General features: G+C 47.0%; 5 protein-coding genes across 12 annotated transcripts in view; 2 read left to right on the top strand and 3 right to left on the bottom strand.

Annotated features, from left to right (window-relative positions):
• The first annotated feature begins 13,493 nt into the window (after positions 1–13,493).
• On the top strand, positions 13,494–28,267 carry ADAMTS4 (ADAM metallopeptidase with thrombospondin type 1 motif 4). Its single transcript, XM_039363336.1, has 9 exons — positions 13,494–14,852; positions 18,038–18,361; positions 19,015–19,147; positions 19,353–19,520; positions 20,065–20,351; positions 21,223–21,409; positions 22,579–22,754; positions 22,920–23,095; positions 25,419–28,267. The coding sequence occupies exons 1-9, from the start codon at positions 14,226–14,228 to the stop codon at positions 25,831–25,833; spliced, it is 2,493 nt and encodes an 830-aa protein (XP_039219270.1). The 5' UTR covers positions 13,494–14,225; the 3' UTR covers positions 25,834–28,267.
• A 3,447-nt stretch (positions 28,268–31,714) lies between these two features.
• Positions 31,715–40,286, bottom strand: LOC120317159 (palmitoyltransferase ZDHHC3-like). The gene is made up of 9 exons (XM_039363503.1): positions 40,095–40,286; positions 38,993–39,081; positions 37,268–37,353; positions 36,819–36,931; positions 36,466–36,527; positions 34,885–35,005; positions 33,577–33,649; positions 33,342–33,471; positions 31,715–32,716 (listed from the first exon to the last, which is right to left on the bottom strand). Exons 1-9 carry the CDS (start codon positions 40,262–40,264, stop codon positions 32,625–32,627), a joined length of 936 nt encoding a protein of 311 aa, XP_039219437.1. The 5' UTR covers positions 40,265–40,286; the 3' UTR covers positions 31,715–32,624.
• A 1,165-nt stretch (positions 40,287–41,451) lies between these two features.
• B4GALT3 (beta-1,4-galactosyltransferase 3) lies at positions 41,452–51,064 on the top strand. Its single transcript, XM_039363477.1, has 7 exons — positions 41,452–41,803; positions 43,109–43,397; positions 43,892–44,127; positions 45,650–45,840; positions 46,433–46,555; positions 48,394–48,498; positions 49,487–51,064. The coding sequence occupies exons 2-7, from the start codon at positions 43,145–43,147 to the stop codon at positions 50,073–50,075; spliced, it is 1,497 nt and encodes a 498-aa protein (XP_039219411.1). The 5' UTR covers positions 41,452–41,803; positions 43,109–43,144; the 3' UTR covers positions 50,076–51,064.
• A 246-nt stretch (positions 51,065–51,310) lies between these two features.
• PPOX (protoporphyrinogen oxidase) lies at positions 51,311–60,809 on the bottom strand. 5 transcript variants are annotated; one of them, XM_039363243.1, is made up of 13 exons: positions 60,700–60,809; positions 59,703–59,796; positions 59,162–59,296; positions 58,957–59,072; positions 58,226–58,358; positions 56,548–56,692; positions 55,809–55,999; positions 55,339–55,399; positions 54,992–55,110; positions 54,182–54,295; positions 53,829–53,978; positions 53,176–53,218; positions 51,311–52,366 (listed from the first exon to the last, which is right to left on the bottom strand). In XM_039363243.1, exons 1-13 carry the CDS (start codon positions 60,792–60,794, stop codon positions 52,230–52,232), a joined length of 1,533 nt encoding a protein of 510 aa, XP_039219177.1. In that variant the 5' UTR covers positions 60,795–60,809; the 3' UTR covers positions 51,311–52,229. The 5 variants fall into 5 exon arrangements, with proteins under 5 accessions (XP_039219177.1, XP_039219178.1, XP_039219180.1 ...); XM_039363244.1 differs by having other exon boundaries at positions 55,809–55,996; XM_039363246.1 differs by having other exon boundaries at positions 60,634–60,725.
• A 1,220-nt stretch (positions 60,810–62,029) lies between these two features.
• Positions 62,030–67,904, bottom strand: part of USP21 (ubiquitin specific peptidase 21) — a 17,646-nt gene continuing 11,771 nt past the window's right edge. For all 4 annotated transcript variants that reach the window (XM_039363239.1, XM_039363241.1, XM_039363240.1 and 1 more), the window contains 8 exons: positions 67,856–67,904; positions 66,905–66,969; positions 66,621–66,724; positions 65,570–65,656; positions 65,155–65,233; positions 64,734–64,841; positions 63,744–63,858; positions 62,030–63,009 (listed from right to left, as the gene is read on the bottom strand). The exon at positions 67,856–67,904 is cut by the window's right edge and continues 89 nt beyond it. In XM_039363239.1, coding sequence (XP_039219173.1) covers positions 62,919–63,009; positions 63,744–63,858; positions 64,734–64,841; positions 65,155–65,233; positions 65,570–65,656; positions 66,621–66,724; positions 66,905–66,969; positions 67,856–67,904 — 698 coding nt within the window. In that variant the 3' untranslated portion in view covers positions 62,030–62,918. The remainder of the gene's footprint in view (positions 63,010–63,743; positions 63,859–64,733; positions 64,842–65,154; positions 65,234–65,569; positions 65,657–66,620; positions 66,725–66,904; positions 66,970–67,855) is intronic.

Raw genomic sequence — 67,904 nt, 5'->3', positions numbered from 1 at the left:
GAGAGAGAAGGAAAAAAGCAAAAAGAGAGAGAGAAGGAAGAAAGCAGAGAGAGAGAAGGAAAAAATCAGAAAGAGAGAGAAGGAAAACAGCAAAGAGGGGTTTGCAGGAGGCAAGGACAGGATTAATTAAGGTTTTATTTCCATTCAATTATCCTGGCTCCACGCTTCTTCCACAGCCTCCCCGCTTTCTGTCACATTGAAATATACGACTCTAGCCGGCCGCTTGAGGCAAAGGCAAAAGATCATTTTAACGCTCAGGCCTCAAGCTCCATTCAAACCACCATCCATCCTCTTCTGTTGCTCAGGCTGCACAGAGGAATGTCGGTCTGACAAAATGGTGGCCTCCTTCTTTGGGCTTCTTTTCGTTCGCCTGGGAGCCGCCCAAGGAAAAGAGGCAGCCAGACGCTGGCTAGTCACCGGGATGGATAAACAGACCTTGAACAAAACGTGCCGTTTCCTCTGGATGCGTCTCATTGTTCAGGATGGGGCCAGCCCATTTTTCCAGCCGGCCGGGGCTCAGAACGGCGGGTCCAAAGGGATCCAGGCAGCCTCCGAGTCTGATTGGGATCTCCCGGGACCTTTTCTCCTGGTTTGCCAATGGAAGTGACTGTAGTAGGCTGTGATTTGCCTATCATGGTGTAATTAAGGAATGGAAACCTCTATCATCTCTCTCTCTCTTCTCTGTCTGTCTATTTTCTATCATCTGTCTATCCATCTCTCATCTATCTATCTATCTATCTATCTATCTATCTATCTATCTATCTATCTATCTATCTATCTATCTCGTCTATTGTCTAATATCTATTTATCTGTCTATCTATCTCTGCCTATCTCTATCATCTAATATCTCTATCCATACATATCTATCTCTCTACTTACCTATCTATCTAATCTATTTACCTACCTACCTACCTATTTATCTATCTACCTATTTATCTACCAATCATTTATCGTCTTTTTATTATCTCAGTCTGTCTACCTCCCTCCCTCTCTCTCTCTCTCTCTCTCTCTCTCTCTCTCATACAGCAGGTTTTTTAAACCAACTCTTTCTTCTAGCAGGAAAACCTACACCATTTCAGATAAGTGGTTGTCTGAAATTCCTCCTTCTCTTTTTATCTATCTATGTCTATCTATCTATCTTACCTATATGTATCACACACACACACACCCTCTCTCTCTCTCTCTTTTATCTAGGCAGTCAGCCAGCCAGCCAGCCAGCCAACCATCTAAACCCAGAGAGCTCACCTGTTCGGGCGTTACAAATCCCAAATCCGCAGCAGTCCTGTTCACGACCGCAGAACCCAGCAGGTTCCCATCAAAGCCTTTGAGGGACAACCCCCCCACACACACACACACGCATACCCTCCAAACGAGAGGTGGGGCAGAAAAGCTCCTTGGCCCGATTTAAGCAAAATATTTCCGCCTGTCAGGCCGTTTCGGAGAGACGGCGGCCTGCTCCCTTCCCCATCCGTGTGGGGGTTTCAGAAGCTGTTTGGAGATGTGTCAGGAATCCCTCCTCTCTAAGCAGCTCCAGATGGCCATTAAGCCTCTGATCACGGTCATTAAACAGAACGAGAGAAGGCCTTCCCAGGCTGAGGTTACCGTCAGTGGCTTCTCCACTCCTCAATTATTCACCCGGAGCCAAACCAAGACCTGCAGGCCACAGACCAGCCCCCCCCAGCACCCCATTTACAGCTCCTCCATCCTCTCCACCCCAATCACGCGCCCCAAAAGTGCTGACAAAGCAGAGGATGCTGAGAGCAGACTTTCCAAGGCTTCGGGGTGTTTGGACCGTTGCCTTTGCAGTCTTGAGGGATGAGGGTGCAAATGTCTGGAGCCTTGCATTGTCCAGCTATGCCTGTTCATTTACAGTGAAGGGATTTCATTATGCTTGGGGTTGATATTAGTAATATTGATATTAGTAGTGATATTTTGTAACTATTATATATATATATATATATATATCTTTGTTTATGTGCAAGCAGCTTTGTAGATGCGTTAGATTGGGAAATTAGTTATATAGAAGCAAATGTTTTATGCCAGTGAGGGCGAACCTTTTAGAGACCGAGTGCCCAAACTGCAACCCAAAACCCACTTATGCATCGTCGGGTGCTGGGTGGGTGTGGCCCATTGAGTGGGCGTGGCTGCGGTGGTAACGGCAGACTGGGTGGGACTAAAAAGTTCAATCCATCAATTCCAACTTTGCAAGATTTTTTTTCCTGCGAGAAATTGAAATTGACGGATTGATTGAACCTTTGTTTTGTTTTTTTTTTTGCACATGGTGGCGGAGGCCTAAAGCGAAAAGGTTTTATAAAACCCAGCTGAAGGCCTAGGACTGGGGCAACGGCGCCTGTGCCCACAGAGAGGGCTCTGAGTGCCGCCTCTGGCACCCGTGCCATAGGTTCACCACCACTGTTTTATGTTTTAGGTATAGGTGATTGCTTATATGAAAAGAGCACGGTAAGGGGAGGGGGGAAAGGCGTTACGGATGGAGCCTGGGTTGCTGTGCATGAGTCATCATCTAGGAATTATTTTTTTTGTGCCATCTTATGCCTGGTACCAAGACCTGGTCTTTTTGTTCTGGAAAGGTGGAAGACATCTTTTCTGGTTGTTGCCTTCATCTCTCTACCAGCCACGAAGAGAGATGGGGGTCACCCAACTCTTATTTTGATCAAAGTAAAAGTTGTTTGCTTGCTGAAACTTCGGCTTTACTCTTTTAAATTCCTGAGTAATGCTGGGGCCATTGTGAGGCTAAGTGGAAAACCTTACAACTGAATTGCAGAATAACCGAGTTGGAAGAGATCCTATCCTATCCTATCCTATCCTATCCTATCCTATCCTATCCTATCCTATCCTATCCTATCCTATCCCAGCCTCTGTAAATGACCTGCTAAAGCCCTTTCGACTTTGAGAAGGCCTTCACTTCTTCGGAGGGGGTGGAAAAACTAGCCTGAACTGGACGCTTTCCCGGGCCTCGGCTTCTGCAAACAAGGAATTTTTGGATCTTGGTGAGATGGAAAAAAAAAAAAAAGAAAAGAAAGAAAGAGAGAGAAACAGAGGAGGACGGAAAGGAACCCCCCCCTGTCCTTTCCACGTGAGTGGAAATATACCTATTATGCTTTACTGAGGGGAACAGCAGGAGGGGAAGAATCGGCAAATTTTCGCCTGCCCCCGTTTAGCAAAGTCATTTTGGGGGGGGGAGGCTAATTAATCCACGCCACTGGTTGGGCAAATAAAAAATAAAATAAAAATAAAAAATGGAGCTTTGCCACGTCTTCAGAAGGAAAGGAGGAACGGAACGGTGGAAATTCCAGAATTTATGAGCAGGGTTTTCTTCCATTCTTGCCCCAATTTCCATGAAATCCAGCCGGCACGGAAGTTAGGATGATAGTGTGCCTACGTTGTGCCCCAAGCATCTCTATTCTGACTGCCAAACCCAAAGATAATTCCTTAGAGAACCAGAAGGAAGAGGAGGAGAAGATGGACGAGGAGGAGAAGAAGATGCAGAAAAATATGATGATGGAGGAGGAGGAGGAGGAGGAGAAGAAGAAGAAGAAGAAGAAGAAGAAGAAGAAGAAGAAGAAGAAGAAGAAGAAGAAGAAGAAGAAGAAGAAGGGGAGGAGGAGGAGAAAAGAAGAAGGAGAAGGAGGAGAAGATGGACAAGGAGAAGGAGAAGAAAGAAGAATGAAGGAGGAGGAGGAGAAGGAGAAGATGGAGAAAAATATGGAGGAGGAGGAGGAGGAGAAAAGGAGGAGAAGGAGAAGAAGAAGAAGAAAGGAAGGAAGAAGAAGGAGGAGAAGAAGAAGAAGGAAGAGGGAAGAAGAAGAAGAAAGAAGAAAAAAGAAGAAAGAGGAGGAGGAGGAGAAAAGAAGGAGAAAGAGGAGGAGAAGATGGACAAGGAGGAGGAGGAGAAGAAGAAGAAGGAAGAAGGAGGAGGAGATGGAGAAAAATATGGAGGAGAAGGAGGAGAAAAGAAGAAGGAGAAGGAGGAGAAGAAGAAGAAGAAGGAGAAGGAAGAGGAGGAGGAGGAGGAACTCTTGCAATAGGGAATTCCACAGAATAATTATGCACATTCATACTAATCATTCCCCCCCCCAGAACTAGGTTCTAGCCCCACCCTTACATTAACATGCAAAGTTTGAACATCCTCTGAAAAGCAATTTGGCCTTCTCCAAAAAAGGAGATTTTCAGGCTGTCCACCTTGGACAGCTAGCTGTGCCCTGATTCTGCTTCTCCTACACCAGGGCTTCTCAAACGTGGTCCTCTAACCCTGTGTGGACTTCAAGGCCCAGAATTCGCCAGTCAATCCTTCTCCTTCTCTTCTCGGTCTCTCCACCATCCGCGCCCGTTGACTTGGGAACCCACCCTGGAGATCCACCTTGGTGGATCTCCTCGCGCTTTGGTTCCTCATCCCCTTGTTGATGTCCTCATCCCCTTGTTGATGTCACTCTTGTGTTTTTCCGATCGCGTGATGCAAGCTTGCAGATTCTCCAACCCAGTGACTCCGTCCTTTGATCCCTTTCATCTCCAGGAGTGACTGATGTGTGCGGTTGCCTGCAATCGTGACTCTTCTCAACTTCCTTTTTGTTTCAGAGGAAGAGGTGCCGTCACCGTAACCTCATCCAAGCTGCAGAAGGCATCATGCAGGAGATGCTTCCTTCAGCCCCAGTTATGGTGAGCTGTTTCTACTCCGATTTCCTAACTCACCATATAAGGAGAAGTAGGCCAGTGGTTTGGAACAGGCACACTCAAAAAAGAAAGAAACCACCCAAAAAAATGTGTACAGATCAGCCTTACACGCACCAGAGCATCCCTGTCAGATATTCATCTAATCCTCTTTTCGTGTAAAAAAACAAAAGAGAAGGAATATATATAATATATATTTAGTTCTGGCCACAATGGAGAGGGAGTCAAGCTATTCTCCAAAGCGCCGGAAGGCAGGACAAGAAGCAACGGACAGAAACTAAGCAAGGAGAGAAGCAACCTAGAACTAAGGAGAAACTTCCTGACAGTTAGAACAATTAATCAATGGAACAACCTGCCACCAGAAGCTGTGAATGCTCCGACACTGGAAGTTTTAAAGAAGAGACTGGACAGCCATTTGTCTGAAATGGTATAGGGTTTCCTGCCTGAGCAGGGGGTTGGACTAGAAGATCTCCAAGGTCCCTTCCAATTTTATTATTATTATTGTTATATTATTGTTCTCACTGTCAGAAAGTTTGTCCTTAGTTCTAGGTTGCTTCTCTCCTTGATGAGTTTCCATCCGTTGCTTCTTCTCCTGCCTTCAGGGGCTTTGGAGAAGAGGTTGACCCCCCCCTCCTCTTTGTGGCAGCCCATCAAATGTTGGAAGGCTGCTATCAGGTCACCCCAAGTCCTTCTTTTTACTAGACTAGATATTATACCCAGTTCCTGCAATCATTTTGCCCAGAGAAGTAAGCAATGGGAGGGGACCATACAGAATACAAAATAACAGAGCTGGAAGGGACCTTGGAGGTCATCTAGTCCAACCCCCTGCTCAGGCAGGAGACACTATCTCATTTCGGACAAATGACTGTTCCATCTTTTCTTTAAAAACTTCCAGTGTTGGAGCACCCACAACTTCTGGAGGCAGGCAGTTCCACTGGTTAATTGTTCTCACTGTCAGGAAATTTCTCCTTAGTTCTAGGTTGCTTCTCTCCTTGCTTCTCTCCATGTATTTGACATTATTATTATTATAATTATATTATTGTTCTTGTTGTGTTGTTGTTTTGTTTCTTCTTCTTCTTCTTCTTCTTCTTCTTCTTCTTCTTCTTCTTCTTCTTCTTCTTCTTCTTCTTCTTCTTCTTCTTCCTCTTTTTCTTCTTCTTCCTGTTGTCTTCTTCTTCTTCTTCTTCTTCTTCTTCTTCTTCTTCTTCTTCTTCTTCTTCTTCTTCTTCTTCTTCTTCTTCTTCTTCTTCTTCTTCTTCTTCTTCTTCTTCCCGCTGTTGTTGTTGTTGTTGTTGTTCCTGACCATCAGCAAACTCAGCCTCTTCTCCCAGTGATGGGCTTCAAATACGGGAACAACCGATTCTCTGTGTGGATGCTGCTTCCGGAAGTCCATTTGGGCATGGGCCACAAAAAATTAGCTACCGGTTCTGCTGAAGTGGTGCACAACCGGCTGAATCCCACCACTGTCTTTTCCTCTCTGGCTGAGGATCCCACCTAAAGGGAGACTTATAGTGCGAAATTATGACATCCAAAGAGAACACCTGCCCAACCGTGAATGGACCACGTTGTAGGATGCCAGCTCCTGAAAAATTTGACCGTTATCTCCTAAGCAGCTGCGCTAAAGGGCTTCATCTCATCCTGTATGGAGTGGGAAGTGGGGCTACCACGGACAACCGGCCTCGTTCGGTGGAGTCAGAGATGGCCAAGTTGTCACTGCCAACAATGGAGTGAAAGAACCATTGTTGGCTTCATAGCCGGTCACCGGCTGGCACCGGTTGCGTTGTGGGATGGTGTCACCACCTCTTTTGTTTACTTCCCAAGGAGTCCAAAAAGGTTCTTTTTTCATGGGTGCGAATTTGCCTACTGAGTGATGTCTCCTCTGTGTACGGCCTTTGCTCAGGATACCACTCTGTGTGTGTGTGTGTGTGTGTGTGTGTGTGTGTATGTGTGTGATGTTGTCTTCTGCGGCAGGAAAGGAGAAGAATTGAGAAAAGAATGTTCTACGGGGTGGACTTTTGAAGACATGGAGGCTGCACCTTGCTTTAGACCTCCATTGCAATAGAACAGAACAGAATGCAGAATAGAATAGAATAGAATAGAATAGAATAGAATAGAATAGAATAGAATAGAATAGAATAGAATAGGAATATAGAATAGAATAGGAATATAGAATAGAATATAGAACAGAAAATAGAATAGAATAGAAAATAGAAAATAGAATAGAATAGGAATATAGAATAGAATATAGAACAGAAAATAGAATAGAATAGAATAGAATTGGAATAGGAATAGAATACAACACAAGAGAACAGAAATAGAAATAATAAGAGAATAGAATGGAATACAAAATAGAAATGAAGGGAAGAGGAGAAGAGAAGAGAAGAGAAGAGAAGAGAAGAGAAGAAGAGAAAAGAACAGAAGAGAAGAGAAGAGAAATTTCTTTGGCCAAATGTGGTTAGACACACAAGGAATTTCTCTTTTCCCTCTACCTTCCCTCGTCCGAAATCAGTGAATCTTGCCCACCCCCCACGCCCCAAATCTCTGCTTGTCCTTTCCTGCCCACCCTTGATAAGCCATTTCCGCATCATCAGCCCGGCCCAAGAGGAAGAGGTCTGAGCTGGGACAGGAAGAACTGGAAAAAATCTCCTGCTGTTATAAATGTGTGTTAATTTCCTACCCGGCAAGATGTTTCACCTATTTGGCGGGCACAAAATGACCGGCTGGCTTCCTAGCGTGATGTGACTGACCAGTTTCTCCGGGAATTGCTGTGCTGGGTCACAGTGGGAAAGTTGACCCTCCTTTCAACCGGTCCCTTCCACTCCTGCTTCCAATAAATGACCTGAATTCTCATTCTGCTAGGAATTAAAACAGCTGGGAGTCTTCCCCCCTCCAAGGGACGGTTGTGAAACTGACTGGGTACCAACGCCTGTGTTTGGCAGACGTACGAAAAGACGGAGAGAAGATGGAAGAGTAGGGGTTCTCAGACAGCGACCGATGAAACGAGGATAGGGAATGAATGAAACAGATTGGGCTAGGGGTTAAAGCAACAGGTTAAAAACCTGCAGATTGGGAGTTCTAGTCCTGCCTGAGGTGTGAAAGCTGGCTGGGTGATTTTGGGCCAATTGCCAGGAAACTGTGAATTCTAGTCTCACTTTAGGCATCAAAACTGACTGGGTGACTTGGGTGGATCACCAGGAGATGATGAGTTCTAGTCTCACTTTAGGCATGAAAGCCAGCTGGATGGCTTTAGACCAATCACCAGGAGACAGTGAGTTCTAGTCCTACCTTAGCTGGGTGACTTTGGGCCAATCACCAGGAGATAGTGAGTTCTAGTCTCACTTTAGGTACCAAAGCTGACTGGGTGACTTTGGGCAGGAGACTGGGAGTTCTAGTCTCATTTTAGGCCTGAAAGCCAGCAGGGTGACTTTGGGCCAATCACCAAGAGACGGTGAGTTCTAGTCCCACCTTAGACCCGAAAGCTGAACGGATGACTTTCGACATCCCGCCCTTGTACAATTTACTATCTCTTCTAATCATCAAACTCAGATTTTCAGAACCTCACGTTCTGTCTCACACCCAAAGTGCAATTCCACCATCGTATCTGGAAAATAAATTTCCCCGGGGTTTTTTTATTTCCCTAATTTTCGCTCCGTCGGTGACCCAAACTGATTTTGTTAAAAAAAACAACAACAACACCAGCTTAGGTCAAGTCGGTTTTCCTCCTTCCAGGAACGAAGCGAAGCGTCTAACATAAAGATTGTGAGTTTGCTGGTCCGTTTTAAGGCACGGTTTTTTCTCTGCAGGATTTCGTTCGTTCTGTAAGGCTGTGAATCACCGCTCTTTTTTGGGTTCAAAAATGGAACAAGCTCTGTGTGCGGAATGGGCGGAAGTGAAGTTTGGTTCTGGAACGGATGGCGAGGGCTTCCTTTCGCAGCTGCGTGAATAATCAGATTCCCCCCACACCACCCTCTCTGCTTCCTTTGCAAGGCCCGGGGGGAAAAGCCGACTAAGATGATCCTTCCAGATCCACTTTTCCAGGCCCAGATTCTGTTCCAAATATAGGCCAATAAATAGACAGGACAATAGCGAGCACCACAGTTGAGAGTGTTTAGTTCAGGGCCGAAACCATGCAGGTCATCCTTGAGTTACGGCCACGGAAATGTCCGTCGCTAAGCGAAACCTTTGCGAAGGGAGTTTTGCCCCGTTTTGCCATTTTTCCTGCCGCCGTTGTTCAGCGAATCCCTGCGTTTGTTAAGCGAGAAAGCTTCTCTCCTTGACCCGTTTCCATCCGTTGCTTCTTGTCTTGCTTTCTGGAGTTAGAATCACAGAATAACAGAGCTGGGAGGGATCTTCGAGGTCTTCTAGTCCAACCCCCTGCTCAAGCAGGAGACCCTCCACCATTCCAGACAAGTGGCTGTCCAGTCTCTTCTTCAAAACTTCCAGTGTTGAAGCATTCACAACTTCTGGAGGCAGGTTGTTCCACTGATTAATTGTTCTAACTGTCAGGAAATTCCTCCTTAATTCCAGGTTGCTTCTCTCCTTGATTAATCTCCATCCATTGCTTTTTGTCCTGCCTTCAGGGGCTTTGGAGAAGAGGTGGACCCCCCTCTTCTTTTGGGGCAACCCCTTAGATATTCCAGTTTGCTTCTGGATATCTAGAGCTATTCAAAAGGGCCTCAATCTTTGGCTCGGCTTCAAATGGCACTTATATTACCGGTCTAAGAGGTGGAAAGTTGGATTCGGGACCATGCAAAATCAGGGGCATCGATTTGCCTGATGCAAAAGTGGATCTAATTCAGCTGGAAAGAAAAAGGAGAAGCAGGAGGGTTGTGAATTTCCAAGAAAGGAGAATTGGGCAAAAGCTGCGATAATGAGATTGGCAGCCCAAGTGCCAAAGCATTTCCGTCCCCCACCGGAGAAAGAGTTTGCTTTGGGATCCAGATTGCAACAGGATCCCTCTCTTCGTTCCTGTAGGTCCAGCTGAGCAAGAAATAAATTCAAAAAGGTTGAGGGAGGGGAAGGAGAGGACCTCTGGGCTGTGGGAACAGATGGGGTGGGTGGCACACTGAGGAGCCAAAGGAAACACTTCTGAAACAATTAGCCATGAGGTTGATAGATCGGGGAGGGTGGGGGGTGGGGAAATGAAGTAGCAGAGAAGAGGGAGGAGGAGGAGGTGAAGATGGAGAAGGAGAAGGAGAAGATGGTCAAGGAGAACATGGAGAAGATGGAGAAGGAGAAGATGGGAAAGGAGAAAGAGAAGATGGTCAAGGAGAACATGGAGAAGATGGAGAAGGAGAAGATGGGAAAGGAGAAGGAGAAGATGGGGAAGGAGAACATGGAGAAGGAGAAGATGGGAAAGTAGGAGAAGGAGAAGATGGACAAGGACAAGATGGGAAAGGAGAAGATGGACAAGGAGAACATGGAGAAGATGGAGAAGGACAAGATGGGAAAGGAGAAGGAAGAGAAGGAGAAGATGAACAAGGAGAACATGCAAGAGAAGGAGGAGAAGGAAATGGAAAAGGAGAAAATGCAGGAGGGGGAGAAGAGAAGATGAAGAAGATGAGAAGATGGAGAAGGAGGCAGAAGAGAAAGTGAAGGTGAAGATGGAGATGGGGAAGGAGAAGGAGAAAAATGGACATGCAGGAGGAGGAGGAAGAGGAAAAAAAGGGGAAGGACAAGATGGAGATGGAGGAGGAGGACAAAGAGGATCGGAAGAAGGAGAAAAGGGTGGAACATGGGCAAAGAAGATGAGACCACCGCACTGGACATTGATGAGAAAATTATGCAGATCCTTGATGCGGTTTTTGTAACAGGGCCTGCTCAGAGGGGTATACAAAAGGCCCAGTTCAGAGGACCAACCCTAGTCGTGGTCTCCAACAGCCCTGCAAGGGAGGCCCTCTCAACCCCGAGAGCCCAGTCGGAACCCAGCTGGAAGAGAAAGAGGGGATGTGTCAGGGGTCAGCGGAGGACAACGAGGGAGAAACAAAGGCGAGAGGAGACAGCAGCCCAGCGAAGAGCTGCACCACACGGATCTATTGTGATAGGAACTTTGTTGAGTATGTGAGTCATTGCTGAAGCATCGGCCCAACCTCACGGCAACAGGGTCTCGTGAATGCCGGGCTGCGGTTTCAGCTGTTTGGGGGCTGGAATCTCGGAGGGAGGGGTGGCTTGGAAAGGATCCACCCTCCAAAAGTGGGTCTCTTCTCCACACAGAAGGATCTACAGGTGGTCCTCGACGTACGACCACAAGTGAGCCCCAAGTTTCTAGAGACATTTGTTAAGTGAGTTTGGCCCCGTTTTACAATCTTTTTGGCCATAGCTGTAAAGTTAGTAACACGGTTGTTAAAGGAAGGAAGGAAGGAAAAAAGGAAGGAAGGAAAAAAGGAAGGAAAAGGAAGAGGAGGAGGAGAGAAAAGGAAGAAGAAGGAGAGGAGGGGGGAAGGTGAAGAGGGGTAAGAGGAAGAAGGAAAGAAGAGGAGAGAGGAAGAAAGAAAGAAAGACAGAGACAGACAGACAGAAAAAAAGAAGGAAGGAAAGACAGAAAGAAAGAAAGAAAGAAAGAAAGAAAGAAAGAAAGAAAGAGAAAGAAAGAAAGAAAGAAAAGTAGGAGAAGGAAAGGAGAAAATGGAGGGAAGAAAGAAAGAAAGAAAGAAAGAAAGAAAGAGAAAGAAAGAAAGAAAGAAAAGTAGGAGAAGGAAAGGAGAAAATGGAGGGAAGAAAGAAAGAAAGAAAGAAAGAAAGAAAGAGAAAGAAAGAAAGAAAGAAAAGTAGGAGAAGGAAAGGAGAAAATGGAGGGAAGAAAGAAAGAAAGAAAGAAAGAAAGAAAGAATAGGAGGAGGAGGGAAGGAGAAAAAAGAGGGAAGAAAGAGAGAAAGAAAGACAAAGTAAGAAGAAAGAGAAAGAACGAGAAAAAGAAAGAAAGAAAAAGAAAGAAAAATAGGAGAAAGAGAAAAAGGAGGGGAGAAAGAAAGAAAGGAGGAGGAGGGAAAGAGAAAAAAGGAGGGAAGAAAGAGAGAAAGAGACACAAAGAAAAAAGAGAAAGAATGAGAAAAGGAAGGAAGGAAGGAAGAAAAAGAAAGAAAGAAAGAAAGAAAGAAAGAAAGAAAGAAAGAAAGAAAGAAAGAAAGAAAGAAAAAGACAGCTGTCAAAGCTCAAGACAGACTTTTCCCTGGAGCTCAGCCTGCTCCTCCTCCTCCTTCTTCCAAGGGTCTTAACCTCTGGAAACAGCTGCCCTGGGATCCTGGCCTCCTTCCCAGTTTGCTTGGGAAAGCCCTGGGAATTGGGAGAAAGTGGGACACTCTGTTCCCAGCAGATCCATCCTGGTTCTGGGCAAGGTAGGGAAGAGCTGTCGAAGGAGGAGACGCATCCCTCCCATTCCCACATCTGACCAGAACCGTCTGGGATGGGTCAGCATCCCCAATGACGAGCCGATGTTCCACAAGACACGTCACCCCCCACGTCACCGGGGGACCACGTCACCCAGAACCGCGAAAGCACAACACCGAAAAAACAAAAACAAAAAAGAAGCCTGGAAAAGGATTCTCACAATTTTTCCCTAGGCAAGAAAAATGACATTAATTTTGATGATGACCCAAAGAGTGGGAATGTCTAGGACTAGAAGTTCTCCTGATTTTGGAACGATGGCTGTATCTCCAAGAGGGATGCCTTGATTTCAAAAGCTTTTACGAGTTTTGGGGTCTCTGAGCTCACTTCTTTTTCTTTTAGGGGAGAAAAGCCTAAACCAGAACTAGAACTCACAGTCTCCTGGTGACTGGCCTAGGCTCTAAGGTCACTCAACTGGCTTTCATTCCTAAGCCAGAACTAGAACTCACGGCCTCCTGGTAATGGGCCCAAAATCACCCAGCTACCTTTCATACCTAAACCAGAACTAGAACTCACAGTCTCCTGGTGACTGGCCTAGGCCCTAAGGTCACTCAGCTGCCTTTCATGCCTAAACCAGAACTAGAAGTCACAATCTCCTGGTGATTAGCCTAAGGTCACCCAGCTGGCTTTCATACCTAAGTCAGAACTAGAACTCACGGCCTCCTGGTGATGGGCCCAAAGTCACCCAGCTGCCGACGCCTACATAAAGAATAAGGTTCAAGGCGATGCTTGGCTTTGCCAGATGCAATTTCCAGCTATCGGTCTTTAAATTAAAAACATCTTTTTGTTAAAACTTAGATAAGGAAAAGAGCTGGGTGGGTGTCCAGGAGTCAAATGACTTATGGCGTAATTTGAAAGCTTTCCAGGCGGACCCTTGTGGACTAGCAACTTAAGAAGCGTTGAGAGTTTTGCATTCTCCACTGGGGAGCAGATCCATGCACGGAGGGAGGATTTAATTCCCAAAATATTGCCTCTCTTTTGACCATCAAGAACCCTTAAAACGTGGATGGACAGAGGTCAGGTCATCAGGCCACGATTCCAAGATTTCTCTCTCCTTAGAGATGGGAGATCAAACATTTTGTCCAGCCAGGAAAAAAAACAAAACTGCAAGGCATCTGGAGAAAAGGAAAATCCCAATTTACACACACACACACACACACACACACACACACACACACACACAGACACACCATCACCACCACCACCACCACCCCTTCCCCAAAGTATGTCTCATCTCCGTCAGCTCATCTGCAGTTCCCATCCTTAAATCATCTTACAGCTGGACAGCAACTCCGCTTATTTATTTATTTTTTAAAACAAAAAGAGGAAAAGATTATTTTTAAAAAAAAAAAAAAAGGAGGGGAAAACCCCTCCTTTTAAACTCTTATTCATAGCCTTACGTCTTTCAGCATCATCCTTTTTTTGACTAAGCCCTGCAGCCAATGAAAACGGAAAGAGAAAAGAAGGCGGAGCTAATTGCAGAGTAATTCAATCAGTGTACACACACACACACACACACACACATTATATATATATATGGACATGTATACATCCCCACGTCTCAAAACTCAGAAAGTTCCCGAGGATTAAAAAACAGAAAGGGAAAAAGGGAGAGAAAACTAACCGGGAATTGAGTTGATTCCTTTATTTTCTATCCAGGGACTAATTCTACACTCTTCGTTTCAAAAGGGAAGCAAGTTGAAGGGTGACAATAAGGATTTTTCCTGTTGCTTTCTAAGATCTGGAAGGAAGAATAGAAGCAGCCAGCAAGAAAAACTTCGTTTGCATCCTGCAGAAAATCCAAAGAGTGGAAGAAAAAAAAATATATAAAGGGGGAAAAAAATTCTATTTTTCAATTATTTCTCTCGGCAACTCAACTCAAAATCTCTTCTCGTTTGATCTGATTTTTTTTCTTCTCCTCCTCCTCTTAATTTGGGTTAAGTTTTATCAACTTCGGGTTGGCAAACAGCAAAGAGAAGACAGGATTACGGTGACCTTGATTCTGAATTTTATTTTGCATTTGTCCCTGGGGCAATTTTAATACGATCGGGGATCTCTTGATTTAATCCTGGTTTTTCTCTGACAAAGGAGAGAAATTTGGGGGGTATCCCTTCCTTTCTTCTGAAGTTGACTTTTTTTAAAAAAAAAAAATATCCATGTTTCTTCTGCTGCTCATCCTCTGTTTTAATCCAGCTCGGTCAGCAACCCAAAGGGGTCCTTTGACCAGATACGATGAAGAAGTCGTTTATCCTGAAAAACTGAATGCCACTTCAATTTTGGGGGGTCAAGACCCAGCTGGCACGTTTGACAATGAAAATTCCCTCGATTATCACATGGATCTGGACCAACATCTGTCCTTTCGACTGCAGATGTTTGGGGAAGAGCTGACCCTCCATTTAGAGAAAGACCCCAGTTTTTTCTCCAAGGACTTGACCGTCCAATATTTGGGCAGATTGAGGCCGGAGGTGGACACTCCAACCGAACGTGGCAACTACTACACCGGGACAATCAATTCGGATCCGGAATCGATCGTGGCAATCAGTTTTGACGGGGCCTCTTTGATTGGGGTGCTGCAGTATGGGGGTACCGAGTATCACATCCAGCCTCTGAGAGGGGGGACCCCAAACATGGAGGGAGGAACCGAGGCCCACGTGGTGAGGAAGAAGATGTTGGACAAAGGGGATGGGCCCATGTGTGGGGTTGGTGCGCAGGCGCCGGAGGGCGCGTCCAGCGAAGAAGGAAAGCTATGGAAGAAAATGGATGCATCTCCCAGGAGAACCAAGGTAGGTAGATAAGTCCACCAGCTTCATTAAGGGGTGGTTGGTGAGGATGCTCAAGGTTCCTCAGGTGTGTTGGGGTCTCGGCTGGGTCTTCTGAAGGAACATTCATTCTCAGAGTTTTCTCTGGTGTGGAGTCCCACATTTGGGGTGTAAAAAGGTTTCTTGGGGTCTCCTCCATCTCATGGACCCAGTTTACTGGGTGTTCCTTCAACAGAGCACCAGTGTCATTGTCAGATCTGGTGGCCCATGGCTGGTGCTAAGGTTCTCCCTCAGATCCAGCAGGAGCAGAGTCCTGTCCCAGAAGGCTGTCAATTTGGAAAGCCAGCTATGGACTTAAGGAGGAGATAAAAACCTATGATAGCTAGAGATAACTAAAGGACTAAAACAATATAAGGCTGAAAGGAAGACTGAGGTTGACTTCTCATCACCCAATTAGGTAACATTGAGAGGAAGGGGTTTGCACTGATGACATTAGCTAGTTGGGTCACCAGATGTCTGCAAGAAAACCACCAAGCTCAGAGAGCCCCTAGGACCCTACAGTCTTTCCTCCTCCTCCTCCTCCTCCTCCTCCTCCTCCTCCTCCTCCTCCTCCTCCTCCTCCTCCTCCTCCTCCTCCTCCTTTATTCTTCTTTCTTCTCCTCCTCCCAGCAAACCTCTGTCCCTCTAGCACTGATGATGTTACTTAGTTGAGTCATGAAATGTCTGCCAGAAAACCACCAAGCTCAGAGAGCCCCCCAGGACCCCAGACTAGCAAATCTCTCATCTCTGGAAAGCAGCAAAGACAGAAGGCGAATTCTTAACACTGACTTGAGTTTCCAGAACAGAGGTGGGACAGACCAAACCAGGGTAGCCCAAACCAAGATTTGTAGTCATGGATGACTTGGAAAAGAAATTGGAAATTATGTTTACTAGCAAGTTGGAGATCTGAAGCGGAAGACGAGGTCCTCAGATTTATTAGGCCAGTGGTTAATATAAAAGAGTCAGCTTGGTCTAATGGTTGAGATGCCAGGTTAGAAACCAGGAGACGGTGAGTTCTAGACCTGCCTTGGACATGAAAGCCAGCTGGGCGACTTTGGGCCAATCACCAGGAGACGGTGAGTTCTAGTTCTAGCATAGGCATGAAAGCCAGCTGGGTGACTTTGGGCCGATCACCAGGAGACGGTGAGTTCTAGTCCTACCTTAGGAATGAAAGCCGGCTGGGTGACTCTGGGCCAGTCACCAGGAGACGGTGAGTTCTAGCTCTATAATAGCTATGAAAGCCAGCTGGGCGACTTTGAGCCAGTCCCTCCCTCTCATCTCCAGTCCAACCCTCTTCACAGGATTATTGTTCCACGGAAAATAGGAGAGGGAAGGAACATAAGCCAAGTCCGCTGCCTCGAAATGATTATAAAACCTAACAAAGGCACAATACAAACAATTAAAATAAAAAAATAAAGATGCACAAAGGGGGGGGGAACGCTCTTTTCCAGGCCATGCACGACCTCAACTGTCTAATCCAGCCACGATCCTACAGCCCTGAACCCCAACAGCTTGAAACTTTTGTTCCATTTGGGGGTTCGGGCTCTCCCTCTGAACCCCCAACCTCCGCCCCCCACCCCCCAAAAAACACGTTGGACTGGCAAATGCAGCTGTACCTTTTCTCGTAGCCTGTCGGGGGGGGGGGACCCTCATTTTTGCCTGGAAGCAGGAACAGCTGGCCTCTGCTTTGAACGGTTGTGTGAACCCTCGCTCTGGGGTTTTGCTTAGTCTGGCCCTGGCCCCAGCTACGCCCGGCTCTTTAAAGCAGAACAAATTTTTTCCCATGGAAGGAATTTCTCTCCTCCCAAGCGAGCCAGAGGCATCTGGAAGGGGGAGAAGAGGGGGAAAAAAACAAACGGGGTGGAATTAGGTTTTTCACGACGCCCGACTGGTTTAAAACAATGTTTTTAAACTCCAGCGTGGGAATTTGGATCTGGGGTTAAATGCGCCGTTAAGAGAGGGCTGCAGAAGCTTGGGGGGACAAAATCTGGGGGTGAACTCCACGTTTGGGGGATATTTGGTGGATTGGCAGCCCAGGCATTGGGTGGCGTTCACACAACACAGCCAGCTCCCCTGGCAATGCAGCTGTGGCCGGGCTCACAATGCTATGGGGATCTTAGCCCCACGCCGGGCCTTCTGTTGAGCATCTCCCATGCCTGTCCTCGCGCAGTTTTGAGGATTTGGGGGCTTTGTGCCAGCCACAGAGACCGCCCCGCGCCCTGTCTTGGCTGGGGAAAGCCAGACCAGGCAGCCAACTTTGGCTGCCTTGAAAGCAGCAATTTAGATTTAACTCTCGCAAGGCTGGGTCATGTTCAGGGAGCCGGAGAAACGGCTAAACGGGAGATAGGTTCGGGCTGGGAGACGAATCAAGTCAACTTGTGGGGATTCTGACGTGGGTTGGAAACCGTCGCCTCATCCTCAAAGTGTCCCTGTTCTTGAAATAACCCTGGAAAAGGTCTGAAGCTAAAAAGATCTCCTCCCTTCTTGCACTGATGATATTACCTAGCTGGGTAATAAGACGTCTGCAAGAAAAGAATCAGGGAGCACCAAGGACTCCACAGTTATTGTCTTCCTCTTTCTCCTTCTCCTTCCTTCCTTCTTTTCCTCCTCCTCCTCCTCCCTCCCTCCCTCCCTTCCTTCTTTTCCTCCTCCTCCCTCCCTCCCTCCCTTCCTCCTCCTCCTCCTCCTCAAGTCCACCCATCTTAAAACATGCTGGCTGGGGGATTCTGGGAGTTAAGAATTTTTTAAGAAATGATGACCCCAATTTGGTGACTTCCCTGCCTGCCTGTTTTCTTGGTCTTTCCCGGGAACTAATAATAATAATAACAACAACAACCCCAAGGTCCAACAGACTTTCCTCCTCCTATGTTCCCCATGTCAGGTGGGCAGGGCGAGAGAGGGGGATTTGAAGGTCCCCCAGCTGGCTTTAATGGCTAAGGTGGAACTAGAACTCACCCTCTCCTGGTGCTTGGCCCAAAGTCACCCTGCTGGCTTTCGTGGCTAAGGCAAAACTAGAAGTCACCATCAGCTAACGATTGGCTCAAAGTCACCCAGATGGCTTTGGTGGCTAAGGCAGAACTAGAACTCACCATCTCCTGGTGAGATGGTGCCTTAGCCCCCAGGCCAAAGAGCCTATCCTCAACCTTCTGTGCCTTCCTTTCTCCCCACAGCGCTTTGCGTCCATCCCACGCTACGTGGAAACCTTGGTGGTGGCGGACGAAGAAATGATGCGCTTTCACGGCGCCGGGCTCAAACCGTACCTTCTCACCATCATGGCAGCCGCTGCCAAGTTCTTCCGCCACCCGAGCGTCCGGAATCCCGTCAACCTGGTGGTGACCAGGCTGGTGGTGATTGGAGAAGCCGAGGACGGGCTGAGGGTCACCTCCAATGCGGCCGAGACCCTGCGCAATTTTTGCAGCTGGCAGAAAGGGCTGAACAAGGCCAGCGATAAAGACCCCGAGCATTTCGACACGGCCATTCTCTTCACCAGACAGGTGAGAAGCGACACCTGTCCCATCTCGCAGGCGTCTGAGTTGGCTAAAAACAGGTTGGCAGAAACCTGGAAGGGGGGGGATTTAAAGAGCATCTTGTAGGCGCTTTCACAAAATGGGGAACAGGAATGGCCAGGTGGAAAAAAACGATTTCCTAGAAGGAAATTGGAAGAAAATCTCCCTTAAGTTCCTTCGAGGATGGTGTTTCTCCACCCTGGCGACTTTTCAGACAAGTGGACTTCAACTCCTAGCATGCCTCTGGTGAATTCTGGGAGCTGAAGTCAAGCTAGCTGGGGAATTCTGGGAGTTGAAGTCGAGGCTGAGAAACGCCGCTCTAGGATATTCTTGGCCAACTTCAATGGCTTTAATAAAAAAAGGTCCTTCCAAACTCTGGGTGGCAGCAATTTGCCATTTTTAATTCTCTAGAATTCCTGCAATTACAAATCCCAAAATCCAGCTTTGGAAACAGTTTTGTTATGCCCTGAGTTTTGAAAGAATGTCAGCCTCCCGCTGAATTCTTATTTTTTTACGAAAAGTAGGTTTCTTTCATCAGAGCTGACCAGAAACCAGATGGCACAAATGTTAGGAACTTAGCCTCATTAACGGAGAGAGGAGAAAACAATTCTTACAATACACGTTTATCTCTTTGCTGGCAGGATCTCTGTGGACGCTCCAGCTGTGGGACCCTTGGCATGGCAGATGTGGGCACAGTCTGTGATCCGGCCCGCAGTTGTTCCATTGTTGAGGATGATGGGCTCCAGTCAGCCTTCACTGCGGCCCACGAATTGGGTAAGTGGGTCTGAACAATCTGAATCAACTAAGCAGCTTAAATCAAACGTAAAGAAAGAAACAAACCAAAAAAGGGCCGAGTTTCCATATCCATATCCTTGGCCAAGTCAACTAATGCAAAGTAGGGAAGTTCACCCTGGTTGTGATCACCCAGGCAGAGAGATCTGGAGGGCGCAAAACTAAAACCATCCTTCTCGACTCGCAGGCCACGTCTTCAACATGCTGCATGATGACGACAAACACTGCAAGGAGCTGAACCGTCACAGCAGCACCCGCCACATGATGGCCTCCGTCATGTCTCCCGTGAATCCCGACGAGATGTGGTCCCCATGTAGTAGCCGCTTCATCACCGATTTCTTGGACAACGGACACGGTACGATTCTGTCTCTCTTTCTTCTCGTCTTCTCACGTTCATTCCTGGCCGATAGTCCTCCTTAACCTGCCTTTTCCTTTAGAGGAGATTTTTAAAAAATAAAAATAAAATACAGGAATCCCTCCACTTAAGACCCACAATGTCCGCTGCTAAGCGAGACGCTCGTTCGGCGAGCCTTGCCCTGCTGCAGTTGTTAGTCACATGGCGGTTCAGCGAATCTGCCTCTCTTACTAACCGGGCTTGTCAGAAGGTCGCTAAAGGGGATCACGTGACCCCCCCCCAGGAGACACTGCAACCGTCACAAGTACATGCCAGTTGCCGAGCATCTGAATTTTGATCACGTGGCTGTAGGGAGGCTGCAACGGTCGTAAGTGTGAAAAATGGTCCTTTTTTCAGTGCTGGTTGCTAAACGAACGGTTGTAAGTGGAGAACTTTCTAAATAACGTGCACCAGAAAAAGAGCTTCAGTTTGAAAAATGGAATTTTTCATGCCCAGGAAATCTGGCCAACCTTTATAAACATTCTTGTTTTGCTTCTCCCTTCAGGTTCCTGCCTTTTAGACAAGCCCCACGAACCGCTGAAGCTGCCCGCCGTCTTCCCTGGCAGCAATTACAACGTGGACCAGCAATGCCAGCTCAGCTTCGGCACCGAATCCCGCCACTGTCCCAATATGCACTCACCCTGCTCCTCACTCTGGTGCACTGGCCAGATCAATGGGCAGTTCATGTGCCAGACCAAATATTTTCCCTGGGCAGACGGGACTCCCTGCGGGGAAGGGAAGAGCTGTATGAGCGGGGAATGCATCAGTCACACGCAGCTGAAGGCCTACAATGTAAGTGTGTAAGATTGATTCAATTCTGTTCTACTCTACTCTACTCTATTATTATTCTATTCTATATTATAATTCCATATTTTCTCTATTTTATTCTATTCTTTCTTATTGTATTCTATTATTATTCTATTCTATTATTCTATACTATTCTATTTGTAATTGTAAATTCTATTCTATTCTAAATATTAAATTGTAAATTCTATTCTATTCTATCCTATCCTATTCTATCTATCCTATTCTATTCCGTATTTTCTCTATTCTATTCTATTATTTCTTATTCTATTCTATTCTATTATTATTCTATTCTGTGTTCTATATTATAATTCCATATTTTCTCTATTCTATTTTATTATTTCGTATTCTATTCTATTTCTACTCTATTCTATTATTCTATTCTATTCTTTATAATTGTAAATTCTATTCTATTCTAAATACTAAATTGTAAATTCTATTCTATTCTATTCCATATTTTCTCTATTCTATTCTACTATTTCTTACTCTATTCTGTTATTGTTCTATTCTATTATTCTATTCTATTCTTTATAATTGTAAATTCTATTCTAAATTGCTTTGCAACTGTGACGTTCACTTAACGATGATAGCAAAACGGTCGCATAACTTAAATAATTGCAAAACGGTTGTAGAAATCAGCTCAGTCACATCACCAGCCCATTTTATGACCGCCGCAACCTAACAACTGTAATGGACAGGCTGCTTTACGGTCGCTAACCCGAGGCCTACCTGTATCGCCACTCTGCAATTCGGATTTAGAATGCAGGATCCGAGATGGCTGGTTTTTTTTTTTTTTTTTAAATCTTCTGGTATATTAGGCCCCGTTATCTTCACTCAATTCCCTTCTTTATCCTTGCAGATTCCGACCCACGGAGGTTGGGGCTCCTGGGGGCCGTGGGGTGACTGTTCCCGCAGTTGCGGCGGTGGGGTCCAGTACTCGACCCGGGAATGCAACAAGCCAGTTCCCCGGAATGGGGGCAAATATTGCGAGGGGAAACGGACTCAGTTTCGTTCTTGCAATGTCCGGGAGTGCCCAGATGGAAACGGTAAGCTCAGATATATATATATATATATATATAAAATGTAGGTCTTTGGTTGTTCGGGTTTTGTCCTGCGTAAAATTGGAAGTGTCTTGGCGACGTTTCGACGAAGTCCCATTCGTCATCTTCAGGCTGGTGTTTTCAGCTTCGTACTTCGAGCAGCACGAAGCTGAAAACACCAGCCTGAAGAAGCACGAAGCTGAAAACACCAGCCTGAAGATGACGAATGGGACTTCGTCGAAACGTCGCCAAGACACTTCCAATTTTACGCGGGAGAAAACCCAAACAACCAAAGACCTACATACAAACACCCGCAAAAACCTCAGAAAACAAATATATATATTCCTATTTTTATTTGTAGCCGAGGTGCTTTGTTTATTTCACCTAAAAAAAAACAGATCTCCAAGGGGATCTGTGATCCACCTTCACCTTTTTTTGATGGACACAACAGCTCATCAAAAAAATGTGAACAATGGAAGGGGTGTGAGCCAGGGAAAACAATCCCGAAGCGCAAAGGGTCAGCGGAAGGGAGGGTCCTGTTTTTTCTGATTTATGACCAGCCATGAATGCGGAGACCGGAGCCAAGATATGCTCTGGCAACATCTGGCAATAGATGTTTGCGCCAAGCCGGGAAGGAATTTCAGAGCGAGACTCCAGAACGAAACATGCTTGGCTCGCTAGAGTGAAAAAAACAGATTTCTATTCTAGTTAGTAATCTCGAATTGCAGGGGGAGAGATCTAAAACAAAATACAGGTAGTCCTTGACCTACGACGGTTCGTTTAGTGGCTGTTCGGAGTTACAACGGCACTGAAAAAAGGGACTTACAACTGTTTTCACACTTACGACCGTTCAGCATCCCCCACGGTCGTGTGATGCAAATTCAGGTGCTCGGCAACTGACTCATATTTATGACAGTTGCAGTGATCTCCTTTTACAACCTTCTGATAATCAAAGTTACTAGCCATGTAACTAACTTAACATCTGCAGGGATTCAAGTGAGGCAAGGAAATGTCTTGCTTAGTAACAAAAATTTTGGGTTTAATCGAGGTCGTAGGTTGAGGACTACCCATAAAAGTAATCGTCGACTTACGACGGGGCATTTTTTTCCCACCTGTTTTTCCCTTCTCAAAATTGATTCTAAGGTGGGATTTTTTTTCTTTTAACTCCCATCCAGCTCTGACCTTCCGTGAGCAACAGTGCGCCGTGTACAACCACCGAACGGACATGTTCAAAGATTATCCCGCGCCCATGGACTGGGTCCCTCGTTACAGCGGTGTGGCCAAGCGCGATCAATGCAAGCTGACTTGTCAATCCCATGCTTTGGGCTACTACTACGTGCTGGAGCCAAGGGTAAGTTGTAAGCCAGGAAACCGCGACTTCGGTCCTGACCAGAGACGAGCATTTGAGTGTCTTCCTTCAGACGTGCTTCGGTGGTCGCTAACTTATCAGCCGGCGGCTGCAACGTCTAAAAAGTGGCAGATCAAGGACTAAAACGGGATCCCTCCTTTGTTCTAGGTGGCTGATGGGACGCCCTGCTCACCAGAATCTACCTCGGTCTGTGTCCAGGGACGCTGCATCCATGCCGGCTGTGATCGCGTCATCGGATCCAAGAAAAAGTTTGACAAATGCATGGTGTGCGGTGGAGACAACTCGCAATGCACCAAAGTCTATCGCTCCTTCACCAAGCCTCAGTAAGTGGCCTTTTGGCTTGAGATCTTGAAAAGGTGGTTTAAAGAAAGATTGGAGAACCATTCGTCTGAAATGGGATAGGGTTCCCTGCTTAGCTGGGGGTTGGACTAGATGACCTCCAAGGTCCCTTCCAACTCTGTTATTCTGCTATTTTCTTTCTTTCTTTCTTTCTTTCTTTCTTTCTTTCTTTCTTTCTTTCTTTCTTTCTTTCTTTCTTTCTTTTCTTTTCTTTTCTTTTTTCTTTTTTTCTTTCCTTACTTCCTCCCTCCCTCCTTCCACTGGAGGTTTTCAAGAAGAGATTGGACAACCATTTGTCTGAAATGGGATAGGGTTCCCTGCTTAGCTGGGGGTAGGACTAGATGACCTCCATGGCCCCTTACGACTGTTATTCTGTTAAAAGCTGAGCTTGCCATGGGCAACTTTCATCCTGCAGGGAGTCCCTGAGTTACAACCATTTAGTAACCATTCCAACTGTGGTTAGCGGGACTGCTCTGAATTGCAAACTGACATACTAGTCATCCTTTCAATGTCTTAATCTACATGTCGTCATTGGCTTACAATCACTCGTTTAGCGACCATTCCCAGTTACAACAAGGCTGAAAAAAGTGACTTAGAAAGAGCCTCGCCTTTACCACTGTCGCAGCATCCCCACGGTCACGCGATCCAAATTTGGCCGCTCGACAACCGGGGTGTAATTTAGAAAGCTGCAGCATCCTGGGGTCGCGTGATCCCCATTTGCGACATTCCCAGCTGGCTTCCGATAAGCAAAATCAACGGGGGAAGCCAGATTCGCTTAACAACTGCGAGATTCACTTAAGAACGGCCGTGTTTCATTTAACCACCGTAGGAAAAAAAGTTTGTAAAAAAAAAGCTCGTAGAATCGGGCGCTGTTCTCTTAACAACCGCCTGGCTTAGCCACAGAAATTCCCATCCCAATTGTAGTCGTAAATCGAGGACTGCCTGCATTCGCAGGGTTGACCCCAACAGCTGTAAGGTAGCCCTAAGATGCTCCTTGTGCATCATTCCAACCCTAGCATTTTGCAGCCACGCTGAAACACCAAAGCGGGTCCACGTTTCCTCCGCTTTTGACCCGGGTAATTTATTCAAGCCCGTTTCCCTCCGAGAGGATTAATCAAGTTTTAAAAAGCAAATAGCTGGAGCTTTCCAGCAGCCCGAGAAAAAAACCAGGCTGAAACATCTGGATTTTCCAGATGTAAGACACTTGGATCTCCTGTGATTTCAAAGCTCTTTCTCTTTGGTTCTCCCCCCAAAATCTCCTGCAAATTGCAAATTGTGAGTCACCCTCTCCTATCCTGCCGAGGGTTTTTTGGTGGGGTTTTTTTGTGTGTGTGTGTGTCCAGCAAGTTAGCTTGCCCAGCTGCCAAGCTAACCACTCCTTCTGTATACTTATTTTTTTTATAAAACTCGATGCCACGTGTACAAGGAGCTTGAGCGATTGAAACTGTGGCAGGTCTTAGTGACTCCAGAATAGCGGGGCACGTTGAAAGATCGATGGTTCCCCCCAAATTACGACTTCCAATAGTTAAAAAGGGGGCCAATGGGGGCTAAATGTCGACTTTTTTACAACACTGTTTTAATTTTGCAATTGTTGCTGACTCTGGCTTTTGTGACACAGGGCTGAAAGTCCTCAAGGATTGGGGTAGGTAGGCTGTAAGCGTGAGAAAATAAACAGACTGAACGGGAAAGCTGATGGTTTTATTTATTGATTTATTTCCAATTTCTGCACCGCCCCATCTCGCTAAATTTAGTTTAGAGACAGGAATGCCACTTTAGTGGCTTGGTGAAGGTGCTGGCTTAAAAACCAGGAGTTCTAGTCCTGCCTTAGACGTGAAAGCTGACTGTGTAACTTTGGGCCAATCATGAGGAGATGGTGAGTTCTAGTACCGCCTTAGAAAAAGGAAAGCCAGTTGGGTGACTTTGGGCCAATCACCAGGAGAGAGTGAGTTCTAATCCCACCTCAGACAGCAAAGCCAATTGGGTGACTTTGGACCAATCACTAGGAGACTGTGAGTTCTAGTCCTGCTTAGACAGCAAAGCCAATTTGAGTGACTCTGGACCAATCACCAGGAGAGGGTGAATTCTAGTCCTGCGTTCATGAAAGCCAAATGACAGACATGGAGCCACGCCCTCTTCCTTAGCCCAGCCCACCTCGCAGGGTGGATGTGGTGGGGAAAACAGGAGGAGGAAGGCCTATTTAGCACGTTCACCATCTCGCATGACAAGAGAACAAAACACCTAACTGAACCTTGGTCCCTTTCACGGCCAGCCTTTCACCTTTCCGCATCTTGTCTCTCCAACCCACAGGTACGGCTACAACGACGTGGTCACCATCCCTGCCGGAGCCACCAGCCTCCTGATCCGCCAGATCAGCAGCTCGGCGACGGCCAGCGACGGCATCTACCTGGCCCTCCGCCGGCGAGACGGCTCCTACGCCCTGAACGGCAACTACATCCTGATCCCCTCCGAGCAGGACGTTCACCTCCGCGGCGGCGTCACCTTGCGCTACAGCGGGGCCACCAAGCCGATGGAGATGATCACTGGCCTGGGACCCCTGAAAGAGCCGCTCACCTTGCAAGCGTTGGTGGTGTCCGATCAGAAGACCCCTCGCCTTAAATACACCTTCTTCGTCCCCAAGCCCACCAAACGCCTCTCCAATCAGTGGCTGAAGCAGAAAGCCCGAATTTTGGAGGTGCTACAGAGTCGGCGAGGACGCAAATAGGACGCCTTGGCAGGAGGATGTGGGGCAGGGGGTCTCAGACTCTTCCCGTTCCCCCTCCCCACCTTGTGGGAAAGGGGGAAGAAGTTTGCCCCTGCCTCTATTTGCCAAGAGGACCCCTCCCTCCCGTTGCAAGGGACCCAGGGCCGAAAAACTCAGACTGCTCGGCAAAGGCTGGAATTAAGAGGGGGGGGGTCTTCCTGTTTTCTCGGCTTGCCACGGACAATTAGTTTGGACGTTAAGCGAAGCAGGAGTCAGATCTGGGACCAGGGAACAGGGAAAGGAAAGACTATGAACCGGCCAGGAATTGTGGCGATGGGGCTAAAATTTTTAGCACTGATTTCTTAGGCTGAAATAATTCCCTCCGGAGAGATTTGTGGGGAAGAACGTGGGAAGAATGGACGGAAAAGATGAATGGGAAAAAAAACTTTTCAAAAGCCAAAAAAAAAAGGGGGGTGGGAAGGAGAGGAAAAACCACTTTGGGATTTGGTGGAACAAAAATATCAAGAAGCCGAAGAAAACGGAGACCGGACTTGCAAAGTCGTATCCGAGCTCTGTCGTGGATCAATTCCGTGGACGTTTTGATGGTTCGTCTCCGGCTGTTCCTGTAGTATATTTATTATTTCATCTATTTATTTGTCCTTTTGGGGAAGCAGAGAGGAGATCTGGGGAAAGGGGAGAGGCGATTGGCCACACACATTTTTGAGAATCAAGCAGGTTCCTTCGCGCTCGCACGACTTGCTCGGTGGTCCTCGACTTACGAGCGCAATTGAGACCAGCATCTCCACGGGTCTAAGCAACATCTGACGAGCGGCATACTATTTTATGGTCTTTTCGGCCAGGGTGGATAAGCAGATCCCTGTGGTTCTTAAAGTGAATCAGGCGGTCGTGAAGCAAATCCCGCTTCCCGCACGGACTTTGCTCGTTAGAAGCCGGCTGATGGCGCTCACGGGATCCCGGGATGCTGCGACCGTCGTAAATATATACCGGTTGCCAAAAGCACCCCAATTTTGATCGTGGAGATGCCGCGACATTCGTTATGAAGCGCAAGGACTGGTTATAAGTCACTTCTTTCGCCGTGATGTTGTAACTTGGGACGGTCGTTAAATGGATCGTTGTAAGCCAAGGACCACCTGTACTTTACACCCACCCGTTTCTTGGGACGGCCAGCAAAGGCGTCTCAATCACTTTGTCTACCTCATTCTTGGGAGTAATTCCTCCTCTTTTCATCTCTTCTCCTGCTTCTAAGAATGTTATTCTGTCCTCGGCCGGTGGGCGCCCATCTTTCCAAAGTCCGGCCTACATCTAACTTCTCCAGACAAATTGCAGACCTGGGGTAGGACATCCCGTCCCATCCCTTTGAGGAGCAAGGGTTTCAATCGCGCCATGAATGGAGGTCCTTCAACCCTACCGTGCTCTCCAGACCTGGTTTCTCAACCTTGGTACCTTGAAGACTTCACCTCCCAGAATTCCCCAGCCAACCTGTGTCCTCTTCTGGGTCTCATAACCAGCTGTGCCTGTTGACCTGGGAGCCCACTTTGGAGGTCAGCTTGGGTCAAGCTCCATTCTGGCTCGACCTCATTGACGTCCTCCTGGGAAATTCTGGGAGTTGACGTCCTGCCCTTCTTCAAGATGGCCAAGGCTGAGGAAGACGGATCCAGGGGGCTAGGCGGAGATCCTTTGCACCATTGATCCAAGGGGTTGGGTCTTGGGAGGACCTCCAAATTGTAGGAGAGCAAAGCAGTGGAACATCTGGAGAAGAAGACCTCCAATGGAGTGAATTAGCTTTGCAGGCCAACGTCCTCTGCTCACATTAGACTAAAAGAAGGTGGAGGTGGAGGGCCAATTCTGGCAGTTGAAGTCCACAAATCAATCTTGGCAGCTGACCATGCCTTACCTATTTCTCACCTCCTTCTCCAAGACATTGTCCCACCTAAGCACCAGCTAGAACTTCTTCCTAGGAGAGTCTGATGCTTTCAAAAAAGGAGGGTCTCTTCTCCCCATTTTTTTTTGGGGGGGGGAGCGATAAGGCAGGACACGATACCTTTCCAAGTTCTTCTTTGCTAACCGCTCTTCAGCCTGACTTGATCTTCTCGCGGTGGTCCCTATCCCAGAAAATCTCCCCAAAATTTCCCCCCTGGAGGGGTGGATCTATTTAAACCCTCTGTAGAATCAGAGGGGAACCTTTTCAATGGGACCCTCCAGTTTTCTCCCGTGGCCAAAGGGATCGCTGACCGAAGTTAATTTAATTAAGTTATAATTTAACGGGCAGCAGCCGAACGTCGCCTGAAGCTCCGAGGCAAGTTCCCCGGGCCAGGAGGCAGGGCCTGTGTATCCATTGGGTTAATAAGCATTATGTTAATATTATTAATGATGGTTTATTAATGGTTTGTTGTTGTTTTTCTAAAAAGCAATAAAATGCTGCTGGTTTTATTTATTTAAGGCTATTTATAAAGTCACTCCTGGTGCCGCATGGTTCTTTATGGGGGTAAAAGCCAGGTTGAGGCAGGAAGTGGGGGGATTGTTAGCAGAAAATGTCACTTGGTCTGGTGGCTGGGGAATTCTGGGAGTTGAAATTCATCCACCTTAAAGCGTGCTGGCTAGGGAATTCTGGGAGTGGAAGTCCACACACCTTAAGGTGTGAAGTCCACACACCTTAAAGCGTGCTGGCTGGGGAATTTGGGGTGTTAGTCCACCCACCTTAAAGTGTAAAGTCCACCCATTTTAAAGCGTGCTGGCTGGGGAATTCTGGGAGTGGAAGTCCACACGCCTTAAAGTTGTTGAGAAACACTGATGGGGGGGGGGAAGCAGAGACCCACGGAAGAGGGAACAGCATAATCTTCCTTCCATGGGGGAGCCTCGATTTTTAAGGATCTTCTGTCCAGCCCAGTCTGGAATTTCATTTTTGGGACGTTCAAGGAACCGAGCCGTGATAAGTCACAAAAACAGCTGTTGGGCAGGAAGGATGCTTGGAAAAAGAGATTGATGGGATTGACAGCTGGTCTCTGCAGCGGGGGGGGGGGAGAAGTGGGGGAAATAAGCTGCCTGCTTTATGGCTTCTTCAGATCCCCACCCACCTCCTTCCTCAATCCAAGCGGGACGGCGGGCATCCGCCCTTTTCCCTTTTCCCACAATATCTGGGAGGTTTTTAAGAAGCGACTGGACAGTCACTTGTCTGAGATGGTCTTAGGGTCTCCTGCTTGAGCAGGGGGCTGGACTAGAAGACCTCCAAGGTCCCTTCCAGCTCTATTCCGACTCCGATGCTTTAAGGCTACGGAGTGAGGCCTGGAAGCGATCCAATTCTCACATTATCTGATTGCAGAAATCAAAACTTCCCTCTTCTCCTTCTCTTGTCTTCCTGATAGTTACAGCAGGCGTTATTTATGCAAAATTGCCCAATTCTAGCTTTTCCTGAATGTCTCTTGCTATACACAGGTGCTGAGATGTTTATAGGGGTGTATTTTGCACCTCCACCCATCGCGGCCCAAGCCGAGAAAACACACCTGGAGTAAAACATTCCCAAATTACGTGGCGCTGGAGATTCCCTATCATCCAGGTCATGGCTGTTCCAAAAGTGTTTTCTCTCCCCGCCCCCACAAAAGGCAACTGAACTTTCTGGGGTTTCCCCCCCCCTGAAAACGTTTCATTTCTTCTCTTAAGGAACGAACTGAAGAAGCTCCCTTGGATGAGAAGCGAAACATTTTCAAAGGAAAAAAAACCAAAAAACAAGAAAGTCTAATTAGAACAATTAACCGGTGGAACAACCTGCCTCCCGAAGTGGTGAATGCTCCAACACTGGAAGTTTTTGAGAAAAGACTGGACAGCCATTTGTCTGAAATAGGATAGGGTTTCCTGCCTGAGCAGGGGGTTGGACTAGATGACCTCCAAGGTCCCTTCCAACTTTATTATTATTATTATTAACAACCTACCTCCAGAAGTAGTGAATGCTCCAACACTGGAAGTTTTTAAGAAGAGACTGGACAGCCATTTGTCTGAAATGGTATAGGATTTCCTGCCTGAGCAGAGGGTTGGACTAGATGACCTCCAAGGTCCCTTCCAACTTTATTATTATTATTATTATTATTATTATTATTATTATTATTATTATTATTATTATATTAACAACCTGCCTCCAGAAGTAGTGAATGCTACAACACTGGATGTTTTTGAGAAGAGATTGGACAGCCATTTGTCTGAAATGGTATAGGATTTCCTGCCTGAGCAGAGGGTTGGACTAGATGACCTCCAAGGCCCCTTCCAACTTTATTATTATTATTATTATTATATTAACAACCTGCCTCCAGAAGTAGTGAATGCTACAACACTGGATGTTTTTGAGAAGAGATTGGACAGCCATTTGTCTGAAATGGTATAGGATTTCCTGCCTGAGCAGAGGGTTGGACTAGATGACCTCCAAGGTCCCTTCCAACTTTATTATTATTATTATTATAGTTGCCTTTTGGAAAAACACTTCTGGCTTCCCAAATGAACCCACACCAAAATGTAAGCCAGGCACCCATTTTCGGAGGGTCTCCCCAATTCGTCCAAAGGCACGATTCGAACACAAAGGACGGGGCGGATGAGTAGGGCCAGCGAGAGGCAAATACATTTCGTTTAGCGACCGTTTGGAAGTCACAACGGCGCTGGAAAAAAGCGACTTGGGAAAACGTTTTTCACGCTTATGATCCCAAGGGTCGCGTGATCAAAATTCGGACACTCGGCAACTGATGGTTCCAGCATCCCAGGTTCATGTGACAAGCAACGTCAACGGGAAAGCCCAATTCACTTAACTTACATCTGCAATTTGGGCCTCGGTCGTTAAATTGAGGACTTAGCTGCATACTGAATTTCTGGCTCCCTTTGGGAAGCATCTGAGCTACCGGTTGTTGCATCGGAGATGCTGAATTCATTCATTTTCTGAGGTTTTCCAAAAGGCAGGAAGTTAACGAAACAGGGGAAGCTTACACAACCGGCTAAACAGCCCTAGTAGCCCCAACCAACCGATGCAGCTGTTGCTTCCGACAGATGTTCCCGCAAGCTTAGAGGTGCTTTCGCAACATGCAAACTGGATAAGCCCACTTTAATAAATAAAATAAAAAAACACAGAGACACAACGAACTCCCTGTTCTCCAAAATCTTTTCCATCTGAGCTCTCCCTGCCTTTTAAAAATAAAATAAAATAAAATACAATGGGTGAGATTCTGACTCGGGACGTATCTTGATGTCAGATGTTCGCTCGGAGGAGTAAAGCGTGTGTAGTTTGCACAACTAAAGTCCGCAATTTTGTGGGTTGCTGGGGGGGGGGGTTGTTCCTTTTCACAAATTGTCTGTTGCACAACTTTGCACATGGAGGGTCGTTCTGGATGCAATTGGGTGAGGGCATTGTGAAATTTGAGTGGAATTGGTGGGTCCGGATACTTAATGGTTATTATCTTTTATTTTGACGTGTATTTGCTCAAAGCTCAGCCTTGCTACTCCGGAGAAATCCCATGTGGGCATTTCAAAAAGGCTGGGTTGCGTCTTTGTGCCATGCAACAGGATAAAGAGGGACGCTTTTCATCCCAGCTCCCTTGCATTGCAAGCATCTCGGTTCAGTGTTACTGGCTGGGGGATTCTGGGAGTTGAAGTCCACCCCTCTTAAAGCATGCTGGCTGGGGGATTCTGGGAGCTGAAGTCCACCCCTCTTAAAGCATGCTAGCTGGGGGATTCTGGGAGCTGAAGTCCACCCCTCTTAAAGCTGGCTGGCTGGGGGATTCTGGGAGCTGAAGCCCACCCCTTTTAAAATGGCCAAGGCTGACAAAACACTGATCTAGCTCTAATGAATCCCAGGTTCTATCAACCCCCGGAATCCAGATCAGAGAAGGAAGGAGCAACAGTCGCCTGATTCAAGCAATGATGGTTTATTCCTGGGAGACTTAGCTTCAGACAAATCTGCTGATGGACTGTTAACCCGTTTGCCTTTTTTCTTTTAACTGCCAAGGAGGCAGCCTCAATAAATAAAGTTAATAAATAAGTCTATTTACAGGTATACGGGGGGGGGGATGAGTCTGGAGGAGGCAGGAGGGAAAATTCTGGCTAAAGGAAGCAAAATGAATCCCGCTCCTTGTTTTGACGACAGGGAGTTTTTGACTTACGACAGCTCATTTAGTGACCGCTCACAGTTACAACGGCACTGGATAAAGGGACTGAGGACCGTTTTTTTTCACACTTACGACCGTTGCAGCATCCCCAGGAATCCAAAGCACGCCGAGGAGTAGCTGTGCCGAAATCGGGCCGGGGTGGCGAGCGAAAAAGAGAAATAATTTTGGCCTTCCCTACCTGTTGGATCGCCTGTCTGGGGCCAGGCAGCAACTTAGCAGGACAAGGTCCCCGTTAAGAGGAATCGGGAGGACCCGAATGATCCTGGGATCCCTTGTTCCTGGAGGTCAGGAGATCCGGCCTCTCGGGAGGGTGGACGGGATGAAGGGATCGGCTCAAAAGAGACGGGAGCCTCCTCCCAGCCCTAGTTCTGCTTTGCGGTCCAAAGCGGTTCCTAAACAAGACCGCCGTGCAGGGCTGGCGGTGAAGCCTGGATGCCGTCCGGAGAAACGCACCACCAAGAAGAGGCGAGAAGGTGCCGAGATTCGAATGCCAGCCCGTCGGCCGCACCCCTTCCGCCTTGGGCCCGAGCCGTTCCAGCTAGGGTCACCTCGCCTGGTCCGCGTTGACTTCTTCGGCCCGGGGGTGGGTGAGGGCTGAAGCCCCCCCCCAAGAGGGAAAGAGAAGCAAGCGGAGAGGGACGGGCCAGAGAGCAGTCAGACGTCGTAGTTGGGCAAGTAGCTGTAGGAGGGCCCGCTGGCCGACGGCGAGGTGAGGTTGCACGGGAAGAACCAGCAGAGGACAAAACCTGGGAGGGGAAAAGAGCAGAGGAGAGGTCTTGGGTGGGGGCGCAGATTTCGCCTCTCCCTCCACACCCCAGCATAAAGGGGGAGGAGGAAGGAGAGGAGGAGGAGGAAAGGGAAGAAGGAGAGAAAGAAGGGGAAGAGGAAAAAGAGGAGAGGAGAAGAAGGAAAAAGGAGAAGGAAATGAAGATGAAAAAGGAGAGGAAGAAGAGGAGAAGCAGGAGGAGGAGAAAGGAAAGAGGAGGAGAAGAGGAGAAGGAGAGGAAGAGGAGGAGGAAAAAGGAGCAGAGGAGGAGGAAATGGAGAAGAAAGGAAAGAGGAGAAGGAGGAAAAAGGAAGAAGAAGTGAAGGAAAGGGAGAAGGAAAGCAAGAGGAGGAGAGAAAAGAAGAGAAAGAAGACAAAGAGGAGAAGGAGAAGGAAGGGAAGGAAGAGGAAGAGGAGGAAGAAAGAGAGGAGAAGAAAGGAAAGAGGAAGAGGAAAAAGAGGAGGAGGAGAAGAGAAGGAAAGGAAGAGAAGGAGAAGAGAAGGAAAGCAGGAAGAGGAGGAAAGGAAGAGGAAGAGGAAGGGGAGAAGGAGAAAAGAGGAAGAGGAGGCAAAGGAAGCTCCCCTAAGCTGCAGTGCAGACCCACCTCGGCCGAAGACCTCGCGCAGGAGGGCGATCTTGGGCTTGCGCGTGTGACTCCCCGCCCGCGGACCCTCTTTCTGCAGCCGGCTGCGTAGCTGCTCGACGGGGGTCTCGTCGGTGATGATGGAGACCACCTGGGAGGCAGACGGGGTTTCGGAGGGAGGGGGGAGAAGGTTTGAGGGGCGGGTCTCCGGCGAGGAGCTTCCCCAACCGGCCTCTGCCCCGCTTTACAACCTCACCTGGTCGTAAAATATCACCGTGACGAAGAGGCCGAAGAGGATCGACTCCACCAGTAAGATGATCCGGTGAGCACTGGAAGGGTTGGGGGGGGGAGGGAAAAAGCAGAGCATCAGGGATCGGTTGAAGAGTTATGGAGACGGAGGGGGGAATCCATTCGACGTATTCGGAGGCGGAAGAGATGGGGGGGCTTTAGGAGAGGGGGGGGCCTGAAGCAGACCCTGTGGGGTCTTCACCCTTTACTTCGCAGGTCCTGCAGGCCCAAATCCCTGGGCGGGGAGGGGGGAGACCCTCCTGTAGCTGAAGGGGACCCAAGCAAGGGCCACTGTGGAAGTGGGGCACACAAAGCCGAGGCAAGCATTTGTAGACACGGCAGTTCCTTCTGCAACTTCAGTTCCCAGAGTTCCCCAGTCTGCCCTGCATTTCCGACGTTGGCTGGGGGATTCTGGGAGATGAAGGCCACCCCTCTTAAAACCTGTTGGCTGAGGGATTCTGGGACTTGAAGTCCATCCATCTTAAAGCATGCTGGCTGGGGGATTCTGGGAGTTGAACTCCACACCTCTTAAAGCTGCTGGCTGGGGGATTCTGGGACTTGAAGTCCATCCGTCTTAAAGCATGCTGGCTGGGGGATTCTGGGACTTGAAGTCCATCCGTCTTAAAGCATGCTGGCTGGGGGATTCTGGGACTTGAAGTCCATCCATCTTAAAGCATGCTGGCTGGGGGATTCTGGGACTTGAAGTCCATCCGTCCTAACGAGTGCTGGCTGGGGGATTCTCTTCAATTAACCAGGGGGACGACTTGCTACCAGAAGAGGCTGGACCACCGCTTGTCTGGAATGGGATAAGGTTTCCTGCCTGAGCAGGGGGCTGGACTAGAAGACCTCCAAGGTCCCTTCCAATTTTTTGTTTATTCTGTTAAAAGCAGAAGCAACTTCCGCTTCCGTCCACATTCCCAGCCCCACCAAGCGCAGGAGGAGAAGAACTGAAAACTTTTCTTGTGCTCCCAACAGCCCAGAGAAAGAGAGAGAGAGAGCGGCTGTTCCCTCAAGGCCAGCTTGGCTGATCTTTCTCTCCCGAATCCCGGCCAAAATTCTGGCGCTCCAGTTGTTCTTGGCAAGGACTCGGTGACATGGCAATTTTCTCTGACTATATTTCTTTTTTTTTAAGGCCCAGTGAAGAAAAGCAGAAAAGGCGTCTGCAATGGCCCCACCTCCCCATTTCTGGAGGAAGGGGGATAAGAAAAAAAAATAAGATTTTTTTTTAATTATTTTTAAAAACCCCACTGGGAGAAAAGAAAGCGGGAGGACTTACATTTGGACCGGGCTGCCCGGAACGCCGTCTTGGTATCCTTCGGGTCTGCTGGCCGAGGTCCTCTCCAGGGGCCACACCCAGGTGGTCAAGACCAGCCCCATGGCGTAGAGGCTCGCCAAGCCTGAGGCCGAGAGAATTAGGTCAGCCCGACGCCAGGAAAATTGAAGAGAGGGAAGGAAGTCCGCAAGCCAAGTCTTTCCCTGCACCCCTCGTTAATCCTGCAGGCTCCTTCTCGTCCGTTCCCACCGCTGATGGGCGGGGTGGGGGGGTGGGATGGGGGTGGGAAAGGGTTCCCCATGCAGTCTTTGGGGGGGGGCTGGGTCTAATGTTTCAGGAGGTTTTCTAGCCCTCCTGGGAAAATCGGTGGAATCAGCGGAACGGTTTGCCTCCTTCGCTGGAGATTTTTAAGAAGAGGTTGTATCTGGGACGGTCTAGGGTCTCCTGCTTGAGCAGGGGGTTGGACTAGATGACCTCCAAGGTCCCTTCCAGCTCTGTTTTTCTGTACAGGTAATCTTTGACAATAGGACTGCAACGGAGGCTAAAATTTCTGCAGATAAGCAGGACAGTTAAAGTGAGGCTTCCCCCCCATTTTATGACTTTTCCGGTCACAGCCATTAAGTGAAACGCCAGGGTTGTGAAGTCAGTCACACGGTCATTAAATGAACCAAGCTTCCCCATTGACTCTGCTTGTCAAAAGAGGAGCCCGTGACCCCAGGAGACGTTGCCGCCGTCAAAAATATGAGTCGGTTGCCAAACGTCCGGATTTTGATCCCGTGACCGCAGGGGATGCTGCAACAGTCGTCGTAGGTGCGAAAAAGACACCTTTTTTTCAGTGCCACTGTGACTGGTGGTCACGTCGAAGAGTACCTGCACTACAGAGTGTAAACCGATTGTAGGTTTTGGAGGAGGTGGAGAGGTAAGGGAAGACAAGTGGGGCTAGAGCGGCCTCTAGTGGAGGAAGGCCACAAGTGCACCTCCAATTCCAAAAAGCAACTCTCCCACTTTGGATTAAACTTCCTTCCTTCCTTCCTTCCTTCCTTCCTTCCTTCCTTCCTTCCTTCCTTCCTTCCTTCCTTCCTTCCTTCCTTCCTTCCTTCCACCCTGCCTTCTATCAACATTTTCATTTTTTTCTCCTTCCTTCTATGTATCACTTCCTCCCTTCCATTTTTCCTTCCTTCCTCCCTCCCTCCCACCCTCCCTTTGGTCAATTTTTCCTTTATTTTTTCTCATTCCTTCTATGTATCGATTCCTTCCTTCTTCCCTCCATTTCTCCTTCCTTCCTTCCTCCCTCCCATCCCCCTCCTTTCTGTCCATTGTTCTCTTCCTTCATTTTTCTCTCTCCTTCTTTCCTGTGTACCAATTCCTTCCTTCCCTTCCTCCTTCCCTTCCCTTCCTTCCTCCCTCCCCTCTTTTCTTTCTTTCTTTTCTTTCTTTTTTCTTTCTTTCATTCTTCCATTCCTTCTTTCTTTTTTTCTTTCTTTCTTCTTTTCCTCTTTCCTCCCTCCCTTCCCTCCCACTTCCTTCTTTCCTATCTTCCTTCCTTCCTTCCTTCCTTCCCCACTGCAGCTGAGGAAACAGTACCTGTGTAGAAGAGGAACTGGATGAAGTATTTCTGGTTAAGTTCTCCCACACAGTTGTTGATCCTGTGGAAAGAACCAATATTGCTTGAAAAGAAATTCACAGCAATGTCAAAAATCCACGACAAGCAGTCCTCCATTTACGGCCACCGCTGAGCCCAGAATTTAGGCTGCCAAGGGAGACATCTGCTAAGTGAGCTTTGCCCCCTTACGACTTGTCTTGCCCCAGTGGGTCAGTGAATCGCTGCAGCTAAGTGGGTCACACGGCCTAGCCGTGCCACAGAACCCATCAGGCTGAGCAGCTGAGGGCCAAGGGGTCCTTGTCTCTTCCCAAGCCACTCAAACCTTGAACCTCACCAAGGGCAGTGATGATCCATCCGGCGGACGCAACGGTGACAAATGCGACAGTGATGGGCCCGGGGTGGCCGGTAGGTCTCGCAACGGTTGCATACGGTCCAGTCGTCGTTATTCTAAAAATCAATCAATCAATCAAAATAAAATCAAAATAGAAGGCTGGAAGGAACAAAAGGACACCTGCATAGGGAATACTCCTCCAAGTTCATTGAGTTCAGTGGACTTCAACTCCAAGAATTCCCTATTCAGTAGTCCCACCTTAGGCACGAAAGCCAGCTGGCTGGGGAATTCTGGGAGTTTGATGTCCACCTATCATAAAATTGTCAAGATTGGGAAATCCCGGTCTAGGCGGATACACAACCATATCAATAAAGAAATACCCATTTCTCTCTCCCCCCCCCCTTGGCTGGAGATTCATGGCTATCCATAGACCTACTGATTTCACAACTCACCCGGCCGTTCTGCTGTGCGGCATTGTTGCTGTTGCTGCTCCTGAGATCAGAGAAATCCAGGGCGGTGTCGGGCAGCGGGACCACACCTGGGGAAAAAAAAAAAGGTTCCAAGATCCATTATTTCCCCTTTAAAAAAAAAAAAGCAACTTCTTCCTTCTCTAATAAAAATAATAATGTCTTCCAGATGAATCTCTCTCTGTCTGGATTTGGGCCAGATCTGCCAATATATCAAGGGAGGGGTCTCTATCAATTACACCCCCCCCTCTACTCCCTCCTTTATTTTCCTAATGCTTCCTGGAAGGGCCGACACTGAACTTTTCTAAATCCAAGGACATCTTTAAGAGGACACAAAATATGGAGAAAGAGGTGGCTTTTACGTCAGGGGCCTGTTCTTATTCTGTTCGGCAGCATATGTTTGGCCAGCGTTCTAGTTTCGATCTCAGATCCCATCCAGCGAGGCCATTACTACATCTCTGAAGTAAGCAAGCCAGCTCTCGGTGGAGAAGAGGGGGGGGGAGCAGAGATAGACTCATAATCTCCCCCCCCCCTTTCCGTTCATTCCTTGCAAAAGCCTCTCTCCCAAAAACAGGAACAGAACAAACTTCTGACGGTGGAGGATTACTCAACCGAGATGTACTCCTGGCAGTGACGCAGCTGAAGAATTTCGGCTTGATAAATATTTTGATTTGAGTTCCACAGAAGACAAAAGAGGCTGAGATTTCCATAAATCAATCTCGGCAGTCCAAGCTAATGGAACAGCTTGTTTGGACTGTAGATTTATTTTTATTTATTTTTTTTTAAAATAAACATTTTATAAAGAGATGCGTAAACTGAAGTCAAGTTGCCCAAACGACAATAAATCCATAAGTGAAGCTCCTCAGAAGGGACACCAGCTTCAACTGGATCCCTGGAAGAGCAGCAAAAGAGAAGCAATATATATACTGGTCAAAAAAAAATAAAGGGAACACAAACGTATAGGATCCTAGACGTTTGTGTTCCCTTTATTTTTTTGAGCAGTATATATATATATATATATATATATATATATATATATATATATATATATATATATATATATATATTGCAATGCAAATTTTATTTTCTTAGTGCAGGGGTCTTCAAACATGGCCCTTTGATGACTTGTGGACTTCAGCTCCCAGAATTCTGGGAATTGAAGTCCACAAGTCACCAAAGGGCCAAGTTTGAAGACCCCTGACAATGCATCTTAACATTGACGTTGTTAAGATGGGTGGATTCAACTCCCAGGATCACTCAGCCAGGCATGCCTGGCTGAGGAATTCTGGGAACTGAAGTCCAGAAGTCACCAAAGGGCCAAGTTTGAAGACCCCTGGACTTAGTGCATCTTACATTATTTAGTGCATCTTGACACTGACAGTGCTAAGATGGGTGGACTTCAACTCCCAGGATTCCTCAGTTGGCATGCTTGAATTAATATATTTGCATGCAGGCTGGGGAATTCTGGGAGTTGAAGTCCATGTATTTTAAAAAAGTTACTGAGTTTGGAAAAGACCGCCTTAAGCTATGGACTGGAAGAAAAGTGACCACTGCTGAGTTTTAGACCATATAAAGGTAGTCCTCGGCTTACGACCACAATGGAGCCGAAAACTTCTATTGCTGAGCCAGTTGTTAAGTGAGTTTTGCCCCATTTTGCAAGCTTTCCTGCCATGCTTGAAACTGGGAAGCCAAAGGAAATGGAGGAGTCACCTGGGTCAGCAAAGACAGCCCTCGTGTGAGAGATCAGGAGCATCAGAATGACAAGGTTAAAAGCTACAGCATGGAAAGGACACCAAAAGCTGGAAATAAATAGAGCGGTTATTAAAATTAATATTATAAGATTGTGCACCTATTGCAAGCTCTTTAGCAGCCCCCCCACCCATCCGGTCAATATCTTCTTTGAACAGATGTTAAATGTTAAAATAATCCTCCAATCTCTTATTATCCAGTTGCAGATTGGACACTAGGATACTTTGACCAACTCGGCTGATTTGAGTTTCTTTGAATAAATGTCTTTTTTTTAATGGTGTTTGGGTGAGTTAAAAGAGAAAAAAAACCTGGTGATTTATTGGTAAGAATTAAGGCTATGGGAGGCCAGAAGGTATGGAGATGAAAAGGCGCGTCAGTCCTCATTTTTTTTTATTTTAAAAAAATTGCAACTACAGGTAGTCCTTGACTTACAACCACAATGGAGCCCAAAACTTCCATTGCTAAGTGAGACATTTGTTAAGTGAACCCTTGAGCATGTACAGAGAGCTCCTCCCTCCTGATAGGTCGCTGAGCCCCTGAGCATGTGCAGAGAGCCTCTTCCTTTTAGGCCACTGAGTTTCTGACCACGTGCAGACAGCATCAGGCTCATATCTTCCTCCTGAGCCTCCGAGCTCCTGAGCATGCGCAGAGGGCTCCTCGAACACAGAGCCCCTGAGCATGTGCAGAGAGCCTCTTCCTGCACGGAGTTTCTGACCACGTGCAGAGATCATCAGGCTCATCACTTCCTCCTGAGCCTCCGAGCTCCTGAGCATGCGCAGAGGGCTCCTTCCTCCTCTTAGAACACCGAGCCCCTGAGCATGTGCAGAGAGCCTCTTCCTTTTAGGCCACGGAGTTTCTGACCACGTGCAGAGAGCATCAGGCTCATTATCTCCCTCCTGAGCCACCGAGCTCCCGAGCATGCGCAGAGGGCTCCTTCCTCCTCCTCGAACACGGGGCGTGTGCAGAGGGCTGGAAATCCCTTCCCGCCCCGTTTGGAAAGCAACCCAACCGCCAAGCCCGGCGTTCCTGAGCATGTGCAGAGCGCCGGGGGGGGCGGGCCTACCTGTCCCGGAAGCCCGGCTGGAGCAGGACGTGCTCCAGGATGACGTAATCGGCGTAGCCCACGCTCAGGTAGGTGAGCAGCAGGCAGAGCCCCCCGCAGGGGTCCAGCCGGGCCCGCCCCTTCCCGCCGCACCGGCACCGGGCCCCGCTCGCCGCCGCCGCCGCCCCCATGGCAACCCCGGCCGCCGCTTCCGCTCCCGCCCTCGCCCCGCCGCTCGGCCAATCGGCGCGCGAGACGCGGGCGGAGGGGAGGGGGGGGAAAAAGGAAGGAGGCTCTCCCGTCGCCATGGCGACGGGGACTGCCTGCCGCGCCGCCCTCCCCGCCCCGCCCTTTCTCTCTCCTCCCAGGCGAGCCTGCCTGGCAGGGCTGTTGTGAGGCCCTAATTGGAGGCTCAGGAAGCACCACCTTTCTTATAACTAAGGCTCAGTCAGCAGCCCTGGATTGCCAAACACTCAAAATAAAGAACAGTCCTGGGTGGCAAGGAGAGGGGCAACATCTGGAGGGAGGGCAGATGTTTCCCTCCCTCCTTTTCCATTGGATGGGCTGGGCTTTTCCTAGCCATTCATTCATTCCCTCTATCATCTTGCCTGGCATTAAGGAAATCCACCAGCAACCCAAAGGAAAGCAAAATAGTAATAATAATAATAATAAAGAATTCTGTAGCAAAATCCGCATTTTCAATGCAGGACATCTGAAAGCGCCACTTGTGTTTGTGTGAACGCTGAGAGCTTCTGCACCGGAGACAAATTCCTTGTGGGTCCAATCACAATTCGCCAGTAAGGAATTCTTTTCTGTTCTGTTCTGTTCTACCTCTACTACTTCTACTTCTGTTTCTATTCTCTTCTATTCTCATTCCCGTTTCTGTTTCTATTATTTCTATTCCAATTCTTATTCTATTCTATTCTGTTCTACTCTACTCTGTTCTGTTCCTTATTCTATTCCATTCCTTATTCTATTCTATTCTACTTCTAATTCAATTCTATTTCTATTCTTATTTCTATTCTGTTCTGTTCTACCTCTACTTCTACTATTTCTATTCTAGTCTCATTCCTGTTTCTATTTCTATTATTTCTATTTTTATTCTAATTCTATTCTATTCTACTTCTATTTCTATTCTATTTCTACGCTATTCTATTCTTATTTCTGTTCTGTTCTGTTCTAACTCTACTTCTACTTCTGCTCTATTTCTATTCTATTCTAGTCTCATTCCTGTTTCTATTTCTATTATTTCTATTTTTATTCTATTTCTATTCTATTCTACTTCTATTCTATTCTCGTTCCCATTTCTCTTTCTATTATTTCCATTTCAATTCTTATGCCATTCCATTCCATTCTTGTTGCTTGTCAGTACGTTGAGAGCTTCTGCACCGGAGACAAATTCCTCGCGTGTCCAATCACACTGGGCCAATCAAGAACTCTTATTCTATTCTAAAATAAAAATAAAATTAAATTAAAAAAAAAAAACAACCAGCCTAACTCCTTGCCAAACAAATAAATAAATAAATCCCCTTCCTGGTGCATGAAGTGCCCTTTAAGGGGCGGGGACGAGAGGAGAACCGCCCCGCCCCCTTTGTCTGACGTCACAAGCCCCGCTCTCTCCCCGCCCCTCCGGGGAAGCTGTACCTGGGGAAGGTGATGATGGTGGTGACGGCGGCGGAGATGCAGGTCCCGGGGCGAGGCTGAGTTCCGGGGCTCTTTCACACGTTCAGGTACCCGTGTCGGGTCTGGAGCATCTTGGAGTGCAGCCCTGGGTCCCCCACCGCCGCCTCCGCAGCGGCCTCCCCGGCCCTGCCTGCTTGCAAAACCTCCAGCTCTGCAACCTTTCTTGCAACGGGCTGGTAGGGGATGATGGGAAATGCGATCCCCAGTCCCTGGAGGGGGAGAAGCTGCAATCAGCCAGCCGGGCCAGGAAGCCAAAGCCTATAGCTGGGTGGGTGGGTGGGGGATACGGACTTTCCCACCCGAGTTAGGCATCCTTACTCCCGTGCAAAGGATTTAGGGGGAAGGGGGAATCTGGACACGGGTTTTTTTCCCCCCTTCCTGGCTGCATTCACACGACCCCGTGCAGGGTGACATTCTTTGGAGATCAGCAGGTGGTAGGTAAGCGCTGGGTGCAGGTCAGGTTATGAAATGGGAAATTTGAAATGGGAAATTCAGAATTTGCTAGTTGGAGGAGAGAAAACGCAAACCGGTTTTTGCCAGTTTACAGGGTGCATTTTGCTTGTGGGATGGGGCGGAAAGATTGCTGTCACGATATCGTGGCAGGCTTTGTAAATTAATGATGCTTAAAAAGTAGGATACGAAATGACGGCCTTTTTGCGAGAGGGCCAATCCGTGTGTTTTGGATATTTGCTGCGTATCGGGAAATCAGAAGGAAGCAGAGTCAGAAAACTTTGGGGTTGAGGACTAGAAACTTAACAAGCCCACACACCAAACAGGAGTTGCTGGCCTCCAACATTCCCGAGGGTTGACTCAAACACTGGTATATCTCCTTTGTAATGCAGGCCAGTCTCTCTTCTTACAGTCTGATCTTGGTTGGCAAAGTCTGTGCAAAGCCACAAATGTGACTTTTTTGGGGGGGGGTGTTTGTGTGTGTGTAAAATAGTCTCTCTCTTCACAATGTGACTTTTGGGATGTTGTGTTCTCTCAGCCTACCCTGCAGGCTTGTGGAAAAGGCGTAAATATAAATCCTTTAACAGGTCGTCCCTCACTTATGACCACAAGGGAACCCCCAAATTTCTGTTGCTAAGCGAGGCAGTCGTTCAGTGAGTTTTGCCCCCTTGTACAACTTTTTTTGGCCACAATTGTTAAGCGGATGTTACGTGAATCGTGCAGTCGTTAAGCGAATCAGCCTTCCCCCATCGACTTTGCCGGAGGTGGCAAAAGGGGGACCACCTGGCAGGGATGTTGTGGGGGAAAAGTAGGAGAGAAGGAAAAAGCAGGATGGAAATCGGAGGAAAAAAAATCTGCTTTTTGCGACGGGCCGTCTCTCACCCTTCCTCTCCCCGCGACAGAACCCGTGCCCCCGGCTGATCCAATGCTCCAGCGCCATGCTCCGCCGATTCCTGGACCGGCCTTGCACCCTGGCGCTCCTGATTGGATTCCAGTTCCTCTTCATGGCCTACTTTTCCTTTGGCGGCTTCCGCAACCTGGCCTCCATCTTCGGCCGGGACACCAGCCCCTCCTTCGACTATTCCCGCACGCACGACGTCTACACCAACTTCAGCCTGGTCTTCCAGCTGCCCCCTCGGCCCAGCACCAACAGACCCTTGCCCTACTGCCCGGATCGGTCCCCGCACCTGAGTGAGTAGGATGGACCTTCCTGCCTCGGTGTCCCCAAAAGTCACTGGCGAGGATCTCCAACTTGAAGGCTATCTCTCTCTCTCTGTCTATCATCTATCATCTATCTTTATCTATCTATCAATCTATCATCTCTTTATCTATCCGTCTATCTATCCATCTATCTATTCGTCTGTCTATCAATCATCTATCTTTATCAATCTATCATCTCTTTATTTATCATCTATCTCTTTATCATCTATCTTTATCATCTCTTTATCAATCTATAAATTCTTTATCTATCCACCTGTCTATCCATCTATGAATATATAATCTCTTTGTCTATCTATCTATGTCTATCTATCTATATCTATCTATCTGTCTGTCTGTCTGTCTGTCTGTCTACTATCTATCGTCTATCTCTTTGTCTATCTCTTTGTCTATCTATCTATCTATCTATCTATCTATCTATCTATCTATCTATCTATCTATCTATCTATCCTGTTGGTTCCTTTTAGTTGGCCCTTTGATGGTGAGTTTCAGCCAGGTGCCCACACTGGAGAAGATTCAGGAGAAAAACCCGGCCGTCGAATTAGGAGGCAGATACCGTCCTTTCAGCTGTGAGTCCCGCTCACGGACGGCCATCATCATCCCCCACCGCAACCGGGAGACTCACCTCCGACACCTGTTGTACTACCTACACCCTTTCCTCCAGCGCCAACAGCTACATTACGGAATTTATATCGTGCACCAGGTATGTGATGGAAACATGGAGGAAACGTGGTTTAGCACGGAACAGTCATTTTATGACGAGGCGGGTGGCAAATGAACGCAATAATTTAACAACGAAACCGATTCGCTTAAGAAATGTGGCCAGAAAGATGAAACAAGGCAAAACTCACTTAACATAAGTTTTGGGGTCAACTTGTGGCCATAAATTAAAGATTTCCTGTGTTCATTGTGTGCTAGATTCATGCATGATTAAGCTCCTTCATGGAATGAAAGGGAAATAAATCTGCATAAGGAAAAGGAAATAATTTATCTCCTTTATGCACACATTCCCTTTATTACTTTTTTTATTCTTTATTTATTCATTGCATGCTATCCAGAGTCATCTGTTTGGCATGAACAGCTACACACTAATTGGGCAAATATTGTAAAACTTTCAAGAAGTTTCTCAAATATGGGAAGAGATTTTTTTTTCCCCCCTTGGTATCCTCAGCAGAATTCAGACAGTTTTTGTCTTCCTGCTCAGGAAATGCCAATCAAACAGGGCTTCTCAGTCTTCTGTCTGGTCCTCCAGCAGCTTTTCTGATCTGTTTCTCCTTCCTGAAGGAAATACCAGGACTTCAATTGCTCCAAAGTTGGTGACTTCATCCTTTTTCCCCTTAGGAGCTTCTCTCTCTCTTTTCCTTCCTTCTTTGTCTTTCTTTTCTTCTTTCCTTCCTTTCTTCCTTCCCTTCTCTTCTGAGTCTTCCTGCAGTCTGACTCAGCCCTGTCCCCTCTGCCTCCTTTTATACTTTCCCTCCAAAGCAATTCTCCACCCGATTGGCTGCAGGGCTTGGCAGCTGGACTTTTCATTGGCTCTTAGACTGGCTCTTTCATTGGCCCTTAAGCACAGACAAGAGACCAATGGGGGCGCAGGCATCAGAGTCAGCTCCTCATTGGTGGAAATTGAGACACTTCTGAACCTCAGGTTTTATATGGAAGAGGCAACTTAAGCTCTCCTAGGCTGACAATGGACAGTTTCCGCCCTTATTTATTTGATTTAGATGTGACGTATGACCCCGGTTGAGCCCCAAACTTCTGTTGCTAAGCAAGACAGTTGTTAAATGAGTTTTGCCGCATTCTGTGATGTTTCTTGCTGCAGCTGTTGAGGCAGGGGGCTTCAAACCTGGCCCTTTTAGGACTTGTGGACATCAGCTCCCAGAATTCCTCAACCAGGCACACTGGCTGAGGAATTCTGGGAGTTGAAGTCCATAAGTCATGAAGGAGCCATAGTTCCCCCATGCTGGCTGAGGAATTCTGGGAGTTGAAGTCCACCAGTCATAAAAAGGGCCACGTTTGAAGACCCCTGGGTTAAGGGAATCCCTGCCGTTGTTAAGTTAGGACCACGGTCGTTAAGTGAAATCTGGCTTCCTTAACAAATTTGTCACTTAGCGACGGAAATTTTGGCCTCAGCTGCGGTCGTTAAGTCGAGGACCACCTGTAATTTGGTTTCAGGTGTCTGTTGTTGCAGGTAATTCAAATGATCAAGGTTGCCTCTTTTCCTGCAGGCCGGGAACGCCACTTTCAACCGGGCCAAGCTTCTCAACGTGGGCGTGAAGGAAGCTCTGAAGGACGAAGAATGGAACTGCCTTTTCCTTCACGACGTGGATCTGATCCCGGAGAACGACCACAACCTCTACGTGTGCGATCGTTGGAACCCCAAACACGTCTCCGTCGCCATGAATAAATTCAAATACAAGTGAGGGAAGAGAGCGGGGAAGTCTAGAGAGCAAGGGTCCCCAACCAGCGGGCCGCGGTACAGGCTGGCTAGGGCGCATACATGTTTGCGCGCGCTCAGCCCCACTCGCAGTAGTGCCGCTGACGTTGCGCAAATGGGGCTCCGCATGGCAAAAACGGCGCCGTGTGGCGAAAATGGGGCACCGCATGGTGAAAATGGCTCGCCATGTGGCAAAAACCGGGCAGTGCTAGCGAGGGTCACGCGAGCACTAGCATCGCCCCATATGCATCATGCATGCTCGCGGCCCCATTAATATATGTGCATGCGTGCGTGCATACAATACTTCCCCTTCCTTTTTCCTCGTTCCGCCAAATGAGAAAAGATGAAAAGGGGGTGGGATTTACCTGCCACTCCTTTGATCTACAGGGAGTCCTCGGCTTATGACAGGCACGCTGGCTGAGGAACTCTGGGAGTTGTAGTCCACAAGTCATGAAGAGGCCATAGTTCCCCCATGCTGGCCGAGGAATTTTGGGAGTTGAAGTCCACGAGTCATAAGAGGGCCAAGTTTGAAGACCCCTGGCCTTAAGTAAACCCTGTTACTCTCTGTTTCCAGGCTCCCGTATTTCCAGTATTTCGGTGGGGTCTCAGCCTTGACCCCAGACCAGTATCTGAAGATTAATGGTTTCCCCAACCAGTACTGGGGCTGGGGTGGGGAGGACGATGACATCGCCATGAGGTGAGTTCCTGGTTGACCTTCTTCCCCTACTGCCTCTTACAGGTAGCCCTCGAATTATGACCGTTTAAGACTTACTACACCCCTGAAAAAAGGGACTTAGGACCATTTTTCACACTTCATGAATGTTGCAGCATCCCCCTGGTGACGTGATCAAAATTGGCAACTGACTCATATTTATGACGCTTGCAGCGTCCCAGGGTCACGTGATGATTGGGAACAGCACCTGTCAGCCTGTGTGTCTGTCTTTTTTTTTAAAATAACTTTATGGTTTCTGTGTCCTGTTTCTACGTCCCCCCCGTTGTCCAGTTGACTCTCGCCTTGCATGTAACCTGTGCTTTCTTTTCACTTTGTGCGTCCAGCATTTTTTTTTCCCGTTCTTCCATTTCCAGTTTTGCAACTTGAGTGGCACCTGTCTTCGCCTGTCCACCATATCGTCATTTCTTTTCTCGGCTTTCCTTCCTTCTTTCTCTCTTCCTCCTTCCTCCCCTCCCTCTCTCCCTCCCTCTTCCATTTTTCCTTCCTTCCTTCCTTCCTCTTTCCTTCCCTCCTGTCAATTTTTCTCCTTCTATATATCGATTCCTCCCTTCCTCTCCTTTCTGTCAATTGTTTCCTTCCTTCATTTTTTCTCTCCTTTATATCAATTCCTTCCTTCCAGTCCTTCCCTCTCTTCTCTCCCTCCCTCCCTTCCTTCTCTCCTTTCCTTTCCTTCCTGTATTCCCTTCCCTTCTTCTATCTTCCTTTCCTTTCCTCTCTTTCCTTCTTCACCTTCTTTTCTCTCTCTTGTGAAGCCCTGCATGCTCATTTTCCTTCACACCATGTAACAATTAGAGGCTGAGGCAGTCAGGTAAGATTTTGTGTTTTTTTTTTTAAAAAAAAAAACAAAACAAAAAGAGAGATATCTCAGCAACCCTCCAAGGCAGATCATCCTTCACTCTCTCCTTGCCCTGCATTCGCTCACTGATTTGAGCCCCCCGTGACGGGAAAACTTCAGAAACATTCTCAGTTCCCGAGCAGGCTAGGCTAAATGTCTGTACTTTGGCACCTTTTGAGGTTTTAAATTGGAAAAGGCGAGGTGAGAAACCTCTCAAGGCTTTCAGTCGAAATGGTTTTGCATTTTGAGCTCAGGAAAAAAAATATATTCGTAATCAAGAGGACATTTATTTAAAACAGTGACTCCAGTGGAAGCTAAGCCAGGCCTCCCCCGGGGGAGAAAAGCCATTTGGGATTGCTAATTGCTTTTTTGGAAGTCCAGGCTATTGTCAAAATACAGAATCTGTATTTTGTTTTTGGTTTTTTATGGAGGCTCTAATTTCACCCAAGGCTTGGAACAGGGAAAATTGAGCCAATCAGTTTAAGACCGACTGTTTTTAAAAAATCTAAAGATCTCTAAAGATCTAATCCACAGCCTCTTGGATTGATGCTACCTTAGATTCATGGTTTGTTTGCTTGATTTAGGAGGCCTGTTGTGAATCATTTAGCTTCCCTATGTAGTTCTTTTCAAATGGGTGGATGCCGGCTGGGGGATTCTGGGAGTTGAAGTCCACCTCTCTTAAAGCAGGCTGGCTGGGGGATTCTGGGAGTCGAAGTCCACCCCTCTTAAAGCAGGCTGGCTGGGGGATTCTGGGAGCCGAAGTCCACCCCTCTTAAAGCATGTTCATTGGGGAATTTTTCGAATTAAAATCCACGTATCTTAAAGCTTGCTGGCTGGAGGATTCTGGGAGATGAAGTCCACCCATCTTAAAGCAGGCTGGCTGGGGGATTCTGGGAACGGAAGTCCACCCATCTTAAAGTTGTCAAGGTTGAAGAACAGCCCTTCTGGTCCGATCCCACTTTTCCAGGGTGCGCTTCCGAGGGATGAAGATTTTACGGCCTCCGGTGTCGGTCGGCCATTATAAAATGGTGAAACACGAAGGCGATCAAGGCAACGAGCAGAATCCACACAGGTCAGTATAAGGTGGGGACGTAGTCCGAGCCACGACAAAAGATCCTGCCCTTTTGTGATAAACACAACAATGTGCAGGCTGATGAGGAGAGCTTTGAACAAATGGCTGGTTTGTTTTTGTCACCATGATATAAAAAATCTTTGGATAGAGTGCAGAGAAGAGTAACAAAGATGATTAGGAGACTGGAGGCCAAAACATATAAGGAACAGTTGCTGGAATTGGGCATGTCTAGTTTAATGAAGGACCACGGGTGACATAATAGCAGTCTTCCAGTATCTCAGGGGCTGCCCCAAAGAAAAGGGAGTCAAGCTATTCTCCAAAGCGCCTGAAGGCAGGACAAGAAGCAACGGATAGTAACTAACCAAGGAGAGAAGCAACCTAAAACTAAGGAGAAACTTCCTGACAATGAGAACAATTAACCAGTACAACTAGCTGCCTCCAGAAGTTGTAGGTACTCCAACACAGGAGGTTTTTAAGAATAGATTGGACAACATTGGTCTGAAATGGGTTAGGGTCTCCTGCTTGAGCAGGGGGTTGTATTAGATGACGTTCAGAAGCTGTGAGTGTTTCAACACTGGAAGATTTGAAGAAGACAGCCATCTGGCTGAAATGGGATAAGTTTCCTGTTTGAGCAGAGGGCTGGACTAGAAGACCACCAGGGTCTCTTCCAGCTCCGTTATTCGGTTGTGGAACCCAGCCCTCTGAGCTAGTGAACTACACAAAGGGAAAAGGCGTGTTATGCAAAATCCAGAATCCACTCATTTCAGATGTCGCAGGAAGTCCTTACAAGATTGTCCACTCGGGAGGTTTATCTACATTTCAGTTGCAACTGATGCAACAAACCATGGCTAACACCCTTCTAAGCTTAGTTTGGTGTGTGAATCCCCGTCAGAGATCACGTTTAAGCACCCGCAAGATTTTCAGCACGATTTTTTTCCAGCCTGTAGGGTACAAGTGCTGATCGCTCTCCATCTCTTTGTCTTCCCAGGTTCGATCTGCTGATCCGGACATACCGGACATGGTCCCAGGACGGCATGAATTCTCTCTCCTACAAGCTCCTGTCCAAAGAGTTGCTGCCCCTTTACACCAACATCACCGCCGATATTGGTACCAATCCCAAGGCCATCAAGATCGGAAAGGGCTCCTTGTCTGATTTTGTCGAGAGGGGCTATCCGCGAGACAGCAATCACAATTTCCGTCAGGAGATGCTCCGTAAGACCCCCTTCGCCAAACTCTCCCAAGCCATGGGATGGAAGGAGCCCCCTGCGGTGACGGAAAAAAAGGGGGAGAGGCCATCCCCAATCTCAGCAAACCCCAAACCGAGCCCCGGAGCCCAAAAGTGGGGGAAAGGATCTGCTGCTTCGACCTACAGCGACATGGACGCTACGCTCGAAACGTTCAGTGAGACCGTCCACAGCCCGGAAGTCGCCAAACGAGTTTTCGAGGATAGCACGGAGACCGTCCGACCCGAAGGAGCAGGCCCAGCTTCGCCGCAACCCTCGATCCGACACACCGCCCAGCGCTCGGCTCCCCGACCCGACTCTACAAACCACACAGATGCCAGAACCGCAGATTAAAAAAAAACGATGACAGGTCGATGGTCAACGAGAGGTCGAAATTTAGAATTATTCTTTCGTTCCCTGCTCGGAGTTTGGGGAGGATCCGTCGTAGTTTCTCCCCAGGCCAACGGAGCCAAAGGACTGGATGGAGGTGAAGTGGACGGAGAAAGGGGCAGGTGAACGGGGAAGAGGTAGGACGGCCACGGGAATCCCTCGAGAATTTGGTTCCCGTAATCTGTGAATGCCGGCCGATTCTTCCTTCCCAGATGCAGGTAATCAACCAAGGGTCCCTTTTTCTATCTCATGCTTCGCAGGACTGGATCCCGCTCGGAGGTGACTGGAAGAACAGGAATGATCAACTGGAGGGGGGGGGGAAGGAGAGGGTACTTCTCGTCTCCAAGTTTTCTGTGGATGAATTATTTTTTGGGGGGGGGGGGAGAACTCTGCAGTTTCCGTGAATAGCAGTCCGATCAAGCCCTCGCCGTCCACTTTGCACCCTTCTTAAAAGGGGGGGAGGGCTGAAGCTTGTGCCCCCCCCCTCCAAGCACCAGGAAAGCATAACTGGCTTTGCTCAATTTTTTTCTTCTTTGGGGGGAGAAATCTACTCCCACCCTAGCGGTGCCCTCCCTCCCACAAATGCGAGCCAGCTAGGATCAAGGAACAGAGGGGGGAGATTTTGTGATGGAAGGACACTCCCCCCCCCCGACCCTCAGCCTCTTCTCAGGTGCAAAAAAATCTGTCCCCTCCCCCCTGGATTGAAAGAGAAACAGACTAGACATTTAAACAGCGTCAAAGCTATGCTGCTGTCTGAGCCGTTCGCTTGTACAATCTTTGTCACTAAACTATTTCTTCTTCTTCATCTCTTCTTTTTCTTCCTCACCTCTTCTCCATCTTTTTTCTCTCCATTTCTTGTCTTCTCCTTCCTCTCCATCTCATCTTTTTTCTTTCTCTCCTTTTCTCCCTTTATTTTTCCATCCCCTCCCTGTTGTCTCCTTTTCCCTTTTTCGTTTCTTCTCCATTTTTTCTTCTTCCTCTTCATCTCTTCTCCTTTTCCCTTTCACCTCTTCTCCATTTTTTCTCCTTCTTTCTTTTTTTCATTCCTTCATTTTTCTCTCCATTTTCCTTCTTCTTTTTCCATTTCTTTTCTCCTGCTTCCTTCATCTTTTCTCCTTTTCCCTTTTTCGTCTCTCCTCCTTCTTTCTTCTTTTCATCCTCCTTTTTCATCTTTTTTCTTCTCCCTCTCTTCTTCACCATTTTTCCCCTCTTTTCTCCTCCTTCTGCCTCTCCCTTTTTCTTCATCTTTCCCGTCTCTTTCTTTCCTCCGCTCCCTTCCTCCTCCAGAGGAAATTTTAAACTCTTTCAATAAGCTATGGAAGTCGAGTCGTAAAGTCTCAAATCGATCAAAATTCTCTTTTTAAGAGTACAATCCAACGTGAAAGCTTTTAGAGGCGTTCTCTCAAAAGACAGCCATCAGATCTGCTCAACTGCCCATTCCAGAGGCTTGGAAAGAGAAGTCCTTCTCCCCACCGGACCGACGTTTATTACTGTTTTAGCAGCTGGACTGTTTTGTAGGTTCCCTGCACCCAGCCACCCAGAAACGAAAAATCAGAATTTTTTTTTTAAAAAAAAAAATCGCCACACGAACAATTATCGTTCCTTTACCCAACTTGCCTTCCCTGATATTTTGGGTTTTTTTCTTCTTTCCTTTTGGGCTGATCCCAGCCTGTTCCCTCCATCCCCAATTAGGGTCCGACTCCCCACCGGTTAGGCACCTCACAGTCTCTAGATACTGCCAATGACGTGTCATTTTATTTATTCTATTTATGTAGCCGTCAATCCCCCCTTTGCGGTAGTGGTGCCCTTTCCACCTTGGTTTTGAGATATATAGATATATTTGGATTTTTTTTTTTTACAAAAATAAATATTCCCCCACCCAGCGAAAGAGTGAGCTGTTCTTTCCTCTACCGACGGCTGGCCAAGTTAATCATGGTTTGGTTTTATTTTAAACGCAACACATTTACCTCAAAACCGGTGGTCTTTCCCACTTGGCCTCCCATCCACCCACTTCCCAAAGCAACACAATATATTTCCTCCAGTCCCCTTCCTCATAAAGTCCAGCATCCAAATGCGGCTCAAATCCCGCGAATCCAGAACTCGACACTCGGCTCATGCTCAGGAGACGCTGCCCGCCATCCGAGCCACCGCCGTCTGGGCGCTGAAGATGCAGTCGTTGACGGAGACCCCGGCGTAGGAAGCCCCCACCAGGCTGAGGGGCAGATTCTGCTGCTTCAGTTGAGAAGTAGTGCTTTCTGAAGGAAGGAAACACAAAGCAGTCCTCAACTTACGATCGGGGTTTTCCGTCGCTGAGCGAGGCGGTCATTAGGCGAGTCGCCGTTGGTTTTACGGCCTGCTTTGCCTTGGTTGTTAAGCTAATCCCTGTGGCTTTTGAATGGGACATCCTGCTTGGGCAGGGGGCTGGACTAGAGGACCTCCAAGGTCCCTTCCAGGTCTACTCTCTTCTCTTAAGCAAATCCAGCTTCCACACTGACGTTCTCGGGAGCCAGCTGGGACGTCGTAAATGGCGATGGCGCAAGCCCGGGATGGTGCAACCCGTGTAAATATAATGTAAATCGTATTTAAATATTTAATATTTAAATAACATTTAAATAAATCCATGGAAATAAGTCCTCGCCTTATGAAGAAAATTGAAGCAATAGTTTCATGGCTGCACCTGAAGAAGCAACGGATGGAAACTAATCAAGGAGAGAAGCAACCTGGAACGAAGAAGCGGTGAATGTTCCAACACTGGAAGTTTTAAGAAGAGACTGGACAGCCATTTGTCTGAAATGGGATAGGGCTTCCTGCCTGAGCAGGGGGTTGGACTAGATGACCTCCAAGGTCCCTTCCAACTCCATTATTGTTGTTATTGTTATATTATTGTTGTCACTGTCAGGAAATTCCTCCTTAGTTCCAGTTGCTTAGTTGCTTCTCTCCTTGATTAGTTTCCATCCGTTGCTTCTTGTCCTGCCTTCAGGTGCTTTGGAGAACAGGCTGATCCTATTATTATTATTATTATTATTATTATTATTATTATTATTATTATTATTATTATACTTACCGATGTGTTTCCAGTGGCCGAGGGTGTACTGGGGAATGCAGGACTAAACAAGAAAGAGAAAATTCACAAAGTTAGCTGCTTTCGGATAGGGGGAGGAAAAAAAAAATACAGAATTTCTAAAAAAAAGACTGGAAGCTTTATACAGGCGATCCTCGACTTACAACTGTAAGGTCCCTCCCAACTCTTTTATTCTGTGATTCTAAATTCCAGAAGATAGGATAAGAAGCAACGGAGGGAAATTAACCCAGGAGAGAAACGACCTAGAACTAAGGAGAAATTTCCTGACAGGGAGAAAAATGAACCAGTGGAACAGCTTGCCACCAGAAGTTGTGAATGCTCCCAACCCTGGAGGTTTTAAAGAAGAGATTGGACCACCATTAGGTCTAGAATGGTAGAGGGTCTCCTGCTTGAGCAGGGGGCTGGACTAGAAAACCTCCGAGGTCCCTTTCCAGCGCTAGAATTCTAGGATTCCATTATACATTTCATTATTAATTAATTCTAATTTCCTGGATGGAAGGCATGGAAGAGGCAGTTGTCTGGGGCTAATAACAGCTGATGGTTGAAATTACAGCCAGAGGGGAAATCTTGAATTAAGAGAAGAATTGTGTTATCGATCGAGGCAAATAAATCGTTCCAGGCTTTGAAGAACCAACCTTGTGTACTTTAACGATGGAGTAAGAGGGCTCCGTGGAGATTCCCAGGTGCTTCTTCACAGCCTCCTCAGCTCTGCTTAACAACTCACTGTGCGGAATTGTGTCCGGATCACCAAGGTGTGATGTAAACCAGGCGCCACCGAGCATCACCTGCTCATTGGAAACATAAAAACAGCTTTTCGGGAAGTCTACCTAACTTAAAGGATGCTGACTGGGGGATTCTGGGAGTTGAAGTCCACCCCTCTTAAAGCATGCTGGCTGGGGGATTCTGGGAGTTGAAGTCCACCCCTTCAAGACAAGACAAGACGGAGCGAAGAATTAAACAACCCCACCGCCATCCCTTTGCTTCGTACCGTCAGTCGAGTGATGGAGTCCTTGTGACCATTTTGTTCGGGAAACGCCACCGAGTCGTAGACGATGCCCAATAGCGGACGATCCTCAAACGAAGGCACCAAATGGCCAAATCCCTGGAAAAATGTTTAAAATGAGATTTTATTAAAAAAAAAATCACCGCACCTTATATGTGGTTTGGAAGCCTTACCCAATAGATCCTAAAAGTAATATAGGTGGTCCTTGATTTACGACCTTGATCGGGAGCAGAACATCCGTCACTAAGCAAGGTGGTTGTTAAACAAGTCAGGATTTTTTTTTTAGTATATTATTAGTTTTTATAGGAGTAGGAATAAGGTGGGGTTGGGGTTTTTTCAAATAACATTCTCAATATTTAGCAAACAGCATAATGTCTGGGTTCATGTGTTTAAAAGAAAAAAACAACCCAATGAGTAAGAGTTAATTATCATAAATATGTTAATTGCTCGATGGTCTTTTTCTGGCTAATATATATTCAAAGTCCTCGATAACAATTACCCCATGTTCTAAAATACACTGAAGTCTTCTTCCTCTTTCATCTTTAAAGTCAATCTATCCATTTCTGCACACTTTAAAATTTTCTTAATTAATCCTTCAGTTGGTAAATTTTCATTTTTCCAATATTGAGCAAATACAATTCATAGGATGTTTTTTGACACGGTCCTTAAGCAAATCACCATAGCGGTTAATGCGAATTTAGATTCTTCACCCGTTTGATTTTGCTTGGGTGAGATTTAGGTCTTTCTCTCTCTCTGCTTCCTCCTTTCTTTGAATCACACCAGCCAAAAGATTACCGTAACAGGAAGCTGCACGTTTTCGTATTGTAGATTCACCACCGCCACGGAAACGGCTTCGATAGCCTGTAGCTCTTGGGTAAGGGGTTCTAATCCAGTGGGGAGCAAGTCAGCCAGAGCTGGAAGGAGGAAAAAAAAATAAAAGCAATTTTAGAATTTTTTTCAGATTGGCCCTCGCAAGTTTCCAGTCCTCAAGGCTGCACCAAAGAAACCAACCACCTAACATTGCTTCGTCCGGGGGGGGGGGGGAGGTCATTTCCTGAAAATGTGTATTTGTGCCTGTGTGTGTGTGAGAGAGAGACCCACACTTCGGAACTGCAACGACAACCAGGAGCCATTTCTCCTACCTCTGGCGGGCAAAGCGCTGATCACGTGATCGGCCTCCACGGTGCCATCCTGCAAGGCAATCTATGGGGTGTGGGGGGGACAAAAAACAACCCACCATCAGCTCTAACATTCTCTAGTCGAGTCACTCTACTTACATGCTGTTCCCTGCAGCTAGAAATCTAGCCTGTCATCAACTGGGCCTGAGAAGCTACATTTCTAAGAACCGGGTTTTGGTTTTATTTATTTTGTTTTTTTAATCGACACAGAAGGACGTTCCTTCTTGCTAGTGTCTGGAGGAAACCACACTGCTTCTATACACAAAATTCATTACATGGAGAGAGACCCCGAAGTCGGGAGAAAAACCAGACCCATCTTTGCAATTCTCCAGCTGAAAATCTCAGCCTGGACACTCCCTAAGATGGAAGAGTGGAAGGTGGGGGGGGGCAAACTGGGGGACCCCCCCCAATTCCCCTTGAGTCTTTTCCCCCACCTGCCAGGACCCCGAGGTTGTTCTGTCCAGCCGCTTCACCGGGGCATTGCAGTGGATTTCGACCCCTCGTTCTCTGGAGAAGGAAGCTAAACTTTGGGGGAGGGTCTCCAGTCCGTCGCGCAGGGACCACTGGCTCCAGCGTCCTTCCTGGGCCTGGCGGATCAGGCGGCAATCCACCGGAGAAGTTTCTGCTGGAAGGAAAGAGGAGAATCTGGAAACGCTGCCTCAGTTGCCCAAACCTGGTTACAGGGTCTCCCTCAACCACCTTCCTCCTTTCTCTCCTCCAGTATGTTTAATATTTGTAAGATGAGCCTGTACACTTGTGCAGCAGGCAGAAATTCAACAGGTAACCACCTGGCTTCTCTTTCAGCACCCAAAGCGCCCAATACTAGCTGCTGAATTTTAGCACACAGTTAAATTCCCGACTTAACAGGTGTAACAGACCGGCATTTTGGTCGTTACGAGAGGCGGTTTGTTTAACGAACCGCACCCAATTTTGCGACATTTTTTGGGGGCCCAGGTGGTTAAGTTCAGCCACCCAGGTTGTTAAATGAATCACAGGGTCGTTAAACGAATCAATGGCTTCCCCCCCATTGATTTGGCTTGTCTGGGAAGGTTGCAAATGGGAATGGCATGATCCCAGGACGCGATCGGTTTTATTTTTAAAATTGGGGTGTTCTTCTGTGTTAAAAGGATGGATTTGATGATTTATTTATTTTTCCCTCCCTTAAAAACTCACTTTTCGCAAGGGCCATGCCCAATATAACGGAACCGTATTTCTGCTCAGCCAGGAATAACGCTGGGAAACAGGAACGGATGCTCAACGCTCGGCAATCCCCAGCAAAGACGCCACGACAAAGACTATCCACAGCTATATCAGCCATCTGAAAAAAAAAGAGAAAACACCTCCAAATTACAAATGAAGAGAAGGACGAGGGGGGACAAGATAGCAGCCTTCAGGGGCTGCCCCAAAGAAGAGGGAGTCAAGCTATTCTCAAAAGCGCCTGAAGGCAGGACAAGAAGCAACAGATGGAAACTAATCAAGGAGAGAAGCAACCTGGAACTAAGGAGAAACTTCCTGACAGAACAATTAACCGGTGGAACTCCTTGCCTCCAGGAGCTGTTAATGCTCCAACACTGGAAGTTTTTAAGAAGAGACTGGATAGCCATTTGTCTGAAATGGTGTAGGGTTTCCTGCCTGAGCAGGAGGTTGGATTAGATGACCTACAAGGTCCCTTCCAACTTATTATTATTATTATTATTATTATTATTATTTTATAGATAGTCCTTGATTTACGATCGTTCATTTAGCAACCGTTCCAAGTTACGATGGTGCAGGGGAACAAAAGCAACTTATGGACTTACAATTGGGTCCTCACCCTTACGACCGGCGCAGCAGTGCATTTCACCGTTTCCATCGCCCAATCATTACAGTTCCCTGGACTGCGGGTTTTATGCCTTATATAAAGCTTTTCAAGAGTTTTTTTCAGAAAAAAAACCCAAAAATGCAGCGGGGTTCATAAGCTGCTCCTAACGGCGATTCCTGTTTTTAGGAAATGAATTTAAGCTTCAATTTCTAGGGCTGGAATTTGTGCATGAGAGAGAAAAGGCGTCCAGGATACAAATAAGGATTTGGGCAATATATACAGTCAAACTTAATAAATAATGATTATATTATATTGGCAAAGCTGCCTTATAGGCTGAAGCTGCCTATAAGTTATTCCACATTTCTGTCTCAAATCATCCTGTACAAAAGGAAAGATTATTTTAAGAGAAGCACAGCCTTCCCTGCATCCAGCTGATAAGGCACAAGGGTTCCCACCCTGTTCTTCTCCCCCTTGGCCTCACCTTTCAAAAGACCAGCCTTAACAGAATATAAAAAAATATCCTTTTTTTAAAAAGATTTTTTTTTTCTTCTCGGCTTGAAGCTTTGTTACAATTCTTCCACAATTCTCTTCTGCTTTGCACAAGGCTGCCCATTTAGCCTTGACCCCCAAAACCCTGAGACCTTAGATTTCTGCATGCAGGGATGGTTTTCCCAAAGCAGCACAAAAGGAAGATATCGTAGACCATCCAGGGGACAAAGCTTCCTAGTTTGTTTGGGGTTTTTTTAGAAAAAAGTTCTTCCCTGTCTTTGGAAAATGAGCTTCCCAGTTTATTTTCTACGTTTTCCTGTGTTTGGAAAACGAACTTCCCAGTTTTTTTTATTTTTTTTATTTTTTTTCCTACGTTTTTGAGACTTAGCAAGTGAATTTTCTCCTGGGCAAAAAAAAAAAAAAATGACTTATTTTTTCACATAGAGCAGAGGTTGAAAGGTAGAAGGGCTGAGCTAAGAGTCGGTGGAAAACAGGATGATCTCTAAAACAAAGAGATTTTGGGTTGAGAATTAAGAAGGGTTTCGTAGCTCGTGGAAATACCTCCTGGCCAAAACGACGGGCCACAAAGCCATGGATGGTCTCATCAGGTTCCGTTCCACGGGTGGCCAACAGTTCCTTCAACCCACTCCAGACAAGAGGACTGGAGAACGGAGGCACTGCCTGCAAAATGCTCCTGAAACAGAAGAAATATTGATATGTTTCGTGACCCAACTGGGTAACACTATCAGTGCAAAAAGGGGGAGGAGGAGAAGGAGAAGAAGAAAGAAGAAGATGAAGAAGAAGAAGAAGAAGAAGAAGAAGAAGAAGAAGAAGAAGAAGAAGAAAAGAAGAAGAAGAAGAAGAAGAAGAAGAAGAAGAAGAAGAAGAAGAAGAAGAAGAAGAAGAAGAAGAAGAAGAAGAAGAAGAAGAAGAAGAAGAAGAAGAAGAAGAAGAAGAAGAAGAAGAAGAAGAAGAAGAAGAAGAAGAAGAAGAAGAAGAAGAAGAAGAAAATCAACAACTGTGGGGTGCTTGGTGCTTGCTTGTTTTCTTACAGACATTTCATGACCCAACTAGGTAACATCCTCAGTGCTAGAACGCTTGTGCTGGGAGGCTTCTAGCACTGATGAGGTGACCTAGCTGGGTCATAAAAAACGTCAGCAAGAAAACCACCAAGCTCAGAGGCCACCAAGGACCCCATGGAAATATTACTGTTAGCATATGCAAATGAAAAAGGATGCATTTTTCCCCCATGCAAAACAAAATGATTGGATTTTGTGGAACGATGAATATACTTTATGCCAGAAGGGAGTTTGTGAAGGCTGCCCCCAACGTAGAGGTAGCGATTTTTCGAGGCTGGATGGTCTCCTGGAACGGGAAGAACCTCGGCTTCCAATCCAAGTTCTGAAACCTAGAGAGAGAAAAAAAAAATCACATTTTGACGGCACTTGCTTGTAAGGCAAGAACTAGAAGATTTTGCTCTTCGCCTAAACCACCTACCATCAGGAGGGTGTTTTTTCCTACAATCCCGGCAGGCCGGATCCCTCTGGGGCCGTGTTCAAAAACAGCCCCACCTTCCGTCCGGGTGGAATGAATCCAGCCCCCCAACCGATGGCTGCCCTCCAAAAGGATGATCTATATGGAGGGGGGAAAGCCAGGAAAAAAGAATGAAAAAAAAAAAGATAATACAACTAGACTTCTAGCCCTGATGATGTTACCTAGTTGGGTCGTGAAACGTCTGCAAGAAAACAACCAAGCTCAGAGAGCACTACGGACCCCACCATCCTTCTCCTCCTCCTCCATCATTCCACAATCCCCATTCCTTTCTAACACTGATGATGTTGCCTAGTTGGGTCATGAAATGTCTGCAAGCAGAATAAAAAATATACCACTACACAGATTTGAGTTGCTGGAATCTAAACCAGGGTCGTCGTTTTACAAACGTATCTGAATTCTGTCCTAAATTTGATCGGTCTATAAATCACACGCGCTCTTCGACAGCAATAAATCAAATTGATGGATTGGACGGGCAAGTTCTCACCTTAGATGCTAGCGAGCTCCTGGCCAGGTAGTAGCAAGCGGCGAGACCACTCACCCCTCCGCCCAGGACAGCTACCCTCAGCTGCATTGGGAATCTGATGGGAGAGAGGATGTGATAATGCCGGGTGTCCAAAAGCTGGATGAATTAATTCCCCCCAATTCGGTAGAAGGGGTTTTTCTTCGGGTGACGGCACACGAACCCGTGACCCAATCAGAGCAGGGAGCATGAATTTAACTGTAATTAATTACATTGCCTCCAGGAGTTGTGGGTGTTCCAACCCGGAAGATTTTTTTCAGAAGAGACTGGACAGCCATTTGTCTGAAATGGTATAAGGTGTGCTGGTTGAGCAGGGGGTTGGACTAGAAAACCTCTGAGGTCCCCTTGGGAAGGAAGGAAGGAAGGAAGGAAGGAAGGAAGGAAGGAAGGAAGGAAGGAAGGAAGGAAGGAAGGAAGGAAGGAAGGAAGGAAGGAAGGAAGGAAGGAAAAGTAGTAAAACAGGAAGCTGATCCACATGCAGCATTAGGCTCCTCTTCCGGCATTGCTTTATTTACTATACTATGATTTCCATCTTAGGGTCTCCCCCGCCTGTCCCTCCTTCTGCTAGGAGTCCATTTCTCTCTCTCTCTCTCTCTCTCTCTCTCTCTCACACACACACACACACACACACACACACACACACAGAGTCTTAACTCTCTTTTCACGGATCTTTTCCTTCCTACATCTTGCAGGGTGTGAAGCTTTGGGTTGCACCGATCCTGGATTTATTCCTCTCCTCCCTAATCGTAGGTAAAACGCCTTTTTAATCTGCCTGTCAATTCGCCCCACGCTTCGATAGCCATCTTCTGCAAGCTTTTCTCTCCGCCCCGCTTTTTTTTCCCCTGTCCTGACTTCTATTTTGCAAGAAAGAATCCCTCCTGCGTCCAAATCACACCTTCTCTAACTCCCGGGTGCATTCACACGAACAGCGATGACCCGCGAGTCGCAGCGGCCAATTTACCTGCCGAACGAACTCGGGCTTTCAATCCCCCCCCCAATGCAGTTGCGACGCAAGCTCCTCCCCCCGCCGGGATTGGTCGAAACAGGCGATGACATCACGCCCGCCGATTGGGCCGATCGCCTCCAATCGGAGGCCGAGGGGGCGTAGCCCAGGTGTGGGAGGAGACTCCGGATTGTTGACGGAAGTGGCGTGGCGCGGGATTGCGCAATGAATAGCTTTTCTTCTCAAAATGGTGCCTAAATTACCTTTGAAAGCAAATCGATCGGATCTAATAAGGATAAATTCATGAGGACTAGGATTTTCATTTCTTTTGATATAAGACAGGGAGATAAAAGCCACTTTGGACGTGATTGCACCACTCTGCAGGGCTGTTGTGGGCTTTAGAATGAGGCAGTATAGATTACTGCAATTATTAATCATCTCAGTGTCTAGTAATGATTTAAGTTACATTTTGACTCACAATGAAACGCCTGCCGTCCCTATTCACTGAATGCTATTTTTAAAAAAAATACTCTGGGGAGCTCAGGCCTATAGACTCTCTGTCGCTGGAGGTTCTACATCCTCTTTGTGCTAATTTTGTCCCCATGAGGCAGTTCCACATGGGTCCCGAGGGCTAAATTTGTATTCCTTATTATCAATGAAATGACATTAAAAATTAGTTTTATTAACTTTATGTGCCTCCTGTCTCGCTAATCCAGTTTCAGAATTGTGCAGGAATTACTACAACCCCCCCCCCCACACAGACACACATAGCCGTGCACACAAAGAAACACCAGACACACACACACACACAGCCTATTAGCCTAGAGGAAATTGCAAATTTGCAAAGAAAAACAAGTTATAGAGGCAGCGACAGACCTTAAATTAAGACATATAAGCCTGCATCACCAAACCGCCGGTATTTTTGCTTTCTACCACTTTGACCCCAAGGGAAAGAAATTCAGGTTGTGTAGACAATTCAGTTCCAGACATTGATAACTGATGGAAAATGGCAATTCTCGTCGGCTGTTGAGACTGGATGCCTTAATGGAACCTCCACATTGAGACGCAGTCTATCTCACTTCATTAACTCCAGCAAAGCAAAGAGAGTTTGTGCGTTTCGCATCTGACGGGAATAGTTCGTCCTCGTCAAGATGTCCCTATCAATTAGGACGTGGTTTTTTTTCCCCCTCTGTAAGCATCAGACTATTAGATCAGTTAAACATAGACATTCTCAGTCCCCTCCCCCAAATTCTCCAGGGATCCCACAACTGAAGACCCTTTTCAAAACGCCGGCCCTTTCGAGACTCGTATATCCCCCTCCCCAAAAGAACCAAGACAACGTGGGATGTTTCGTTTTTTTTTCTTTTTTCTTTTGTTAAATAAATTTATTCACAAAAATCTCTTCATTTTCTCTCAATCGTCTACTGCACATGTCAAACAAAGCCTTCGTTGTGTAGAAAGTTGTTAAAACCAAGCACAATGCCCCAGTCTCTGACCGAGGTGTATACGTGTGTGTGTGTGTCATAGCACACCTTATTTTGGCCCTGAGGGTTTTAGGGAGAAGCTGGGAAAGGAAGGGAAAGAGGCGAAGAAAGGGGGAAAAAAAACACGGATGCGCAGGCGAGGATAATGCTGCATCCCATTCTGAGGTTTCAATCCTCCAATCCTCATTTTCCTACCATTTTTAGTCATCATCATCATCATCATCATCATCATCATAACATCATGAGGGACCTTGGAGGTCACCTAGTCCAACCCCCTGCCCGGGCAGGAAACCCTAGACCGTTTCAGACAAATAAATGGCTGTCTAGTCTCTTCTTAAAAACTTCCAGTGTTGGAGCGTTCACAGCTTCTGGTGGCAGGTTGTTCCACTGATTAATTGTTCTAATTATCAGGAAATTTCTCCCCCTTTATCTTAAAAATTCTGGACAATTCAGGAACAACCCCCCCCCCCCAGAGGCAAAAAAAAAAAAGTTTTAAAAAGCCAAAAATAAACCTGGATAAAGTTGTAGGAAACAGAAACCCCGGGGGGAGGGGGGGCTTTGGAGAAACAAATCACACGCGGATATCGCTTGTTGGTTTTATTACAATTTTTTTACCCCCTCGCCACTGCTTCCCCCCCCCTCCCCACCACCCCCTTTTTCTCTGAAGATTAAAAAGACCCAGGTGTGCGTGTCTTGAGGGGCCTGTAGGTCAAAGAGGGGCTGCCAGTCAATACTTTAAATTTTTTTTTTTTTTTACTGTTTCTTCCAGTGGAAGTCATCCAGCTCGTAAAAAAGTACGTAACCTTCGCTGGAGGGGATCTGATTCTCGCTGATCGGCGACACCCTGCAAAAAGAGGGGTGAAATTAGGGAAGGGGCGAGGGGGGGGAAGGAGAGAGTTAATATGCCTGGATGCATATTAGTCCTCAACTTACGTACCGCAAGGGAACTCAAATTTCCCATCCCTGGGCGAGTCAAGCTGTGAATCCAGCCCCGTTTCACGGCTTTTCTTGCCACCGTTGTTAAACGAGTCACTGCGGCGGCTAAGTTAGTAACGCCATTGTTAAGTGAATCTGGCTTCGCCCCTCGGCTTGACAGGGCACAAAGAGGGGATCGTGTGACCCCCCGAGACGCTGTGACCGTCATAAATAGGAGTCAGTCGCCAAGCGTCTGAATTTTGAATCCCGTGACCCTGGGGGACGCCAGGATGGTTTAAAGTGTGAAAAAGTCCCTTTTTTTCCCGTGCCATTGTAACTTCAAACGGTCACTAAATGACACGTTGTCAAGTCAAGGACTAGCTGTAGTAAGGTAAGTTTCCAAGCAGTTGGAATTTTGATCCCGTGAGCCACAGGGAATGCTGCGACGGCCGTTAAGGGTGGAAAAACTAAGCCCCGAGTCCCTTTTTTTTTCTGGGGGATTGTCACGTGGAACAGTCATTAAACAAGGGGCTGTGTGTCAAGGGCTGCCTGTATGACACAACTGGATGTTGTTTTCTGTCTTTCGTTTCTCCACACACCGCTGAGAACGTCCACGGACATTTCAATGGTGTGCACCATTTAAAGGCACCCGCGCACACTTACCGGGAATCGTTAAAAACTCGCCAGCCAGACTGATCCTTGCAGAAGGCTGTGTAATGACCGTAGTGGACGCTTCCGGAGTGATTGCACAAGGCGTAGAGGTTGTATACTGGGGTGCCTTGAAAAGAGAGAAAAGGGCATGTCAGCTATGCTGGAATACCCTCCTCTGCTTCCTGGATCCTTAGGCCATGTTTAAAAACGCAGGTTGGATGCTACTATTCAATCCTCCTCCTCTTTCTTAATACCTATTCCTTAAGCATCTTAGGGACTAATCACTTGGTGTTTGTATTTATGATTTATGATGATTTACGGTTATGATCATGATTTATCACTTGTTGCTTGTCTGTACACTGAGAGATTCTGCACCAGAGACAAATTCCTTTTGTGTCCAATCACACTTGGCTAATAAAGTATTCTATTCTATTCTAGTCCATTCCATTCCATTCCATTCTATTCTAATTTCTTATTCTATTCTATTTTATTCTATTCCTATTTTTTATTCTATTCCTATTTCTTATTCTGTTCTTATTTCTTATTTATTTCCTATTCTATTCTATTCTATTCTATTCTATTCTATTCTATTCTATTCTATTCTATTCTATTCCTATTTCTTATTCTATTCTTACTTTTTATTTCTTCTTATTTATATTCTATTCTATTCTATTCTATATTCTATTCTATTAATAATAATAAAGTTGGAAGGGACCTTGGAGGTCATCGAGTCCAACCCTCTATTCTATTCTATTCTATTCTATTCTATTCTATTCTATTCTATTCTATTCTATTCTATTCTATTCTATTCTATTCTATTCTTTCCATTTTCTGGTCCACTCCACTCCACTCCATTCTATTCTTGTTGCTTGTCTGTACCCTGAGAGCTTCTGCATTCCTTGTGTGTGTCCAATCACATTTGGCTAATAAAGAATTCTATTCTATTCTATTCTTTAAAAAGACACCCCAAAAGAATCATCCCCAATTCAGAAAATGACTGACCGGCCTTTTCGCTGGCAAACTCCTTCAGGTTGAGCTGCTGGAGGGGGAAATCCACATATACAGAACATTTCTTAATGGAATAGCGGGTGGTGGAAAAACGGTTGAGATCTGAGACCACCGGGGGTTAAGGAGCAAGTGACGGCTTTTGCCAATGTCGTTTTTTCTCCAAGACTCAACTCAGGCTGGGCTGCTTCCGAAGCCGCGCTTAGAGCTTTCATTTCTTTAATTCCTTTTGTTACATTTATAGGCAGCCCATTCTTGCTGTTAGGTGACTCCGGGGAGGGGGGGAAGGGGCTTACAACACGTCGCCTTTCTCCCTCTTTCTCCTGCACTTCTCCCACCCACCCACCCACCCACTCACCCACCCACCCCCCCCAAAAAAACCAGGAGAAACACAGAAGCAAATAACGGGAAAGGATACGTAGCACGAGAATACGGGGGAAGCGCTGGATGGTCAGTTTCTTGGTGCTTCGGGTCCTCTGTCGGCATTTGTCACATACCTTGGCCAAAGAGAGAGAGAGAGAAAGAGAGAGAAAAGAGTGAGTTTGGCTTGGTCACTAAATGAACTGTTGTAAGTCGAGGACTATCTACATCCAGACAGAGATCTGCTCACTTCATTCCTTTGCTGTGTATTGCTGGTGCGGCCTCTGCTTCCTTCCCTGCATCGTTGACCAATTTCACCCCCCTACCCACAACGACCGAATGGAAGCCAGAGGTCGCAATCAAAGCAAGCCAGCACGACTACAGTCCTTAATCTCCTGGGCTGAAATGTCTTCTGCACCCAGAAGAGGAATCCCCCCCCCAAGAACGGGAGGGGAAAAAAGAAAAAATCTTACTGGGGCGTTTTCAGAATCCAGCTCCTCTTCCTTGGTGAAAAGGTTGAAACAGTCGAGCAGCGAGACTTTCCCGCCGGCGAATCCTTTCTGCGAAACGCAAACAAAGCGTTGGGTTGGGGGGGAAAAAATACCCCCAGCCTCGCCGTTTGCCAGGAGGAAGCCCGAATACAAGTTAATAATAATAATCATAGAGTTGGAAGGGACCTTGGAGGTCGTCTGGTCCAACCCCCTGCTCAGGCAGGAGACCCTGTGCCCAGTTGGGGCAAATGGCTGCCCAATCTCTTCTTAAGAACCTCCAGTGATGAGTGAGTAAGTAAGTAAGTAAGTAAGTAAGTAAGTAAGTAAGTAAGTAAGTAAGGAAGGAAGGAAGGAAGGAAGGAAGGAAGGAAGGAAGGAAAACAGAATAGCAGAATAATGGAGTTGGAAGGGATCTTGGAGGTCATCTAATCCGACCCCCTGCTCAGGCAGGAAACCCTATAACATTACAGCCAAATGGCTGTCCAGTCTCTTCTTAAAAACTTCCAGTGTTGGAGCATCCACCGCTTCTGGAGGCAGGTGGTTCCACTGATTAATTGTTCTCACTGTCAGGAAATTTCTCCTTAGTTCTAGGTTGCTTCTCTCTTTGGTTAGTTTTCATCTGTTGCTTCTTGTCCTGCCTTCAGGCACTTTGGAAAATAGCTTAATTGCCTCTTCTTTGGGGCAGCCCCTCAGATACTGGAAGGCTGCTATCGTGTCCCCCCTCGTCCTTCTCTTCGTTAAACTAGACATCCCCAATTCCAGCAACCGTTCCTTGTATGTTTTAGCCTCCAGTCCTCTAATCATCTTTGTTGCTTTTCTCTGCACTCTTTCCAGAGTCTCAACATCTTTGTCAGCACGTAGTATTGTATGTGCTGCTGATAATCACCATTTTATCCCGTCTTTCCCCCCCCCCAAAAAAAAGTTTCAAACTGGCAGACACAGTTCTTGCCTGCTCCCATTTTATCCTCGGGGAAACGTGTCTGAGGTAGGCTGTCGCTTGGCTGCCGCCCTGGATGATCCCTTGGAGACTCACCTTGGGGATAGGCAGGGAGAGGTCGCAGAAAACTTCAAAGGTGGTTGACCGGTAGCCGCAAACCTGACACTTGAGGCAACTCTTCAGCTGGCCGACAAAGAGGTCTGGGGGAAAGAGAGAGAGGAGGAGGAGGAGAGAGAAGATAGGAAACGAGGTTCTGTTACTACAAGGATCAGGGTGGAATCTTGGGATCAAAACAGTTTGCCTGTTAGACCCAAAGCAACGGTACCGTCAGTCCTTGCTTAATGACTGCTCTCTTAGTGGCAAAGTGAGGGCCTACTCACCTACTATTTTACTGTCTTCTCTTTCTAAGTAGCGTTTCCACATCTGGTTAGCTTGTTCGTCGTCACTGGAAGGAGAGCAGAAACCCAAGGAGAGGGGGGGGGGGAAAGAAATTGAGAGAGAGGAAGGAAGGAAGGAAGGTGGATGGAAGGGAAGAGAGGGAGAGAGAGAGTGGGAAGGAAGGAAGGAAGGAAGGAAGGAAGGAAGGAAGGAAGGAAGGAAGGAAGGAAGGAAGGAAGGAAGGAAGGAAGGAAGGTGGGTGGATGGAAGGGAAGAGAGGGAGAGAGAGAGTGGGAAGGAAGGAAGGAAGGAAGGGAGGGAGGGAGGGAGGGAGGGAGGGAGGGAGAGAGGGAGGGAGGGAGGGAGATTGGGGCCAAAATAGAGTTATTATTGTGTGTCAACTAATGCACCCACATTTTTTAAGCAAAGAAAAACTAGTTTCCTTGGCGTTCAGGTTTTGAAAACAAGAAAACAAAAGGCGATTCATTTATTTTTACTTTTTTAAAAAAATAGTACTTTGTTTATTTTAGGACAAGTTTAAAAAAAAATAGAAAATGATACAAAAAGGAACAGCCAGCTCACTTCCAAAAACAGAACAAGGGAAAAAAAAAACACTTTACGATGAAGTCAACAGACCGTATCAAATATATGAAGCTGATACAAAAAGGCAAGCAGATACAAAGAAAATTTCACAGGAAAAAAAATGTCAAAACCAAGCGAAAGGAAGTTTAAAAAACAAAATAAAAGAAATTAATAATCCACAACAAGACAGAAAAGAAAAAGATATTTAAAAAAGCATTGATGGTAACCCATGTCTGATTAAAAAAAGGAAAAAAGCCTCCTTTACTGTTGTAAAATGTCACAAAATCTGTGCAATGGTGACACCAAGCAATAAATTAAAAGAGTTTGAATACACAATGAAATATCCTTTTTTTTTTTTGGCCCTGGCTCACCTCAAAGTTTCGGAGTCCTCTAGTACCGAGGGCCACTTAGCATCCGAGA

The sequence above is a fragment of the Crotalus tigris genome, unplaced genomic scaffold (genome assembly GCF_016545835.1).
Source record: "Crotalus tigris isolate CLP2741 ecotype Arizona unplaced genomic scaffold, ASM1654583v1 scf7180000019553.37968852642:3898890, whole genome shotgun sequence".
NCBI classification, from domain to species: domain Eukaryota; kingdom Metazoa; phylum Chordata; class Lepidosauria; order Squamata; family Viperidae; genus Crotalus; species Crotalus tigris.
This window is presented reverse-complemented; position numbering and strand designations above follow the sequence as displayed.

Bases quoted from the DNA above. Each gene is read 5' to 3' on its own strand.
- B4GALT3 (XM_039363477.1), top strand. From the start codon at position 43,145: ATGCTCCGCCGATTCCTGGACCGGCCTTGCACCCTGGCGCTCCTGATT. The intron at 45,841-46,432 runs GTGAGGGAAGAG...CTCTGTTTCCAG, and splicing joins ATGAATAAATTCAAATACAA to GCTCCCGTATTTCCAGTATT. The intron at 48,499-49,486 runs GTCAGTATAAGG...TTGTCTTCCCAG, and splicing joins AACGAGCAGAATCCACACAG to GTTCGATCTGCTGATCCGGA.
- PPOX (XM_039363243.1), bottom strand. From the start codon at position 60,794: ATGTCATCGCCTGTTTCGACCAATCCCGGCGGGGGGAGGAGCTTGCGT. The intron at 56,693-58,225 runs GTATTTCCACGA...TTTTTTTTTCAG, and splicing joins CCCGTCGTTTTGGCCAGGAG to ATGGCTGATATAGCTGTGGA. The intron at 53,979-54,181 runs GTACGAAGCAAA...TCCAATGAGCAG, and splicing joins ACTCCATCACTCGACTGACG to GTGATGCTCGGTGGCGCCTG.
- ADAMTS4 (XM_039363336.1), top strand. From the start codon at position 14,226: ATGTTTCTTCTGCTGCTCATCCTCTGTTTTAATCCAGCTCGGTCAGCA. The intron at 19,148-19,352 runs GTAAGTGGGTCT...CTCGACTCGCAG, and splicing joins CACTGCGGCCCACGAATTGG to GCCACGTCTTCAACATGCTG. The intron at 22,755-22,919 runs GTAAGTTGTAAG...CCTTTGTTCTAG, and splicing joins ACTACGTGCTGGAGCCAAGG to GTGGCTGATGGGACGCCCTG.
- LOC120317159 (XM_039363503.1), bottom strand. From the start codon at position 40,264: ATGGGGGCGGCGGCGGCGGCGAGCGGGGCCCGGTGCCGGTGCGGCGGG. The intron at 36,932-37,267 runs GTGAGTTGTGAA...ATTGATTTTTAG, and splicing joins CCGCACAGCAGAACGGCCGG to AATAACGACGACTGGACCGT. The intron at 33,650-34,884 runs GTAAGTCCTCCC...CAACCCTTCCAG, and splicing joins CCGGGCAGCCCGGTCCAAAT to TGCTCACCGGATCATCTTAC.